This window comes from Diadema setosum, chromosome 12 (genome assembly GCF_964275005.1).
Source record: "Diadema setosum chromosome 12, eeDiaSeto1, whole genome shotgun sequence".
Classification (NCBI taxonomy): domain Eukaryota; kingdom Metazoa; phylum Echinodermata; class Echinoidea; order Diadematoida; family Diadematidae; genus Diadema; species Diadema setosum.
The window spans coordinates 2,248,275-2,320,363 of record NC_092696.1 but is presented as its reverse complement, the minus strand read 5'-3'; the positions used below and the strand labels follow the sequence as shown (position 1 = coordinate 2,320,363).

Sequence of the window (72,089 nt, the reverse complement as noted above, 5' to 3'; positions counted from 1 at the left end):
ATTCGTTCCCTCACCCTCCTAAGATCATATCCTGTCTACGCCGATTATAGGCCCCATTATTTAGTAGGCCTTCACAGTGATGTCGCACAGCAAAAGCTGAAATACCACGATTTTGTCATTCAGTAATATATTGTGAATGTTTCATTTTCTTTTTGTTTTTTTAAAGAAAGGAAAACAAAATTTTCACCACAAGTGAGCACCAGATCGCTGAATTTCAGGTCTGAAAATGCAAAATCTTCCTCGTGTGGGAGAGGGATACCCCCCCCCCCCCCCCCATACACACCCTTCTCCCGTTCGGTCGTTCCGGTCCCTCTCACAGATATTTCCCCCCCCCCCCCCAAAAAAAAAAAAAAAAAAAAAAAATGTTTTCATACTTTTAAGGTCTGATTTTCCGCCGAAAGTCGTCTGACAAGCAAAAAAAAAAAAGCAACAAGAACAAAAAGTCTTTATGTTGTTGCTGCCACTTTTTTCCCACTTTATATTTCATGCAAAAGAGTGGGGCATCCGATCCCTGTAAAGTGTGTGTGTGTGGGGGGGGGGGAGGGGGTCACAAAGCTTCTCCCCCCCCCCCCCAAAAAAAAAAAGGCTGTGCAGGTCCGGTTATGGGCTTGTAATCGTGGTGATGGTGACCATCCCCCCCACTCCTCAGTATGGATTTACGCCATTGGATAATACATTACATTACATGTGCACACAATAAAAGACAAGAACAAAACAAACGTAGATATGATACAGCTAAAGAACAATCGGTTCGTGAGAACATAAAACACATAAGAAAGAACATAAAACGAGTGGAGAAAATAGATATCATCATAATTCGTAGCTAGTGCAAAGGGTTCGTATCAAATGAGCGATTGGTGTTGACGTACACGATGTTTGCAATGAGGAGGCTGTTTGAATAAAAATGGGTAACTCATTAAATGATTTGCTTGCAGCATAAGTGAAGGAGCATTTCTTATATTCGGTTCTAGGTTTGGGTATATGTAATTGGCAAGAAAGAGCATATCGAGCAGTATAAGTAGTGGGGCGTTTGGTCACAAGTTAACTATATACGGTGGGGCTAAATTATTTAACAATTTGTACACCAGGACACAGTAATGATATTGAATTCTTTGTTCAATTGACTGCCATTTGAGAGCATGAGTAAGAGCTTGCGCTGACATGTAATAACCTCCATTCAATACTACACGAGCATATTTATTTTGACAGCGTTGCAATCTTTTCAAATTTGTCTTTGTTAGTGACCCCCATACAGCGCAACAGTAATCAATATGCGGAAGTATAAAAGAAAAATACAACTGATTCATGATTTTACGTGTCAAACACGATTTGATTCTTCGTATACACACAATAGAACGAGAAATTTTCATGACTACTTCATCTATGTGGGGAGACCAGTCAAGAGTTTGTTCAAAGATTACCCCAAGGTGTTTGAGTCTCGTGACAGTTTCCAAAGGCCTGCCATTCATACAAATTTGAAAAGAATGTCTCTGTTTTCCTCGGCGAGGTCTGAATAACATGACTTTCGTTTTTTCTAAATTAACAATCATACCATTATCTGAAAACCATTTACTGAGGAGTAGAGTGTCTGCTTGTAGTTGTTCCTGTACTTTGTAGGCATCACGTCCTGGGTGAAATATTGCCGTGTCGTCTGCATAAAGAGATAATTTCGTCCAAGGAATAAAGTTTAAGTTAGGAACATCATTGATGAACATACAAAAGAGTAATGGCCCTAGTATTGAACCCTGTGGGACTCCTGTTTGAACGGGGAGAAAATCGGATCTCTTGCCTCTAAAAGAAACGCACTGCTCTCTCCCTATTACGTAAGATTCAAACCACTTAAGTTCAGTTTTGTCTATGCCGAAATAAGACAATTTCAGTAAAAGGAGGTCGTGGGGTATGACATCGGAGGCCTTTTTTAAGTCTAGAAATACTGCCCCAATCACGTTGTCTTTGTCAAGGTTGTCAGATAAAAAATCACTGATTTCTGTTAAACACGTTGTGGTTGAGTAACTGGGTCTAAATCCCGATTGGCGTTCCGTCAACAGCTCGCCTTCATCTAAGTAACTGAGGAGTTGCGAGTGGACTGCTTTTTTCAAAAATGTTTCCTACAGTGGATAAGAGTGAAATGGGACGATAATTGCGTATATCACTCACAATCTTATTTTTTGGTACATGTATAACTTTAGCAAGTTTAAATGAGCGGGGGTACACTCCCGTTTCTAACGATTGATCAAATATATGCGCCAAGGGTGAGGCTATCAGATGAGCACTAATTTTCAAAAGTTTAGGATGAAGGTCATCCAACCCAACAGATTTTGTACAGTCAAGCTTCTGTAATTCTCTTTGAACAAAATCTGTACTTATTTCATCAAAAGAGAAGGAAGATCGTGCACAGTTGACGTGATTCAAACACTTTTGTCGTGCTGAGTTTTATCATTCTTGTCATTATTACTACAACATAATTTGCTAACATTACTGAACATAATATTAAACTCTGTTGCAATCCTGTGAAAATCTTCAGTTGGTTCACCATCAATACATACATTTGACTCATCACATACTTTCCCGTTTGGCAACAAATCTTTAAGCACTTTCCATCTTTTCCTCATATCATTACCGCTGTCTGATAATTCATTACAATAATACACCCTTTTCAACTTTTTATTCAGATTATTTGCTTTATTTTTGTAATATTTATATTTTTCCCAAAATGCCAATTTCTTGGCTTCACTGTATTTTCTCTTATTAAAATCACGTTCTCTTGCTATATTAATATATTGATCATTTATCCATGGCGATCCCTTTTGCTTTTCACGTACTGTAACATAAGGTGCATGTTTATTGCACATGTCTGAAAACACTTCGTGGAATTTACACCATTTCAGATCAACATCTGCATTTTGTGACAACAATCTATTCCAATTTACAGCAGCCAAATCACTCAGAAAGGCATCTTGATTAAAGGATCGAAAAGAACGAAAAGACGAGGTCTTAGGTTTCGACGGCTGTGTCTTTGACTTTGTTACTACATACACTAGGGAGTGGTCACTTAATCCTAGTGATTGTACACCGCAATGAAGTTCCCCTAATGCCTGCGACACAAAAATCAAGTCTATAAGTGTACTGCTGTTGGGAGTAACCCTGGTGGGTTGTTGAATACACTGAGATAATCCCACCAATCCACTCAGCTCTGTCAGCCTTTTGGAGAGTGGATTTACCGTAGACATGTTACAATTAAAGTCTCCCAATAGGATGATTCTATCCGAGATTGAATACACACGATCGAGGCTTTCCTCTAACAGATCAAAGAAAGACGTTTGGCAACTAGGTTTCCTATAGACTATCCCAACAAAAAGACTAGCCTCGTTTCTGGGCTTCACTTCTATCCATAGGAGTTCAAGTTCAACTTTTTCAAAATCGTACCTTCTTACGTAAGGAATATTTTCACGAATAAAACAACACACTCCGCCTCCATATTGATCACGATCTTTTCTTTCAAGTTTGTGACCATATAACTGAACCATACTCGAACTTGTTGTACCATCTAACCATGTTTCTGAAAATGACATTATTTCAAACGGACAGCATGTCAAAAAATGATTCAAATCAGCAATCTTATTTCGAATACTCCTTATATTTAAATGTGCTACTTTCAGTCCTTTTACTGTTGGAAACTGTGCTTTCACATTCTCCTCTTTTAACAGATCACATTTGTATTCAGGCCCCTCACTTGTGCTTTCTGAATAATCATTATCATTCATAAAAGGCAGCTGAGTCAGCAAACATTTAGTACATAGCCAGTCAAGGAATGTTTCTTCGAGATCATCGTATTTCGACTTTGATATTTCTATGCATTCAATGTGAGCCCATTTGTGGCACTGCGTACATTTCAGAGCTCTCTGATTGTTTTTGACACTTTTATCACACCTAACACATGGAAATGAAATGACCATTGACACTAGCGATCAAAATAATACACTCCGGTCTTTATACTTATGTAACAAAGGTAAGCAGAAAATGAGTAAAAGACGATGTACGTACAGTATCATAGAACAATTCATTAAATGTTCAAATCAGTTAGTTTCGTTAGATCTGATTTTCGAGTCACCTTGATGCGGACGCCTGTCGGTGTTTTCACGACGATTGTTCCATCCTGTGTCCAGATTTTGTGATCTTTTTTCTTGTTTGCTTTTTTGATTCTCCAGAACAGATCAGCTCTTTCCTTCGTCAGGTTCTCGTTGATGAAGATGGCTTCGTCTGCAAACTTGCGGAGATTCATCCTGGCACCGTACACCTTTTCGCGAATCCGATAATTTGTGAATTTCACGATGATATTGCGGGGCATTTTCCTTCCAGGGGGTCTTCTGCGCTGATCGCCATGGGGATCCCGTCCCGTTGGAGCTAGGCCCAAACGATGACTGCGGTCGATATCGTTGCTGTCAAGTTGAATGTCGAGCTTTTCCTTGCACACGGATCTGATGATTTCGTCGGTGTTTTCGCCCTCCTTTTCCTCCACTCCAGCGAAAATGAGGCATGACCTTCTCGAATATTGTTCGGCGTCGTCGATGGCGGCTTTCAGCTCATTCACCTCCTTTTCCAGCTTGGAGATTCTGTCGTCCTGGGCACCTATTTCAAAGTCGAGAGACTTCTTCACTTCGTCACATAAAGTTTCATGGACTTCGTGGAGTAGATTGCTTTTGATAGCCTTTACGAGCTTTGAGATGAAGTTGGTGTCGGTGAGGAGGTTTTCGATCACAGACTGGATGGCGGTGGATAGATCAGAATCCTCTGAATCAGTGTCGTCGTTGCGATTTTCAGCAGCTTCTTCCTGATCGTTTCTGCTAGAATCACTTCTCGGGTCTCCGTCGGCTTTGGGTTTAGCACTGTCCCGTTTGCGGCGATTTAAGCCCATCGCTGCAGTTCCAAGCTGCCTTTCTATTGAATTCTATATGGTTGGCGGAGCATCAAGAAAACACGCGTTCACCCTCTCGCAGCCATCCTCTATCTTCAAATCAATTTGAAATCATATCTATGGCGAAATGTGTGTTGAAGGCTTTTCCAGTTATACCCATATGCACAAGCGTCTTGTTCTACCATCCAGATATCTCTCTCCCTCACGACAAACCTGTGCTTCTTTCTGTTTTCCCTCATTTACAGAAAGCAGGCCTTCCGATGACAACGAAATGACATCTAGAGATAGTGACGGTTAAAATAGCAACAACACTTAATCTTGTAATCACTTCATTCGAAATAACGAAACTGTTTAGAGTTATCAGAAACACACGAGTAAACCTTTAAATTATGAGTTTTAAGAAGTTTTAGCTTTTCTAGCATTGGCTTAGACCTCAAAGTTTTCAAACCGTACGTAAAATTTACAAATGGGTTTATTACCGGTATAAGCCAGATAACGAAGTCAAGGGAGTCATTAACTTGCGTTTTCCAATTCAGTTCAGTTCAGTTCAGTTCAGTTTATTTTATTTTCGCACGGAACCTACTTCAGCCAATGGCTGTTCTTCAGCTGGCACGTGCCCGATAAAATCACATATATACATATCATCATACATTGTACAATAACAAATATACGTTGATTAAAACAATCAAAAAAAAAATGTACACAAATACCACAAAGTACAAAAAACGCCAAACGTTTACCCACTCCCATCCCCCGTTCATCCATAACATAATACCGTGGTTTTTATTCCGCCATTCTTTTTCTTTCTCAAGTAATTGTGTTTAACAGCAGGTTTCACGAAGCGAAACATAAACCACATGTCATAAACGTTATCAATAGCATGGTGTCAATGTTGTATGTATACACCAGTTATTCAGCGAAAATTGATGCAGGAAATGTGATCTGCTAAGTAATTATATTTTTGAAAATTTGCGAAGCACCTCACCTGGGTAAATCGACAAGTTTTAATCAATTCAATAATTCGATCAAGCCCCTTCGCCTATACGAACCGTGGCGTAATAATCACGAACGGGACGAAACCACTTTTCGCTTTTTCCAAGCGGACGCATCCCTCGGCATAGCACGAGCAAGAGGCCCAATCACAATCATAAAGGGTCTGCTAAACGCTCTGGCCGGAGCAAGGGGAGAGACCACGTGCAAGGTAAACAATTCTCACAGCCTTCCCGCCTGTTATTTCTGAGCGATACCTGTTCCTCCACTTATAATCTTCAGCTTACAGGCAATGCCTCTCGCATGATAAATGGTAAAGTGTAGACATAGGCCTCTGCTTATAAATCCATGCCAAAAGCCCAATTTCTTAATTGCAAACCGCTTTTCCTGCTAACCTTATAGCGTATGGAAACTCGTTATACTTAAGTAATTAAGACAAGTTCTACACATACATAAAAAAGAAGGTACAATAAGGGTACAAAGTGGGGGCTAAGGGTGCCAACAACGCGATTTGGGAAAAAAAAGACCTCCTAAGGTGATGCTCTACACTTAATGTAATACTGCATGTTTTCATGTTGCTATTATGTGCATTTTTGTATGACATCAGAGAACCTAGATTTCTTTCATGTTTTAGAATCATTCATCTAAAGTATATTTGTAAATTCAGTTGAGTCCTTGATGAAAAGGGTCTGTGAAAAAAAAATACGCAGAATATCTGATTGCCCGTCTGCTATTGACCAGTTAACATCGTTAGTGTAACCAAGCCGGCTTAAGAGATGGAGATCTAATTGGCTGTAATTACTCAAACAGTTGTCACTCTTCTATTGATTCCCCCCCCCCCAAAAAAAAAAAAAAAAAAAAAAATCCAAACTGCATTTGTGCCAATGATGATCGGTGTTCGACGCCGCCGTCTTGCTGAGCAATCTGACGATTAAATTTGATCGTTAATGTTGACTATATTTTTCCTAATTTATCAATTAGATTAAATGTAATCTTACTTTAAGGTAAAGGCTATCATAAAACGGAAGTCAATCCTGTGCAGGAATATAATATGCAAAAGTGTAAATCGGAGCTGTATCATGTAAAAGTTTTTAAAACTATAGCCTCCTAGAAAGCCAGTTTAACCAATCTGCCTCACTTTGGCAAAAGGAAGCAAGTGACATTTTTGGGGGGCATATTTGAGGTATGCTCTATTTAACTAAAAAATCCAAAAGTTACAATATTTTGGCTCATTTCTGAGATATTCGAGTGGCAAAAGGAAGCAAGTGCACAAAATTGCATGGAAAAATGGCAAAAGGAAGCAAGTAACAACCTTATTTTGAATTTGATTTGAATTTATTGCCACTTCATGGGGTTGAACACCCTGATCAGCAGAGCTGGTTTCCATAGGGGTCCACATGCATATATACGTAAGTAATGGTAAAAAGCAAAGAATACATACATCTTGAGTAAAAACAAAAATCATGTATACACAACAATACATACAGAACGATACTAAACACATAAAACAAGCTTAGATTCAAAAGTTAAATACATGTTACACAACTGTATCAACTAATTTATGGCAGTTATACCTTGAAATAAATAAAATAAACAGTTGATTCCATTGCAATCCCTAGGATAAATAAAAATATATAATATACTGCACATCGTTACAGAAATTTGGATTTAAAAGTACATCAAACGACAATTTAAGTAAATGTCACGCAGAGAGTACACAGCAACTGAAAACAAACTTTAAAAAACGAAATACTAAATTAATGAAATTATTATAATTTATGATTATCACTTGCTTCCCTTCGACAAATCATTTATATTTACACACAATCTACAATACTTTGGCAAATTGGACCAAGTATCATCCCTATGATATGTTTGTCACTTGCTTCCTTTTGCCATTCTTTTAATGTTTTCTACAAATCTATAATACTTTGGCAAAAGGAAGCAAGTAACATTCTAATGATATGATTGTCACTTGCTTCCTTTTGCCAGATTTTTCTTGTTTGCTCAGAATCTGAAATACTTTGGCAAACGGAAGCAAGAAACAACCTCATGATATGATTGCCACTTGCTTCCTTTTGCCAAATTATTTATGTTTGCACACAGTCTAAAATACTTCGGCAAATGGAAGCAAGAAAAATCCTTTTGATAATATCGTCACTTGCTTCCTTTTTGCCATTTTTTAAATGTTTGCAACAAATCTATAATACTTTTGCAAAAGGAAGCAAGTAATACCCCTTTCAGTAACTCATGCATTTCTGGCCAGCTCCTGGCCCGAGCTAATTTGGCCCGTGCCAAGCAGTAAAAATTGCGTTCAGTACTACAGCAGAGCCGCGCTACTTTTACGATGACCCATTCACGAACTCGGCCACGTAAGGGATAACTACCATGGCAAATGAACGCGCGCTCTGGCGGAGGGCATGGCCAGGTAATTGTGACCTTTGACCGTGCAAGAAATTTTGGCCCGAGCCTGGTGCTGCTATCATTCATAAACTCTTCGATTAGCACCAGGCCCGAACCTGGCCCGTGCCTGGTGCTAGCTTCAGCAGCGCCAAAATAGTCCGCTCCTGGCGCCGGCCATACTTTGGCCCGACCCATTCATAAACTCAAAATTTTACGACTTAGCTCGGGCCTGGCGCTAGCCAGGGGAGTTACTGAAAGGGGTATAACATACTCATGATATGATTGTCACATGCTTCCTTTTGCCAGATTTTTCATGTTTGCTACAAATCTATAATACTTTGGCAAAAGGAAGTAAGTTACATAATAATGAGTTTCTATGGGAATATCAAAAATGTAATTCTTCGAATTAACATAAATGCATCACCATATGACTTGCACGAATACCGACATTATTTCTCATCACAAATTTCCATGCTGAAGGGTCTACCCAAAAGCATATTATTTTCTTCATTTGTAGCAGTTGTACTCAATGTCACTTGCTTCCTTTTGCCAAAGTCGGGCAGCACTTTTCCACATAATTCCAACAAATAAGATATGCAGAAACGTTATTTATTGAAATTGATAACCCAATTTCTAAAAAAATGGTATCATAGGTTTAATTTATCGATCCCATGATCTGAACTGTTATTCTATTACCCTAGAGATGCTACCTCCCACGTTTGGTCAAAATCCGTCAAAGATTTCTCAAGAGGATGCAGAATATGTGAAATCCCCCTCCCCCTCACTCACCCCCCCCCCTTATAGGAACACCCCTCTATTCGCTACAATCAAACGTGAAATAAAATTTCATGGCATTAATGTCTTCATAGCACTAACTAAGCTCTATCTTTTCCGGTTTGACAGAAGAAGATAAAAATTCCAGAGTTTAGAGACTCTGAGGCTTCAACCCCCCCCCCCCTCCGGCGATGTGTGTGTGTGTGTGTGTGTGTGTGTGTGTGTGTGTGTGTATGTGTATGGGAGGGGGCTCATTTTAACAAATTAAGAGCATATCACCATAAAGATGCAATTTGCCAAGCTGAAAATGTGGAAAATTCCTCTCCTTGCCCTTACCCCCCCCCCCCCCCTCGATCTGGAGACCCCTTGATCCGCCATAACCAAACATGAAATTTCATTCATTAACGCTGTGTCTTCATAGCACTAACTTGGCTCTATCTTTTTCGGTTTGACAGAAGAAGATTAAAGAGTTTAGGGACGCTGAAGCTTCAACCCCCCCCCCCCCCCTTCCGGCGGTGTGTGTGTGTGTGTGGGGGGGGGGGGGGGGCTCATTTGAACAAATTAAGATCATAATTATTACCATAAACATGCTATCTGTAAAGTTTGGTGAAAATCCCTCGTAGCTATTTCAGGGAGAAAATGTGGAATATCCCCTCCCCCCCCCCCTCCCGATCTGGGCACCCCTTGATCCGCCATAATGAAACATGAAATCTAAGTCATAAATGTATTCATTGCACTAACTTAGCTCTATCTTTTTCGGTTTGACAAAAAAAGATTTTTTTTAAAAATCAGGATTTTAGGGACGCTGAGGCTTTAACCCCCCTCCCCCTTCCCCCTCCTCCCCCCCCCTCGCCGAAGGGGGGGGGGGGGGCTCATTCTAACAAATCAAGATCATGTCATTACCATAAATGTGACTGTATCTGCAAAGTTGGGTGAAAATCCTTCCTAGATTTTTCGAGAATATGCTGAAAATGTGGAAAATCCCCTCCCCCCTCACCCCCGATCGGGGCACCCCTGGGTCCGCCATAATCAAACATAAAATTTCAGTCATTTATGTCTTCATAGCACTAACTTAACTCTATCTTTTTTCGGTTCGACATATGAAGAAAAAAAAGCATCAAGCGTTTAGGGACTCTGAGGTTTCAACTCCTCCCTCCCACCTCCGTGGTGGTGGTGGTGGTGGGGGTGGGGGGCTCATTTTAACAAATTACGATCATATCACCATTAAGATTTTATATGCCAAATCTGGTGAAATTTCCTTGTGGGGTTTACAAGAAAATGCCGAAAATGTAAAAAAAGAAAGAAAAAAGAGATGGTCGCTAAGACAGGTGGTAAAGATGATAATGGTTCATGCGCAGCTTTAATTGAGAGTTTCTCTTCCATCTACGAGTATACATAATATAGGTAAAATGAATGGTTTGCACATTTCCCGGCGACTTTTGCACATTTCCCGGCAAAACTGAACATTTGCACATCTCCTGGCGTCACGTTTACACATTTCCCGTTGATGATATTTAGAGATTTGCACATTTCCCGGCAAGACGTTTGCACATTTCCCGGCGTTTGCACATTTCCCGGCTCCACACGGTGCTCAGCCCACAGAGACTGATCATCCAGTCACTGACGATACTCTGAATCCATCCGAGATTAGTGATCTCTGTCCATCATCCGTTGAGCGAACTTACGAAAATTATTGTCGTTGCATCCACGAGAGTGTAAGATAATAATGAGTGCAGAGGCAGACATAATGGAGTTACAGCTATCTAAGTTTGTATGCATACTGTCATCTAAATTGTTCTTTTCCTTCGATGCATGAAAAACCCAGAGAGCGTCAGAAGAACAAGGCAGAGAAGATTAGCTGTACCACGAAAAGATGTGGCTACAGTCAGTGGAATCTGACAGTATCACATGCGATGATGACAAAAAAAAAGCATTAATTTTACACAGCGCAATAAATATACGTAAATATTTATATATATGGGTGAGAATTTTGAACGATGTACAATTGCCAATTTTCGCACCTTTCCCTTAGAACACACCAGGATAATCTTAGAAACTAGTTTCTTTCATGTCATCTCAAGGCCTGGTAGATTTCCTCTCAGGAAATGTATGGGTTGGTGTACTTTTGACTGACATTTTGCATTTGACAAGGACTTAAATCGTAAAAATGCGGTAAAAATTATATTTTCACATATTTTTTTTTCAAACCAATGATGTCACTTTTTATTGTACGTGGCATCTATTATCTGACCACGTTCTGAATCTGACATATCATTGGTATGTACCACAAAGTTAAAAGAACTCTGAGCACGTATGAAATTACAGAGAACAATTGAAAGATCTAACTCCTAAACGGCGAACGTCCTTGATGCTTCTATCTCTATATATTGCTGCTGCAAATTCTACTTTGTTGTCCCAACTGTAATGTATACGAAAATTTGGTGTTCCACCTAATGTACATATCCTGCAAAAAAAAAAAAAAAAAAAATTACGTCTGCTGGCTGTACATGGGATGTAACATTCTTTTATGCAAAATCATACTCGGTTTTCGTCACGGACGTGCGTCCGCTACTTACTAATAAAGATCGTAGCCCATTGAACGTTATTGGCGATATTGTTCCGAGTCGTAATCAACTAAGATCTAGCTACATGGTAATATGTATGTTTTGAGTTTCTGTTCATTCCTTGTCAAATGCGAAGCGAAATTACTCTTTTAGACGAACCTCCGTGAAAGAAAGTACGTCCGTGATGATTAAAACGTTATCGAGTGGGGCACAATCTAGACAGAAAGATCCGTCTGTCCGGAGGACTCTTTTGTATTTTGCCATTAACGCTGTCCTCCGTAGACAGACGGAAGGTTGTAGTACCCATTGCTGTGTGGATGTTCTTAACCACTGTCTCTATGGAAAATTGGGTGAGGTACCTCACCCTTCTTGATTGCGTCTAATTCACGGCCCTAGGTCGGCAAATTTAAGCTTGAATAGTTTAATCAACTATTCAAGAATAGACTACACTCACCAGATTAATGAATAATCCAATATTTCGGTAGAATTTTCAACGCAAAACACACATCAACCAGCCCGTCGCGTCGTCACGTTCAAACTGCAGAAACATACAGTATGAATCTATTAGCCAATCACATGCGAGGTAGTTTCTACGTGTTTTTTTACTAAATAAAGTACCTAGGCACTCCCTTGTTCTATGGAAACAGTGCAGAAGCCTGCCAACCCCTACTAGTCTGTTTCCAGCTTCCCTGCCTCCACACCTCCGCAATGCCTCAAGACTCCGCTCCCAGCTCACAACTGGCACCTACCCAACACAGTACCGCCTGATGTCCATAGGCAAGTCCTCCACCCCCACCTGCAGACTCTGTGGAGAGGAGGAGGAGAACACAACCCACTTTGTTGCTTCCTGTCCAACCCTTCAGACCCATAGAGCTGCTTTGATTCAGCACATCAGTGCACTCAACCCTCCAGACCAAGTCATCCAGGATTTCACAGCAAATGACATCTTCATCTTCACTACTAGCACTCTGTTTCCCTGTCTCTCATTACCTACCTTTCTCTCTGCTGATATTACGACCCACTGCCTCCGATACATTCTCAAAATTCACCTTGCACGCCTGAACCTTATATCACAGCTCAACGCGGATAACCGCTGATCTCCGAATACCGGAGGAAGAACAAGCAAGAAGAAGAAGAAGAAGAAGAAGATTGGTTTACAGATTCAAAATGGCGACCTACGGCTAGCGAACGGCGATGTTGCGATATGGATAAAATTTCGGTAATCATGTAGAAATGCACACCTACCGTTCGCTTCGCCGTTTGTCAATCAAATTTTGTGCAGCTATTGGAGATGCTAAATTGAACCATATCAGAGAGTTTTCATGGAATTAGAAAGCCGAAAAGGTGAGAAAAATGAGAAATCGGAGTTAAAAGTACGTCGGTCGCGAACATAGTCTCCGACGTAAGTAGTGCACCGATCTCGCAGAGAACGATATCAACGATTGTAATCGATTCTGGTAGTCTCTAATTAGCCGCTTACTAACAATATCGAACCTGACTCGTGAAAATATGTGTAGCCCCTACTTTCTTTTTTGTATTTTTTTTCTTATTGTTAGGTCACTTGAGTCGAAGGCTCAAGTTAGCTACTGTATTGTGATAGTTCTTTGTTTTCATTACCACTATCATGATTATCACTATTTAAATTGATACAGATTTAACATTCATACCAGGATTTAGACATCGATCCTTTCTTTAAAAATTGTGGCAAGTATTGATTTTATCATGACAAAAGTTGATAATGATATTAATAATTTAATTTGAATAGTGTTGAAGGGAATAGAATGAGGTTGAAGGAAAAGTGGAAGAAAAAGGTAAGGCTATTAGGAGGGAGAGAGAAAGAGAAAAAAGAAGATGAGAAGGAAGTTGAATTCAAAGGGGATTTGTTTCTAGTAATCTACATAATTTACAATGTATAGGCCTAATTTAATTAATTAATGAGAATAGCATCACAAAAAGTGTATGTTATACAATCATGTATTAATATTGTGGACTTCTCATGAAGTGCTCATTTTACCTAAAAAGAAACAGAATATTGAAATTAGTAATATGGTATAATGTTTTTAATTGATAAGTTCAACTTATAGTAGGAAGTAAATTAACTAAAACGATAAAAAACAGACGCATCAAGATCACTTTCTTTCTTCCACATTTTACAGTCGAGCCGACGTAATTATTGTGGTTAAACACCAAACAAGCGGCTGTATCACAGACTAGAACGATCGATTATCATCATTATATCGCTCTTCTACATAATCGATCATCAATCATGCTACGCTGACACAGCCGTCGATCGGCGTACTTTTGAGTCAAAATTAGCTATTTTTCTTCTGTAATTGACTATGAAATTTCATGAAACCGTCAGATATGGTCCATCTTGACATTTTTGATAGCCACAAGAAGTTTTCATTGACAAATTAAGGAAGGAAATGGTAGGTGTGCATGGTGTGCATTTGTACATGATTACCAAAATTTCTGCATTATAACCGCGTTACTGTGAGTATTTCGATTGCAAAATGTGAGAAATTAACCTCAAATATTGCTGCATAATGTGTCATGTCATGTCAAACTTGTTTGAATGTAAAAAAGCTGTCTGAAATTTGGTCTATCGTAACGTTTGATCTGTGCGCGTTGCTCCACACAGGAGCTGGGATCATCTGTATACGGAGGGGATCCGTGAAGCCAGACGCAGTCTCCGCGGAACATTCCCCGACGGACAGATACAGACCGATCTTTCGGTCAAGGCACAATCTTGCTTTGATGGCGCAGGTACATTTTACCTATGCCTCTCTAGCCGAGGAACTGCATGCCATATATCGAGCGGAATGGGGCTCGTCTGCAGTTTTTGGACTATAAAAACGATTCACCGAAATTAAAGCAAAAAGTGTATATTTTCTCTGAAAATCCACCTCGTACTCCCTCTCTGAGCAATATATATTGTTAAGTTTCAAACAAGAGTCAATGAATCGATCACACCAACATAAATCATTGCATTTCCAGAGAGAACATTTATTGGCGTCTTGACTTCAGGAGGACCAAATTCAGACTCACTCCCAAACAGGAGTTTTAGCTTGGCATCATTCCCAGCCAAGTATACAAACAATTAACCAGTTGGCTACTTCCATAGTCATAGAAGAGATTAAATAAGAAACTAATACAGGTACAATCGGGCAATAGGGTGGTAATTGGAGGGAGGCATGGCTACAACAATAGGACAAAGAGACATAAAGTTGAGACTATTACAAAGGGGTGACATCAAACGTCTAGCTACTACGGGAGGACACGGGATAGGTTCTTGCATGGTCAGTATAGTAAATGAGAAAAGGGCTACAATTACTGCTTTATTCTAGGCACCAAGACTGAGCTTGTACGTGTGTGTCTTGGTTCAATTAACACATCGGGGCTAACTAAGCCCTCCACTTTATGACTTTAGGACAAAGGATATTCAATCTGTACAAGATGTATGTGTGGGAGAATACTGATAAGAATTAGGACATTGACCCTGACTATGAAGTGTAACCAGTATACAGGACAAGTTATTGACCTTAACAATATATTGAAAGGGTGTCAAAATTCAAATAATTTGCATTGAAAATATCTTTTCTGTCTTTTCTTTATTTTACATTTAAGAGACAGAGAGATCGGCAAGTTGTTTGTGCTTTTGTGCTTATTTTGAAAACACATGTTGAAAAACGTGATGATTTAGTAATAGGTTTGAGTTCGCACTTTGATACTGTCGCTCTTCCAAAGATTCGTTACTCCGAATATCCATTATTACCTGGATTCATTATTCGTAAGGTTTGTTATTCCGAAAATGAAAAAAAAAAAACCTAACAACATCCATCTTAGTTAAATGGACTTACTGCGTTTTATTATGACGAAACTTTGGAGTAACAAACCTTATATCATTTCTGACTTATATGATAACAAAAATCCTTATTGGTAACATAGCATTGTGTAACACAAGGAGCAAACGCAGAGGGATTTCTTCTCTCCCCCCCCCCCTAGCTAAACTTTGTATTTCGATAACGGAGCACATTCTTTTGGCTTTTCTTTGTCAAATCTTTGTCATATTCAGCTTTGACCGTGTTCGTTTAAAAGGCAAATTTTGCATGGTAGACTTTAGATAACAAATTTAGGACCTGAATCTTTATTTCGTGATTACGAAATTTTGATAAATATGTTCGTTGTCAAGGACGTGCTCTTTATCGCCAATGCATGGGAGTGTTAAATTTTTGAAATCAGTCAATTCTTAAAGCGATCTTCTTCTATTTCTTTTTTTTTCATACGGACTTGGGTTAATAACTGATCTTCGGTTAAGACATCTATATAGAGTTATAATAAAACATGTTGTCAAAAACATCATCCAATTTATTTTGGTAATGGTAATGAAAGCAGTGTGTGTGGAAAATAGTTTTCTTCCCCAATTTTCAGAGGTTACCGATGGCCTGCTTACAACTGACAAGGCATAACATCTCATTTGATTCTTTTAACCGGAATTGTAAATTTGCAAATGGTAGACGTTATAATTGCCGAATTCATTGATTTGCTTGATGGATCATAAATTATTAACGACAAGGCGTAATGTTTCATCAGATGGACTACGTCGCTGAAATTACACGTACGTTTGTACGTTCATCTAGGAGAGATGGAAAAATGTTTTCTTTTATTCGTCGGCATGAGAAGATAAACAAGCTTTTATAATTGAGAATTGATCATAATCATTTAGGATTTTGCAGAGGAGGTTGTTCTCGACATGAAAACGCTGTTTGTTATGAGTAGAATGCGTTGCCAACTCCAAAGAACTGCTCTGTTTAATATCTTGTTTGTTACGAACGTCCGTGAGCTATATGCGAACCTTCGTGATGAAAACTACTCAATGTTTGTTGGGTTATAGAGACTGCCTAGATCAGATACATCTTAAAAAGCATCTTATTATTTGGGAGTAACGATGAAATTATGGAATAGTGAAATGATATCGAAATATTGAGTTTCTATAAAATGCGCGTAAAGCGGAGAAAGTGTTAAGCGAAACAGTAATATTTCAAAAGAAATAATGATTTGGTTAAAGCATCAGTTGTCTACCATTACCTACAGGTTAAGAGTACATTCTTAATATTCTGCCAACACATACACATATCCCTTAAAATACTTCTTTACGATTTTGAACTGAATCAGATCATTGCAAGCTATGTTAAATGGTATTCAAATGTATGTCCAGTATTATTCCTGACGGACGTTCGCTGCTCTGGACCTAGTAAACTTCCGCGGTGAATAAAACTTGTTCTTCTGGGAAGATCCTAGTATGATTGGGTTCATATTAAAGCTTGAATTATACTCTTTCAGGTAAAATAACTGGTTATGATTAATTCAGACTTTTAGAATTTGGTGTTGTTTTGGCTCAATTGTACATCGTTCAACATTCTGACCCATATATAAGCGCATTCATAGTTATACAGAACAGAGAAACTGGATACAGAATTGATTTATGAACAATATTTTATATATGTATACAGCTTCAGAAAATATTACGATTGAGGTAAGGGAGTTTTGAGCATTAATTCAAGTTTTTCAACACTGTACTCTCCACTGAAATGAACACTAGCCGTGAATTATGTCCAGACAAAAAGATTTACAGTCTGAAAAAAGAAAAACATTAATCTGTTTTTGTTTCGTTGAGCAACATTCGTCTCCATTCAGTCCTTCAAACTAATCATACAGCGCAGGGACTCATGTAAACCCTATACTCTCCAGCAAACTATTTCGGGGTATTTTTATACTATAGAGTTTCATTCACTACCAGCCTCGTATTTTCATTAATATGGTTGTTAAATAAATGCAGGGTTCCACCTGTGATGGCTTTGAGGACATGTCGGGATTGTGTGTAGACCGACCTAAAACATAAGCGTAGATACAATGATTATGGTGTTGTTTTGTGCGTAAAACAAAAGAAGTGTTTTCACGATTATGCGTGCGTCCAGTATCACTATAATAAAATTCTGGTCCGAACATGTGGAAACTGTGATTGTCCAATTGATGTAAGTTCTCAATCATCAAGGTAGCGTTCAATTAAGGTACAAAATTAAATCGTGTGAAACTAAAGCAGCAAGTCCCGATGCAATTAGATGTAAATTAATTTTGCACCATTATTAACCCTAAAAGGCGGCTAATGCAGTTAAATGTTTATGGACTCTCCACTATCCTGCCATCTTTTCAGATGGGATAAAAACAAAAACAATACTAATCAATTTGAATGATAGAGGTTGAATCAGAGGAGGCAAATTGTTGCAGTGGTTTAATCAATTGAATTTAACTATTTTGTCTAACCATCCTTTCACAGATACCAACACATATACCCCTGAACCGGGGAAAGAAAAAAACGAAAATGCCAACAATGCTGACCCAGCTTCGGGACCTTCCGATGATAACACCTCCGGTTTTCTGTCGACACCACCTGAGATTCTTGCTCGGGGGACGAGAGCAAAACGCGCCTATGCCGAAGCAGCCCGAGACGGCACGAAGAAGGTTTACCGAACACGACTTATGCTCGTCGGCCAGGAACGAGTTGGGAAGACCAGTCTAAAGAAGTCACTTACAGGTCAAAGGTCAGATACCCTTCACTTCTCTTGGCTCCAAACATATAAATGCAATCAAACACATCCAGCTCATATTGCAAAAGTCAACTCAAAATATTCAAACTACCAAGATTTTTTCTTTTTTGCATATACAAAGTGAAACTGTAGTTTTTGATTGTCATCAATCTGCTGTTACTGTCCAGTTATCGTACATAGTGCTTGTTGACGATTCATATATACAAATTGTGATTTCATTCGCATTTTGCATTCTCTCCAATATAGATTCGATGAAAATGAAGCAATTACGGATGGAGTCGAGACTACAAGTGGATGTGATATCAGTATAGAACTCGCAAAGGCTGGTGGGAAGTGGTGCATTCATCAGAAAAAAGGCACCACTGATGAAGCGAATGGTGAGGAGAACTTATTAACTTTACTCTATGATTTAGTTATTTTTGTCTCGCCACCGTAGCGGAACCGAGACATAGACGTCATTTTTCAGCCGGCGTCGGCGTCTAAACTTTCCACAGCTTTGCGCTATGATCACCAAACCCACACCACATGTACAAAACCTAAAACTGCTGGTCAGGTTCGAATATTGTATGTTAAGTCCGCGCAAGGTCAAAGGTCAAAAGTCAATGAAACTGCTCTGATTTTTAAACAGTATGCACTGCTTGTATCCACAGAGTTGAGCTATGACCACATTCACACCCCTTGTACATTACCTAAAAACGCTGGTCATAACAAATTTAAAATATAGGTAAAGTCCGGCAAGGTCCTATAGGGGGTCTAGGTCAAAATGTCAATGAACTTTCCCTAATAAGCAGTCGTCTCACAGTATTGTGGTGTAGGACCCGGCCCCACTCTCAATAAATTTCCACAGCTTTGAGCTATGACAACCAAATACACACCACAGGTACATCACCTAAAGATGCCGGTGAAGTCCGACAAGGTCAAAGGTCAATTAGTCATTGAACTTTACCTGATAGGCAACGTAGGCCCTATACACGTATAGTGGTGTACTCTTGAGAACTTTGTGCAGATTTGAGCTATGACCACCAAATTCAAAGCACAGGTACATTACCTGAAGATGTTAGCCAAGTTCGAATGTTCCTGATTTCTGACAAGGTCAGACATCAACAAGTTAATGAACTTTCCGTGATTTAAGCACCATATATTGTGTGTTCTCAATAACTGTCCTCAGCTTTGAGCTATGACCACAAAACTCACACCACTTTGCCTTGTTATTTAACGAAATATTGGATTAACAAATCCTGAAACTGCCATATGTTCAAATTCCCAGTTCTGTATGCTTTCAAAGAATAATGATATTGCATTTAATCGAAATTATGATGTCATAGTCTCACACGTGAAACAATGATCAGTTAGTACCGTAATATACTTTGAGCAGTTTTACATTTTCTCGCAGAGGACTCATACAAGCAGGCTCTGGCTGATGCTATTGCCAAACAACTCATCATAAGCTCACGAGAGGTAGGTTGTTTAATGAGAAAAGTATTGAACATGATTTCATAGCCAGCTTATCCAGTTGTTCTAGTTCAGGGTTATTCACCACATAGTAATCATAAAGCAAAATTTTGGAAATTTCATTAACCATAAAACATAATTTCTTTAGTCACATGCCAAATTTCGTATATTTTGCACTTTTTTCAACTAAAATACGTTTGTTGACTCTGTTTACAGAAAAAGACCCCACCACAATTGTCTAATTACATACAATCTTTTTAGGCTGCGTTTGTCTAACTTGAAAGAGAAAATCACTACCCAGCTAACATTTGAACGTTTTCTGAACGTTCTTGAAACGTTCCAATTTCGTTATTTGGACGTTTTGTCAAAACGTATTCAGAACGTTTTTTTTTTTGTGGAAGGTTTTCGACGTATTAAAACGTTTCAAATCTATAAAAACGCTATGGACATCAGAAAACCTTTAAATAATATATAAAACGTTATGAGAACGTTCTGCGGACGTCAAAAACGTTCAAAAAAAGTTCAAAAACGATTTAATAATGTCTAAAAAAAGTCTTATGACCCTTTCCAGAACGTTTAGAGAACCTGGCGGCGATGAGGGTTTTGTTGGGCGGTGGACGGATGGTCTCGTTGTTAAGAACTGGGAACCAGATGTTGTTGATATGGAGGCCAGTGTCTTGAGGTACGGTGTTGTGTCTGTGAATTTCAATGGCTTCTCGGATTCTTCTAGAGTGCCAGTGTGAAATAGATGTGATAAGGTGCCTGCGGTCCCAGTCGATGCTGGGACCCACCGCGGTGGTCTTCTCGCTGTGCGTATTTTACGGTGGCTGATTTCTCCCAGTCGTTGAGTTGTTGGCAGGTCTTGTGTTCTTTGAGTTTCGTGTCGAAGTTGCGGCCTGTTTCCCCGATGTAAACTTTGCCCCACTCGCATGGTATGCTGTACACGCCCGGTTGCTTATTGGATGGGTTCTTGTCCTTGTGGGAGTGAAGAATGGAGTGTAGTTTGTTGGAAGAGCTATGTCTGACTTGGATGTTGGCTGATCTCAGGATGCGTTGTAGTTGTTGGGAGGTTTTGGCGATGTATGGAAGAACGACAGTTGTTGGTGGGGCTGGGGGCTGGTGACGGGAGTTTCGTCGGTGGGGGTGCTCTTGGTGGTCTTCTTTGTTGGTGGTAGTGTGCGGATCTTCCATCGAGGGTACTGCTTTGATGGTAGTGAAAGCGTTGGTGACATGCCTGAGTTTCTTGTGTAGATGGTTTTGGCCGCTGAGTTGATAGGCTCGTCTGATGAGGGCAGCGGTAGTGGAGGTATCGGTCAGTGTGTGTTGGTTTGCGGTAGACTTGGTGTGATGGGAAACCGGAGGAAGTCTTCTTGTCGAGGACATCTAGGAACGGGATGGAGTAGTCTTCGTCGACTTTCATGGGGAACTTGATGCTAGGATGCTGTTGGTTGAGGTGGTTGAGGAACAGATCAGGTTGTGATTGGCTGTGGGGCCAGATGACGAAGGTGTCGTCGATGTAGCGGAGTCATTGGGAAGGACGAGAGGGAGAAGACCGGAGAGCTTTGGTTTCGAAATGTTCCATGAAGATGTTGGCAATGATTGGAGAGAGGGGGATCCCATGGCCGCTCCTTTCAGTTGCTTGTAGTAGTCAGTGCGCCATTTGAAGAAGTTGGAGTTGAGGCAGGTGAGAATGGGGTCGTGGATTTGGTCATGGGTGAGTTTGGTTCTTGTTTGGAGGTTTGGGTCGGAGATGCGTCGTTGTTTGATGATCTCGCATTCTTCGTTGACGACGACGCTGGTAAAGAGGGAGACGACATCAAAACTGACAAGTAGGTCGGAGGTTAAAGTGTGGTGGCGAGATGTCTTGCTGTGCTGTAGTATGGGGATTATCGGGTGGCGATTATGGGTCGAAGTGGAATGAGAGACGTGTATATCTTGGATTGGCCGAAGAGGATGGGCCAAGTTGCGGAGGCAGAGCGGAGTTGGAAGTAAAGTGGTTTGGGTAGAGCGTCGGATCGATGGAGAGAGAGTTATAGTTTCTGGTCGATTCAACTTTCTGCTGTAGGGTCTATCTTACATTTTCGAGTAGGTCTTGGCGTCATCAAGTAGGTCTTGAATCTTGCAGTCGTAGTCTTGCTTGTCCATAACGACAGTAGCGTTGCCTTTGTCAGCTTGTAGGATGTGGATGTTCTTGTTTTGGCGGAGGTCTTTGATGGTTGTGTGTTCTTTATTGGTGATGTTGGGCTTCGGTGGTGTGGCGTCAGAAAGGGCTTGGGAAACTTTGATTCGGATGTTGTCGGCGGCTGCCTAGGAGAGGAATCGAAGTTTTGGTTCTACTTGTTGGATGATCTCCGAGAAAGGGACTTTCTTTGGAGCTACGGTGAAGTTCAACCCCAGGGATAAGACGTTGTGTTCGGTTTCGATGAGCCGATGTTGGCTGAGGTTGATGACCATGTCCTTGGTTAGTGGGAAGGAAGGTCAGTTGTTGGTAAGGTGGCTTCTTTGGGTATAAAGTTTTGTCGAATATCCTGATCTGCTTGAGTCGGGTGGAATGATAAACCTTGCATGCGGTGTCTGAGCTGAATAACTTTACTTTCCGTAAGTCGTCTAGTTTGAATTGTTGGGCGAGCTGGGATTGAGACAACGATACGGTTGAGTCGATGGTGTGTAGCTGGTTTCTGGTGTGTGCGATGCGACGGGTGAGGGCTGCTCTGGCGTGGTGTAGGATGCGCTGGGCTTTGGGGTGTTATTGGAGGACTTGAGTTGAATGGGGATGATGTGAGAGTCCCGGCAGCATTTGGGGAAGACGAGATGGTTGGTGAGTGTAGAGGCTTTGGCTCGGTCGCGTTGGAGAAGTCTAGCGGTGCGTTGAGTAGGCTCCGATCCCCTTAGAGCTGAAATTAGATGATCTTTGAATGATGGGTTTGAGTGATGGTGTAGATAGTGGATAATGGGTGTGCGGTTAGCCATATGGTAATCCTGAAAAGGACTGTAGGAAGAAGAGGAGGTAGGAGATTATGAGGACTCCTGAGGACGAACAGTCATGCTGTCTTCCAACAGTCCTTTTCAGGACTACCACCTGGTTAGCCGCAAATTCAGTATCCCTTAATGACGAAGACGTAGCAGACATAAAATGTTTTGTAACGTCAATTGATGTTTTGAAAACGTTTTCCAAAAACCTGTGCCTTGTAAGTCCTAACTTTGACGTTATATGTACGTTTTAAAAACGTCCATTTGATATGGAGACGTATGGAAGGTCACTGAAAAAAAAAATTAGGAAACGTTCTTAAAACGTTATGTGTTTGCTAGGTATAGGATCGTGATTCTGCCTCAGAATTTTTTTAGATAAACGCACCCTTCTTGACTGCCTCACTTTTTTTCCCCCAGCAATGGGGAAACCCCCGACATATTGATAATACTCTGTTGGCATTAATCTGGAGTCTAGTGGAGAGATGTAATTTTTACAGCGTAACAATTTGTATTCCTCGCTCTTCAAAATCTCAAGATTTCATAGATTATCTAGGGTGATGAATCACAGTTTCCTCTTCCTCGCCTTTCAGAAAGACCAGCCTGAGAGCCAAGGACCAGATACTACTGACGGCATCAGTCTCAATCCATCTGAAATGGGTAGGTGTGTCATGGTAGCTTATAGGTTATCATGGTATAGTGGGTAGGTGTGTCATGGAAGTAAGTAGGTGTGTCGTAGTAGTAGGTAGGTGTGCCTCGGTGATGAGTACCGGTAGTTGTGTGTCGGTAGCGGGTAGATGTTTGTCAGTAGTGGGTAGTTGTGCCTCACTAGTGAGGAGGTGTGTCACGGTAGTGGATAAGTGTGTCTGTTTATTGTGCGAATGTGTCTTGTTTGAGGATCTGGTGTCTCGTTGGGTAGATGTGTCTTGGTAGAAGGTAGGTGTGTCTAGTTAAGAATATGGCTAGAATCAACGGGTCTCGTGGGACAGTGGGATCAGTATCAGACTCATTGTACCTTGTGGGGATGTCGACCGTGGTAGTAAAACAATCATCGCAAGCAAAATGAGAATTTGTTGTTTTTTGGAGGGAGTATGTATAAATATGGGACAACTACTTTGAAGTGCCTTTCACACGATGTTCCCATAGAGTCTCTTGTGGGTCCCTCCCCCTCATCGGGCGCCGCGTCACCTTCCATCGAGCCATCCATGCCACAGCAGATCGCCAGCCTGGTGGAGAGAATGCTGAAGGAACAGGTGCGGCTGAAGCAATGCGGGGCAGTGGGCGGGGCAGTGGGCGGTGCCAATCCTGACTCTTCATCAGCTGGAGAGGTCTCGTTGAGTATATGGGACTTCGCTGGGCACGATGTCTATTACACAACCCACCAGGTTGGTTTATTGATATCGATAAAATCTTTAGCGAAACTGCATGGATATGGAATTCTCGTGTACCACAAACGAATAAGTGACAGCCATCCACACAAAATGCCAATTATTGTGTCATTAGCCTTGTAACTTGTTGTTTACCTATATATATATATATATATATATATATATATACTAGAATGGATGATTACGAGGGTTGGAGAAAGGTGTAAATGGAAAAAAAAAGTGAGTGAGCCCTATGTAGGGACGTCGAATGAGCAAATGAAGTAAAGATGTGAACACACGACCATATCTCGTAAAACAAACAACCAAAGAAATCATGAGGCACGAAAATCCAAAGCTGACACTTTGCTCGATTTCGTGGAGTCATGAACAACTTCCTCGAGGTATAAGAAAAGATTAGAAAATTCATTTATTTTTTTAAAGTCTGGAATCGGAAAAGGCTCCCTGCTCTTGCGACGTAACAAGATTAATAACCTATAATGCTCAAACTCGTCCTAATAGATCAGGGCGTAGCAAGAAATTATCTTTGAGTTTTTGTCAGGTAACGATTTCCATTGGACTGTTTTTTTGTTTCTTCTTGGCTCCGGCAAGTCAAAAATGTCTGTCCTAATTTCCTTTGATTTCCATACCGTAGTGTTTTTCTGACAAACAAAACTTACAAAAGTAAAAAGTAGCACGAGTACCTTGCGAGTATCAAAGTGCAGTAATGACTTAGAAGTTGGATACTTCTTTTTGAAACTGTTGTCCTTTACAATAGCAGAAAATGTAGACTTGTTGGTTTGATTCTCTCTGATTTCTATCAGGTATTTCTGTCATGGCGTGCAGTCTACGTCGTGGTCTTTGATCTGAGTCACGACCTTCACTCGGTAGTCCCACCTGAGGCTAGAGACGAAATCTACGAAACGGTGGGCGATCACAATTTGAAATCTTCTCCTGTCTCGTAAGAGTGGCGTTGATTAAGATAAAGAACAAGCAATTGATGTAAGGCATGGATTGAAATGTCTTAGTCTCGATGTACAATTGCACTATGGGCGGTGAGTTGGCTCAGTCTGCGTCTGCCTTACGATCCCAAGGACCCGGGTTCGAACTCGAGTCTTGAGTGAGCAATGTTGTTGTAATCATACCGTCCTCTCTGGCAAGAGACAAAACGCTCTGTCCCTCGGATAGGACATAAAATGGAGGTCCCGTGTGTGAGAGAGTCACAACTCATGCACGTAAAAGATCCCGCTTCATTCATTCATCGCAAAGAGCAGGGTGTTTAACCCGGTGAAGTCACAGTGGTCCTACCTCACATCCAACTGGACACCATGGAAGACCAGCTTTGCATAGCTGAATGTGCTATCCAGCAATCTTCTCAGATGTAAAAGGAACAAACAATTGTCCTATTCATATTCACATTGCTGATTTGAATTATAATAAACCAATGTTTAATCCCTTTCACGTTTCGCTCACCGATTAAACATTATAATACAAATCCCTTTGACCTGTTTAGATTTTATTCATCTCTTGTACATAATGGATTCATTATACATTAGTTTTTAATGATGAATATTTGCACATTATCCACCTTTCAAGATTATTTGCTCAGGGAAACTGATGACATTTCTTTTCTTTGAGACCATTGCGTCTCATTTGGGCTCATCTGTTCTTTCTGTCAATTTCTTTACCTGAGTCCAGATAACTTGCAAACTTATTCTATATGACATTCCCAAGTATTTGCTTCTGCCTAGCAACTCTATAAACTCTTATCCAAAGAAATAGAGACTTTAGATAACAGGTTGGCGTAGACGCGAATAGAAAAAGAAAGAAACTCTCAATAGGTGCTATTTCGTCTTGGATGATAGCAATGTTTAAGTCACACACCGGTACTGAAAATTCATTTCAGTTTTAAATTCGTCAGGTTTTCAATGTCGGCTGTGTAGTGAGATAAGGGGTGATTTTAGTGTGTTGTCTGACGCGGAAGAATCGTCGATGTAGCAATCATTGTTTGAAAGCCGAAGAAATACTCTTGCAATTGACAGTGTTAATATTCAAACGTGTGGACACAAAAACAGAATAGAAGTTTTGTCACTGTTCTCGATTGTGCCTTATTTTCCCCCACAGTGTGGCCAAAGTAAGATTCGATCCATAATGTTCAGGACAGGGTGACGTTTTGCTTGTACCAGATTACATTTCAATATAGGACGAATTTACAGACCACAAAGTCGTGTGAAACAGAGAGGCCTCGATATAACATTGTGTTGACTTTGATTACGACACATGTATACCATTTTCATCATGCGTCTCATACTGTGAGTCACTGGTCACTTTGTTTCGTCTATATTAACATGAAATCTGATTCAATCGATCTTTGTTCCTCAGGCCAAACAGAATTCGAAGTCTGAGTTGACATGTCTTCAATTCATCACGTTCTGGCTGAACTCCATCTTCGCTCATGCTGTAGCGCCCTCTTCGGTCACCACAAACAGTACTGGCAAGACGCACCAGAAATCACCCCCCATATTCATCGTGGGGACACATAAACAAAGTATAAGCGGAGATGCCAAGGCGAGAGAGAAAAAGGTTAGAAGAAAAGTTTTTGGCAATACGTAGTTGTCATCATAGAGTTGTTTCTTTTTTTAAATGACACACGAATTTCGTTTTTTGGGGGGTAAAAAACAACTTGAACGTCTTGATTCTGACTTATTTTTAAGGGAAATATCATTCCCTCTGCTTTCTGAAGGAGGCAAGTTCAGCGCTCTTCCTTTATGCTGGTGAAGTTTACCTAGTTCAGCGCTTCTTTCATCCAGTGAACGCATAAGTCTGAATGCTAATTAGTTCCGACCTGTCATCGGTGCGCGTCTCAGCGAAGTCTCCCTATAGGTCGCCGTGGGTCTTTGCAAGGTTGTTGAAACATCGCGGAGACGTTATCAGGGGCGGATCCAGGGATTTCGAAAGGGGGGGGGGGCTCCAAAAATATTTCTGGTGCCACTTCCGGGTTTCATCGGGTACCTGACAAAGATGGTATCTTCAAAAATTAGAGGGGGAATCTTTGTTATTTCTTTTGTTTAAAGAAAAAATAGGGGGAGGCTCTGGATCCGCTTATGGTTATGGACAAAATTAGTCTCCACGACTTGGCCACAGAGTTGATGGACACGTTGCGGAGACGTTTGCGAGACCAGCCGGAGAGTAGAAAAAGTGTCCCAAAGAGCTGAACATGTTCGATTCTCCCGCGTCTACCTGCAGACCAGGCTAGTTTCCAGGAGACGTGTCCGCAACGAACAGAGGCTCGAGTCACCACCAGGTCGCCGTTTCGTCTCCATGCCAATAAGACACCCATTTGACCGTGTGCATCGTCCCTCACTATGGAAACAAACTTAAAAAGTGAGAGCGTGAAGTGTTATTCTGCTTCCATGTTCAGAGTGACTATGGTATGCATATAAAGTAAACTCTAATAAACAGATTTAAGAAGTTTCTCTTGTTCTCGTATGTTGTCAGTAAATCTTCACAAAGTTTCTTGATTTCCTGTATATTTTGTGTTACCAGGTGAAAGCCGCCTTCGAGGATATCCGGAAGACGATACAGAAGAAGCCGTACGAATGTCACGTGATACCTCGCTACTACGCTGTAGACAATAGTCTCGGGGAGGATGATAAGGAGGTGGGAATAAATTCAGCATTGGAAATATATCAGTAACCGACGAACGCATTGTAAAGACTTGGGACTTAGGCGAGTGGATAATGCCATTAATTTGAATTCAGTATGAAATTAGAAACGGGCTATTGGGAAGCATTTTTGCACAGGTTTCGTGTGTACTTTTGTGCGTTTATACAGTTATGCTCTATTTTTCTGCAAGAAAAGAAGCCAACAAGTCTAAGGTACCATTGCACATCACACATCACATATATGATATTATAAAATTGGATTTAGAATCTCTGCAATCTGATTGGTCAGATATTATGAATTGATTTTGTACTGATGCACTCTGAGCCATGCGTCCGGTAGAATCCGACCGCATGGCCGTGCGTCCGTTAATATCCGAAAGCAGGGCTTAAGTCTTGTATAGAGTTGTGGGTGTACTGGACGCATAATGGGAAAAAGATTATCGAATTTCATGAATTTACGGGCCCATTTTATAACACGAATGATGCACAGGTTTATTTCGTAGGTCGATAAGAATTGGATGCGCTATTTACTTTGGAAACAGTCTAAAGCCCACTCACTGCGCTCGTGGGTTTAAACAGTTCCAAAGTTAAACTCGCATATCCAATTCTCAGTTTCTCACCGATCCACTCCGTCCTGTGCATCATTAAATTTTGTAGGCCTATCATAACCAACACTATTAAGTCCTGAAATGGTGGGGGGGGGGGGGGGGCGCTGCAAACATGGCATAGTGGATAAGATTCTCGACTCCCGATCGGAGGGCCCGAGTTCGATTCCCGTCCAGTGCTTACGTCCTTGGACAAGATGTTTTACCCACCATGTCCCTCTCGAGCCAGGTGTATGAATGGGTACCTGGCAACGCTAGGGTAATAATAATGGCAGGGCCTTCTGGTAGAGCACTGGAAACACTGAGAGGTTACCCTGGGTAAATAAGACATTGTTGTTATTATTATTATTATTATTATTATTATTATTATTGTTATTATTATTATTATCATTATTATTATCATTATTATTTTTAAATTTTAGTGTTTAACCACGTTTACGATTGATAGTTGCTGCTAGGTGATTTATTGTGTTATAGATGTACCAAGTCTTCGATCTCACAAACCTCGGTTCTGACACAGAATGTAATCCTACCATGTGATTCTTCTGTAAATTCCCAGATCGCTGCTCTGCGGGAACACATAGAGCGAGTGGCAAAGGAAGAGCCGTACATGGGTGAGAACATGCCGATTAAATATCTTCTCTTCGAAGAGGCTCTCGCGGGCAACAACATCAACTACATGTCCCTCAACGAGGTATGCTGCTGTTCTTCATTATCAAGCTTTCTTTAGCTCAAGAATAGCTCTTGACTATATTCACAACCCGGTAATATTGAGTAGCCCCGGACAATCTTTACACACTATCCCGAATCCCATGCAACCCGCAGTCCGGTACTCTCTGTAGACCCGGAATGTCATTTTTGTGTTTGCACAATCTTGCACATGCCCAGCGAGTAATGGAGATGTGAGAAGTAAATCGAAGACATTTTTATGAATGAAATATATCGGAGAAGTTGATATTTTTGCTTATATTTTGTAATCCTTTGTGTGTCGAGGAGTTCGGACGGTTTTTCTCTGCTACTCCGGGCACTCAGACCACACAAAGAGTTTGGGGAAAGCGATGTACTATTTGGTTTCTTCCAAAAGATTACTTAGACTTGTCAGTATTGTGCTGATAATTCTTCTTCTTCTTTTCCCGACAGGTTCAAGATATGATGCGGAAAGTTGGTACATACAGTGACCAAGAGCTAGTCACCATGCTCCATTTCTACCACGACCTCGGCTTCATTGTCTACTTCGGTGAGGTGGAGACGGAGGATGAGGAGGAGGAGGAGAGTCACCTACGAGACATCGTCATCCTCAACCCACAGTGGCTCATCGACGTCTTCAAACAGGTCATCACTGTACTGGAACCAGCCAAGAGAGTAAGAGTTAGGGGTTCCATTTTTTCCATTAAGTGCTTCCATTTAAAGGTCAAAGTGCAAAGCGATTGCAGCCTAATGGCGTGTGTTCACCCGATGAGAATAAATGATAATGCGTTCAAGATAGAATGGGTCTACTTCCAATGAAGCCGATCCAAAAACATAACTTGTCATTATGATCTTTGCATGCACTTTGCTAATTACTGTAATTCATTCAATTTATCTTTTAAGTTACTTCTATTTGTTGTTATTTGTTCTTTCTATTTTGATATTAAAGTGACAGATGTTCATGGCAATTGTACTCGAACTGTGCATGTTAGCCAGTGTTAGCAAGTGATGGGGTTCAGTCAGATGAATTGTGCTTTGATGCAGATTTCAGAGGCATCACATCGTAATCTTAGATATTCAAATGAAATGTATCCCTTGGTGTTGTCGGGATGTTTAGGATGGCATTGTGAGCGATGCTTGGACCAAGCTGGAGCAAGACGGCGTGCTTGAAGAACGTCTTATCCGTCACATGTGGGAGGGATTCCTGGAGCAGAAGGGCGCCCTCGTACAGCTAATGGCAAAGTTTGACCTCATCTGCGAAGCCCCTCCCCTAAAACCCGAGAGTACAATGAGCGATGGAGAGGAAACAATGGTAAGTCATCAAGTAACAGAAATACGGCGTGCTTGTGGCAAGACTGGGGGGAGGGGGGCGTTGTAATCAAGTTGCGATCAATATTGCAAAACCACAAAATCAAAGGTGTAAGTCTAGAGATTAATTGCAAATTGCTTATCCATTCTGTTGCAAGAAAAGGTTACACTCTATCAAATGCAAGTCGTGTTATCATTTGTAAATAAAGGGCAAACTTTATATGATGAATTTAGGGTAGTATAAAAATGTGTATATCATTTACTTTTATTCGTCTCTCATCTTTATTTCAACGCCATATTACCATGACGTCATAGTGAATAGACCACGGGAGTACTTTTTGGAATATTGCGTGTTGCGTAACTTTCCTCTGGTCTCACTTATATCGCAGACTTAGATTTACCAGGGGAGAACCGCGCCTTTTTCGCAGCAAAGTGGTTTATCTTGTGCCTGTTTAAATTGTCTTTAGAAATGAGGGAATATGTTTTTTTATTGGTTGGACAATGAGAGTTCTTTTCATCATATTTTCATCGTCGCCCTCTACGTTCACTACTGTTGTACTCACAGGATGATCGATCAGTCATGAAGCAGTACTACGTCCCATCCAGACTAACACCGTCTTGCTCGCGAGAGGACATCGGGCAAATTGACAAAAAGTCGTCGTTGGAATTTTACGTGGATTTTCGTGGTTTCTTACCGGGTATGTTCCCAAATTCCCTAGGCTGAAATAACAACCGAAATAAAGATTTTAAAGAGGCCCTTTTGTTCTTTTAACTGAATTTCTCAGTTTGAGACATTCTAGTATGTGTGAAAGGGAGCTTCAAAACAAGCTCCGTGGTTATTCTTTAACATTAAAAATAGTTTAAACTCATTGAAACAGAACAGTGGAAGGTTTCATGGAAATTGGATAAATTATAGAATTAAATATAAAGGAATTTTCCATATTTCTCTTAAAGCACTATCCTGCTACATACTTGCTTTTTCAAATTTCAGTTCATGTCGTCACAACCTCTCATATCTGCTCTGTTATTACCATGTTATTTTATTGGTGATTTGAACAATTTGCAAATAAGCAATCTTATAACTCTTGACGTCATTTTGTGTATCATGAAGATGGCTTGTTTCACCGTCTAATGACTCGCACTGTGCGGTGGATTGACGATGAGGGCGGAGAACCAGTTCTTTTGTTTTACCGCCAAATCAGTCTGATGCCAGACGACTATCATCAGGTTTTACTTGAAATGCTGCCACCTCATGAAGCTGCCATCAAGGTAATTATTGTCAGAGACTGGATGAGAATATCAAAACATCGCTTGCCTTGTACCAATAGTCATTCTTCTTTACTTAATAAAAAATATGTAGTTGTGATCTGCAGCCTGTAAGAGTTAAAGGGGAAGTCCAGTCCGAATATAAGTTAATCTGAAAAGAAACAGTAAAATATTACGAGTTCAATGGTATAAAGAAGTTAGGATATTTTGAAGTTTTGTGAATTTTTCGGGAAACAGTAATATGCAAACGGCAAAGTGAACATGTCATCCCCTCACCACTTGTCATATACTCGTAGTTTGTACTTAAAATTTTTGAAATTTCCCATTTTTAATTCAACCGCAATTATGCCAAGGCTCTATTCCTTGTATGTGTAACTGATCATTATTCTGAAGTTATTCAACCAGGAATAATACCATGTTCCAAACTTCAATGAAAGAAACATTTAATTTTTTGTCATTCTTTTTTTTTTGTACACAATCAATGGAAAATTGTGAGGTTATGACATGGTTAGCTCATTCTCATTTACATATTCATAACCACTGTACAAAAACTCATACAACAATTAGCAAAACTTTAAAATGTTGAATGTCTAAAACTTCCCTATTTTTCATCAGATTACAGTCAAAATTTATTTTAATTCTCTCTTGGTATCCCAGGACTTCAAGGGTATGAGACTGTACAATATGAACATAACAATCCAACCGACATGATATATGGGGAACCCAGTCCCTGTAGCATTCAGTATAACATGATGCACTGTGTAACTTCTCTACAGATTACTGTCTTTAGAGCTGACATTGCAGACCCGGAAGACGACGCAGGCATAAGTCACGTGACTGATCCTCCTAAACCCGATGTTGTGAAACGGGTAAGTTAAGGTGATGGTTCTGAATATACGGAGAATAATGACAAAGTAATAATGTTGTTGACAAAAATAAGTTAAAACACTCTTTCTTGGAAATAGAGATAATTGGCCGTCTTCAGATAGGGGATAGCGACAACATGTTATGTACTGATAACCCCCTTAGTTATACTGTTCGCATTGTTCTCAAGAAAGAAACGGCACCACATAGGTTATATTATGTTAAACATTGTGGCAACATTATACGATTCCAACTGAATGCGATGCTACCTGTTCTTCATATAAGTTTGAATGATAAGTTCATTCAAATTGTTATCGTCAATTCTTCACGTAGATTTTACTGGTTCCACCTTAACCGCATTACACACGCACAAAACGCACCTTAAACGAACGTTTAATCGAGTTCACTGTCACTGAACACTACTCTCTTACAGGTCATGACCTTTCTAACCGACACACTGGCCAGTATCCGCCGTCAGATGGCTAAGAGAATCCAGTATGATGTATGTTTTGCCTGTCCAAGGTGCGGCAAGAAGAAGACGTTTAAGGAGGGAAGTAAGAAGCAAAGTCTGAGATGTGGTATGCACGCCATTCGAGTGGCCTCCGTCTGGGCCAAGTTCGGTGAGAAAAATGTGACTCATTCACTCAACGTGCTAGTTGACTTGAGTACAATTAATGAGTGTAGCCAGACAAACCAAAATGAAATGTTACCCTTGATAGAGTTTATAGGCTTATGGAGTTTGATATATGTTCTGGAATGTCTCCATTAATCGTTGCTTTGTACTTAAAGGGACATTCCAGACGATTTTCATAATTTCACATCATGTAGTACATAAATTGACAACTCCATGTATAGATTTGTAGAATTCATTGTGGTTCTTGATCAGAGAAACAATACTTTGAAAACCCTTAAACAGATTACACTGAAGAAGGATGATGGCATAAAAGGTTCACACTGTAAAAACATCGGTGTTAGATTTAACACCAAGGGGGTTAAATCTAACACCGATCAAACTTCAATAAAGGACCACACCCACAGGTGTTAAAAATGCACTGTGATGGTGTTGAAAAGTGTTCACCTGACACTTCGTGGTGTTAATTTGACACTGTACCTGGTGTTATTTTCATTCATTCATTCATTCATTCATTCATTCATTCATTCATTCATTCATTCATTCATTCATTCATTCATTCATTCATTTCTTTATTGGTCTATGTCAGACATAGAAATTTGGCTTCCACTGGCATTACATTACAACAAAATGATCATGACAATACAAACACATTTTACATCACAATTACATAATTACATCTATGATGAGCACAATGAATACAAACAACACCCTATAACTCTATTACATATACAATATATCAATTCTTTATAACCCTATATAAATCAAACTACTTCAACCGTTCTCAGCCCTCAACTTTAAATTTACAAAATAAATAGCTTATATCAGAAAATTCAAAATAACACACACACACGCACACACATACACAAATGACTAACATGAGTCTCAGTTAACAATTGTCATAACAACCAGTAATAGCAAACATATCATAACTAAATAAACCCTCTGATATTCCCTATAGGGTTAATTATGTACATCAAATCACTTCAAACATATATATAATAATATTTCAACATTTCAACATTATTTTGACACTGTACTGGTGTTAATTAAAAAATGACACCACATGGTGTTGATTTGATATTTGTTGGTGTTAATATCAATGGTTTAACACCCGTCCAGCTTCAATAATGGACCACACCAGCTGGTGTTACTTTGGTGTAAATTTATTTTCACATTTTTTTCAAAAATCTAGTATTTTAATGTAAAATTCTTGATCGTCCTGTTTAAATTAAAAATCAACAAGAAGTGCAGTTGCTAAGAAACTCTTCAAGAAACAGTTTAAAAGTTGGAAATGACACCCGTAGGTGTTGATCTAACACCATAAATGAGCACCGAAAATTTAACACCAGCTCGGTGTTCACTATTTAACACCGGACTTTTTGCAGTGCACATATTTCAGAAATGTGCAGTGTAATTCTATTATATTACTGCTTACTTGCGAGTTCACCTCTGTATAATCTATGCATGCGTTTTTCTTTTGTTCTGCTTCCTTGAGCCCCAACTCATGCATTCTTATGATGACTCTGCCATGTCATCATCCTTGTTCATTGCAATTTGTTCTAAATTTTGAAACTATTCTCATTCTTCATCGATATTATCATAAATTCTGAAACTCTGTCCTTTGTATAACTAATTTATAGTTGTTCAAATGTAAAAATATGTAAATCATCCGGAGGTCTCCTTTAAGACATGTGGGGATAAGTTTGATTTACCGATTGCCACCCCTTTTCCTGATTATTAATTTTTCATTCTGAAATAAGATTCTGCTTTATTGACTCTCGACAAATTGCCCTTCGTAAAGGCACCGATTATTCAGCGTTTTAGTAATAACACTCTCCACTGAAGCGAGAGAAATCGGTGCTTGTTTCCGTCGATGTAGGGCGAATGTCAATTTCAATAAAACGCCTCGAGTCGAGGATTCGTTTATTTGAACTGTGGTATAATTTGATGATTCTATGGTATTTGTACTATATGATGATAAAGATTTATTGAGTATTATTTGAATTTATCCTCAGATAGATAGATAGATAGATAGATACTTGAACAGAGTTTTAGTGAAGATGAGTTTATTAACCAGTAGAAGACTTATGACGTTATCTTCATTTGACTTGGTGATGTAGCAATCTTAAGATGTAACGTATAGAGTCATAAAATTTTCTCCTTTTTATATTTTCGTCTATGTAAGATTCATTCACCATAATTGCATTTCCGATGATCATCTTTAACGTGGAGTGGAGTTTTATTTTCGGGAAATATTTCTAGACATTGTTTTATGTTTGGGAAATATTCTTATACATTGTCAAATGACGTATTTCTGTTCATTTGAAATTCTAATCGAGAATGTAAAACACCTTCCCTATCAGCTAACAATATTCTTCAAATACTAAAATCGGGAGCTTTGTTATTCTATGGCTAAGTTGAATAAATCACATATTACTCATTCATTTTATATTACTGTCTTCGTTTAAGTCATTTTAAGCATATGAGGCAGAGCACTGTATTTCATTTTTGAGCCTCTTTTATTGAAAGATTTATCTTTTATTCTAAAGATACTTGTAACATCTGTGCAGGAAGACTTTGTTGACGAGCATATTATATTGTTTTAGTTCTTTCTCATTTTTTTTTTTGAATTAAAAATCAACATTATTTTTAGTATACATATTAACATAAATATCAACGTTCTTAATTTCATTACGGTTTTCACTGTTGTCGCTAATCCTATTGGTACTCTGATATAACTACTTGTTATACTATTATCATTTTTAGTAAAAGATATCCATTCCCAGGACACCGAGTAAACTACAGAGAAATTTATCGTTTGACCCTGTATTCCAACATGTCAGTGTGTGTATTTTATGTCTTCTAGGTATGGAACACTCTGGGGCGGTCGAAGGGAGCGAGAGTCCTCTCGTCTGCAGGAAGAAGAAAGGTATGTTACCTGTCACATGATTAGTTGCCATGGTAATGTTTGCCTCAGATACCTTCCTGCGGAAATAAATGATGACAAGAATGTTCCAGTGATTTTTATTTATCATTATTTTCTATTTATTTTTATTTTTTGCTTGTCAGCGGAAGAAATCCGAAAGTGGCACCAAAAGTTGCGCTGAAGGCCTTTTCTTTCTTTGTTTTGTTTTGTTTTGGCTTGTTAGTTCATGAAACCCGGAAGTGTGCCCACACCAAAAGATGCGCTGAAGGCTCTTTCTTTCTTTGTTTTGTTTTGTTTTGTTTTGTTTTGGCTTGTTAGTTCATGAAACCCGGAAGTGTGCCCCCAGTTTTGAAAACGTTCCACTAGCAGTGATGTTTGTTAACCTTCTCAATACAACTGAATATAATGGTAGAATAAAACTGCTGTGCTGTCAATGATATCAATCGCTTTCATTTATATCTTTCACCTAAGTGAGGGTATTGTGTCATTGCATCAGCACTTTTCTGTTGACATAAAAAGTGTTATAAAATGAATAGTTTTGCAAAGAGAAAAAAAAAAAGGCTTCTTTCCAGTGCCGTTATTGCAATATTGAAACTAAAGTAGTCTTTGTATGAAGGATGCATTTTTTTTTTCTATACCAAAATCTGAACCTTAGCAAAGATTGTAAGCAAGACATGGGGATGCGTTGTGTAATGAGATGACATCATAGATTTATGAAAAGTATCAAACACATGAAAATACCATTCGTTGTTCTTCTTTCTTCTTACATAAAATATGTGAATGTTACTGTCTTTGACCACCACGCAATACCAATCTTTTGTGATTGTTTGAGCATAATGTTACGCCGTGACATCATCTATTAACAGGTGAATCTTTTCTATTGTTTCGCTTTCCTCCTGCCTCTCTAGACGTTCTCTGTGACAGGTACTTCAGTGACCTAGCGGAGAAGATTGGCTCTGAGTGGAAGACCCTTGCCTTGAAGTTGGGCCTCAAGAAGGCTGACTGTGACCACATTACTGAGGAGCATCATGTACCCGTCGATCGCATTTTCAATGTGCTGCACACCTGGCGCGAGAGGGCGTCCTGTAGAAACAAGAAGGAAAGGATCGCTGAGCTATGCAAGGGACTTTGTGATTGTGGGCGAACGGACTTGGCGGATCGTGTCAAGGAGGATGCAGGAATCAGCTAACAGTACAGAGAACTCCTCACATGACATTATAGGAAGTGCTGCTTCAGATTCTCCAACCACAAACTGCATCTCTTTAACGGGAGATTTTCCCGCCTGGAACACCCAGTTAACTAGACTCTGATCGCGCGTACGAGAGCGAAGCGTCAATTATACGTCTTTTCCGGCAGGGGTCCTTTTGCCCACGTACTAAGGCCATGGAAGACATGGGCTAGGGCCTATAAGTCCTGTCTGGTGCTATCTTGGCCTTATTTGTAAACATATTTATTACTAAAGTGGGGGAACGTTATAGTTTGGAGCGTGAGACACACAGCTAGAGAAAGAAATATTCAAAGAGCGGGAGATTTTGAGCGACTGGCCTCAATCCCCCGTAGATCTCCCTCCGAATGCGGAAGAGTTGGTCTCTTGCTTTTTGAACCGGCTTTCCCATTATTAGCAAAACTGATACCAACATGCTATTGTATCCGTCATGTTTGGCAAGAATTTACATAAATCAACATTATATATCACTGAATAGTGGATAGTGGGTAGTGGATAAGATTCCCAGTGGGAGGACCCGAGTTCGATTCCCGCCCAGTGCTTAGTCCTTGGACAAAATGTTTTTACCTACCATGTCCCTCTCGACCCAGGTTATAAATGGGTATCTGCAACGCTAGGGTAGTAATAATGGCAGGGCCCTCTGGGAGAGCAGTGGCAACACTGAAGAGGATACTCTTGGTAAATAAGACATCATCATTATGGTTTGACAGCACGTCTACTCGTTAAGTAAAATCTTATCCTATTTTTTTAGAATTTTGTATATTTTTTCCCCTAATTTTTACAGTATGGTAATATAGTCAATTCGTTAAATAAAGAAAAATGGGGTCCCCAAAACAAAGAAAGAAAGAAAGAAACAAACAAATATGCTCGAGATCGTTACAGTCGTTGGAGATCAACACTGTCAGACTCTTGCTTGTGAACATACTTTAGTACCTTTTATACGAATATGAGGTAATGGTTCCAGGGCAAGTCCATTTCATTCACAGATACGAGCTTTTTTATGAACCTCAATATTTCAATTCTGTTTCTGTTGTTAGAGTTTACTTTAGTCGGTATTCATTCCGATCTGGTCAGTCTACTGTGCGGCAAGCTTCAGGCAAACTCTATAAGGTTGTCACCGACGTAGAGAAAGTTTGTGTTAAGTTTCAATACACATCTACGACAGAGCAGATAGGCCTACTTCGTACTATATCAACATACTTCGTACAAATGTATGCCTTATTACCAGAGAAATGTTATAACGTATGTAAACAGGCTCGAGTATCAAAGTCAATTTGGACTCTGGCTGAACCAGGCCCGCTGGAATCACGGCTGGTAACATCGGTTAGTGCCGAACAGTATCCCGAACACTGCCACAGTTTCACGAGTGTGACTTACAGCACTCCATCAAATGTCAACATTCCATCGTGTGAATATATGCACGAGTCTCACTAGCTTTGAGATACACCAGAATGATGTCAAGCGAATATAGAAACATATGAAAGTAATTCTGTTATGTTTCGCATTATTTCAGTAATTAGTGTCCTACTTGAAAAGCGTAAGAATGAAGGTCATGTGTGAGAAAGAGAGCGAAGAGAGGGGGGGGGGGGGGAGAGTGGGAGAGCTGGCTAGCTGGAGATTGTGTAGAGTAAAAGTTGGGAGGAAGCTGTGATAAACGCGTTTGCCACGACCTTGCCTGCACTACTGGCGCCGTGATAGAAGGTTTTATCAAAGGGAAAATTCAGTCGAAAAATAAGGTAGTCTGATAAAGACAAGGAGTAAAATCTTACGAGTTCAAGGGTTAAAATTTGGGTTGAAAAAATGAAAAAGGAAAAAAAGGAAAAAGGAAAAACTGGATGCAAGGTGTAAGGAGATGACATGCTCACTTCAGTAGATTTGATCCGATGTATTCTTAATGTGAAAATATATTAAATGTAATTGAATATATGTATGAATATATATACATTGTATATACATATCAACATATACATATTAATACATAGACGTACATGTATATTGCACATGTATATATATACATATATAAATATGTGTGTGTGTGTGTGTGTGTTTGTATAATGATAAGTAGAGTTTCATATTTATACATAAAATTTATATATATATATATATATATATATATATATATATATATATATATACATGTGTGAATATGTGTGTGTGTGTGAACGTGTGTGTGTGTGTACACACTTTGCAAGCTCTGGAAAACCATATTATTGTGTAAGATACCCTAGTACATAATAACATGTATCAGTTAAAACGCGCAAACACCTGTTTACAATTAAGATGTGCAAGTATTTCTGTTGACCAACAATCCGTCTATGCTTCCCAACAAACAGCACACGAAACACTACATGTTAAACACATATTCAAATTACTGACAGCCAATAAAGAAAAATACTCGATCATCGCTTTGTGTTCACCAGTTCGTCATTTTATTACCAGAAGGACAGAACAACACAAATTTCGGTTTTATTTAGGAGTGAAGACAGTGCTGCAGGGGCGGATCAAGGAATTCCGTAAAGGGGAAGCGCCTTTGCAAAATAAAGGGGGGGGGGGGGGCACATGCACCCCTCCCCCGAAAAAAATACAATAAAGGGGTCGCGCGCCACTTGGACCCCCTCTGGATCCGGCACTGGTGCTGGGCTGTTGGCTGTGCCAGAAGCATCATCAGGCAGCAACACTCTCGATGCTCCAGTGCAGAACTGTTGAACTGGTGTGTACTGGAGATCAGGCATGCGAACGTGTTGAGTATGCATCGTATATGAATTAGTCGTCGTCGACTATTGTGTCCTGATAATAGAAAATGAATAAAGAAAAGGAAATACTATGAAGTCAATTCTCATATGATTTGGGAGGATTCAGGAATTCCAAAAGGGGGAGGGGGAGGGGTTGTCCCCCTCTCACAGTAAGGAGGTGGTTTTTTTATATCCTTGTTATTTATGTTTGTCATCTTTCGATTTCATGCACACTTTTGGTATTAAAAGATAGAGGGGGGGGGGGCAGAGCTCCCTTGGATCTGCTACTTCATTGTTATTAACAAGTTTGTTAGTCAAATAATTTAATCGAAATCATTCAATTCCATCCATCATACTCTGTTGTTTAAAAATTGAGAAAATTTCTTACGATAATATCGACCACCACTTCTCCAACTTTCTCCACTACTACCGATGCGACTTTTACCAGTATTAACTGTTGAAAAAGGGAAAGAAACGCTGTGTTATTAAAGGGGTGGTATAGTATTGGTTGAGATGAGGATTCAGCTTTTAATTTTTGAGAGAAACTTGGTAATGATTTTAAAAAATAACAAAGAGCATACAATTCTAAGAGGAATTCAGAGTTTATTCGATGAAAATCGGCTTTGAAATGGCTGAGATATCCAAAAGAAAAAGTAACACAAAACAATCCTAGTATCACTTTATTTTGGATATCTCTGCCTTTTCAAAACCAATTTTCATAAAATAAACTTTGAATTACTCTCAAATTGTATGCTCTTTATACATTTCATAAGAGGTATTTCATAGTCTCGCAAAACGCAGGAAAACCGAAGCCTCATCCAGCTGTACCGGAACTGTACCATCTCATAAAGTATTGTCATGGAATCAATCGTCGAGTTCATGTGACCTTTCAGTTCTGTGACGGAAAATGAATGTTTCTGAGAGTGCATGTCCTTCCTTGCATATAATACGTATGTGTATATTCATACTCTCAAATAATAGCCTTTTTAAGGGCCCCCTGAGTAATGTAAGGCAATCTCTACACGCCAAAGTAAAAAGTATACAATTCTTTGTCTGGGAAAAGTGTTTCTGATTGATAAAGATGATTAAGGATGCCTGGAAGTCAACTTTGGAACAACGGGCATTCGTTTTGAAACAGCGTGTGAAGCGAGGGGTTTTATCTACATTATTTACATTTTACAACCCTCGTTAAAGATTGCACTTTGTAGTAGAATATTGACCTATCCTTGCTCTTTTAGCAATATTCCAAAATCTGTCAGATTGAGATACCTAAATCTCAGAAAAAGAAAATCCCATAAAAAATTCCCCTTTCCTATAAACATTTGACTGCTTGAATAGCTAAACAGGATGAATATACACACACATACACACACACACACATACACACACACACACACACACGCACACACACACATAAGAATTAGGGCAAACACTTGCAATGGGTGATTTTTTTTTTTTCAATTTGAAAACTGATCTGGAATAAAGCACCCGAGAATTCCTCTTAAATTCTTATAGTCTTTATGTTTCTGGGTATAGGCAAGATATGAATCGGCATTGGTGGAGGTCCGGGGCCACTAAGATTTGATATCGCACTACCATCTGTGCATGAATGAATTTAGTAAGCATAAATTACGTACGTTATTGGATACTTACATCAAAAATGTCCATTCTCTTTTTGTTGTTAAGACCTGTATAAACGATGACGCAAGATTTTTAGAGTTCATTGATGCATTATGCATGAGAGCAATCATTTCTCTCTCCTTGTACATTTATTACAAATTGTTTCTTCTGTATTTTATTTAATATTGGCGACACAAGATAAAGGAAACAAATGTCATTTTAACTGTAAAGAAAAGCTGACCAAAATTGTATAAAGTAGAGGCCTAATGATATAATTGCTTAAATGGGCTATACAATGGGCATAACAGATTTCAAAAGGTAGTCAAACCGATCGGAAATAAGTAAAATAGACAATGGGTATTTAAAGGCTAAAAAGGGGGGCCTGTATGAAAAAGGTGTGCTATAACCATGATAAGAGCAAATATGAATGAATTGAAAATACATCGATTGTTTTGCTTTATGTCGAGGGCAGTATCCGAATCTGGACAATTCAAGTCCTTGAGGGTTTTGCAGCCAAAATCTGTTCAAAATTCCTATATATTTCCTAATAAATGGTAAAAACCCTCGAAAATATATGAGTTAGAGAGGAAATAACACAGCAGCCTGGGGCTTGAAAATGGAGATTTTCTATGCAACATATTTAAAAAATCACAGCTTTGAATAAAAATCATTTGTCAAAATGTACTTAAAAAAGAACTAAATTCAGAGGGCGCTGTAAGATTATCAATACATTTAATAGAAACACGAAACATGATAAACATAAAATCAACTTGAACATCATAATTTTAATAAAGAATAAAAACAAACATGTTTGATAATTGTCAACGGTCTCTATAAGATTTGTAAAATTTTCATATTATTCATTGATATATTATGAACTTAGTTAATAATAACTAATAAATAAGCTGCTTATATTGGGTCATAAAAAGATTTAATGTATAAACGGTTTTCATTATCGTGATTAACAAATCCACAATTTAGCCTTGTTTTTTTTATTGATCTGGACTGACTGATTTTCAGAAGATAGAAGGGAAATATATTACATTGCTTATTTCTGGTGTTAAAGTGTTAAATCTGGCCACCAACATCTGATATTTCTATAATATTATATTACCCAATATATTGTTAATTTTGGAAAGAAAGAATGAGGTATCCCTTTTTGTTTTCAAGGGTTCTGAATCCTAATTTGGACGAGGCAACTCTAGCATCCTTAAAGGTTGTGAGATATCCAAAATGACCGCCAAAATGACCAGTTTGAATATACAATTAAAAAAAAACACCTTAAGACCGTAAAATGTTGCATTAGCCAGATTTGGATTCAGTACCGTCGAAATAGGGCAAAGCCCATCAAAAAAATTTGGCGGACAGTAAAAGAAAGTTCAGCCTCTGGCACCCAGACGAGAAATAATTCTTTAGAAGTCAACAAAAAGTAAATGACATCTTTTAGTTATACGCTATTATAGACGAAAGCACATAACCATCATCTTCTTCTGGATTGTACCTTCATCTTGATAGATGAAGTACAATTAAATCATTTATTAAATTGTACCCCCTAATTTTAATATTTATTTTCTTAGTCGTTTCTTATTTATTCATTTATCTCCTTTTTAAAAAATTCTTGTAACACTTTCATCGCTGTATAGTCATACACCCAGGCAAAAGACCCACAGCATTATAACTTGAGGCTACCGCACTGCAAAAAGTCTGGTGTTAAGTATGAAACACCGAGCAAGTGCAAATTTTCCGGTTCCCACTTGTGGTGTTAAATTGTAATCTTCGGGTGTAAATTCATGTTGTTTTTCTAGATAGGTAATCATTTACTGTTCTTCTTGTTGATTTGAAGTTCAGCAAGATTAACGATACATTTCTGATAAAGTAGGACCCGACTTGATTTTTGAAAAAAAAAAAAATGTAAATGCATTTATACCACAGTAACAATTGGTGTGGTCTCCTAATGACACTGGGCAGGTGCTGAACCACGGAATTTAACACCAGCAGTATCAAATCAACACCACGTAGTGTCATAATATCAGCGCAATGTCAAAATATCACCAGCTGCAGTGTCAAACTAACACCACGAAGTGCGAGGTGAACACTTCTCATACCATCGGTATGGTCCTCTATTGACACCTGATTGGTGTTAGTCTAATACCCATGGTGTTAAATCAGGGACCCCCTCCCTGGTTAAATCTAGCACCGTTCTTTTTGCAGTGCATGATACTCGTATTGATTGTAAAGAGAAGTACAGAACACGTATAATTATAGCTCAAGAGATGATACACAAAATGGCTTTTGAAGAAAGTGTGCTTACTTACCGAAGTGGTTTATGAAGAGCTTACTGACACGGTAGTTCGACAACAATTGCTAAATGAGAAAAAAAAATCATAGCTTGAAGTAATAATCAATGATACTCTAGTCCTACTTGTTTCCAGGCAGGTTTAAGTAGGCCCTTATATTGACACTCTTATATTGGTCTAGGCCCTATCAATAGTTTATTTGTTCCAAGGTCAACGGTTGATAAACCGTCACTGATCAATGTCAGCATGATAACATGCTCAATATGTACATTTTTATATATCATGCACTTCACTCCGTATGTTCGCATGTTCTCGGAGACGTCAAGAAAACAATAAGTAAAATGAATGAAAAAAGAGTTGTTTTCAACCTTGACATGAATCGGGATTTAAGAGATTGATAGTAATGTGAGATGCTTCTGACCAAAAAAGATCGAAAACTATTGCTACAGATTTTAAAGTGTAAAAACAGTCAGCAAAAGATGTGGACTTGCATGATTGCATTTCATTTTGTTACTTGTGTGAAGCGGAAATGAGTTTCTCATTATTCAATGAATAAGTTTCTGACAGATAAATGAAAGAAACGGACTGACAGAGAAAAGGTGAGTCGTTCTTTTGATAATTTGTTTACCAATTACGCCACTATGAATATTAAAGTATAATTAGACAAATAACATTGATTTCAAAGTATTGTACCAGCTTTTAGATATAAAAACTTGTTCCCAACTCTGGCCTTCTTGTGAGAAAATTCTACAACATCTTACCTTCTGTTTTTGACCTGAAGTGGTGACTGGTCTCAGGCATGGATCTTCAGGTAAGTAGCTGACGGAGAATCTGCGGTAAGTGTACAAAATTGAGATATTATATACCGACAGCGGTCTGACCGCTGTTATCTCAAATCTACACCCGATCTTAGGCTAATGTAAAGTCCGTCCGCAGAGCAATATTGGGCCACATGTTACTGCATCTACGTCAGCATGAACGCGGACGAATCGTCTTCCTTTTGATATTGAAGCCCCGCCCCTATGCCCTTTCCTAAGCGTGGTCCCCATTCAACTCATTTTAGCCTTTCAGGTAATATTTAACAGAAATGACAAGTTTGCCCATTCAATTTCAAATTGCACGTGACAGAATGAAGAGGTTGGACTTTTGCCATTCGATTGGCAAAAGAATACCTTGTACAAGTTTCATTATTATCACACTTGTTGTCCTCGGCTTTGTTGTATCATTGGAAAATTTGAAATCATGAAAATCTTCTAAGCTTTTTTATCAAACTCAATTACGAGCCTGTAACAGATATCGCTGTCACGCACCTTATCGTGATAAAGTGCTATTTTTCGTCGAAGAACTTTTTGTACTGATTTGATTGAGACCAACATAGCCCGAGTCACATTAACATCACGTCACATCAGTCACCAGCTCAAACACGAGTCCAGATAACTCTCTTCACGATCGTACCCCGAAGGGTAGGTCACGTTTTGCAAAAGCTGCCAATTTCTCCCTCGATCAGGATAATCTACAGGGAGTGTCATAATCAAACGTACTAAATATATATATATATTTTTAACCTAGTCTGGAAGAATGAATAGGCCTCGTGTTATCAACCCATTTTCGATGGTGAGAAATGGATGAAGAAGGTGATGCTGATGATAATAGTGAAAACACTAAGGGCTTTACAGACTGTTAGTCCTGAACCGAAGGAAGCAGGGCGGATTATCTAAAAAGTAAAGACGTTTCACTTTTTGTATTCAATTTTTCTATGACGTTGTATATTAATCTTTCTCACTTTGCAAGATAGTATATTGTATCTTTGTTTTGTTCTCATTTGCGCACTGACATGCAGAAGAACAGCCATCCCAGAGGTTTGTGTCGTGCTGAAATATGATGAATAAAACAAATGAATGAATGAATGAATGTATGGTAAATCCTACATCGATATGACTGTAATGGAAGCAAGAAAGGTTATTCGGTAAACGCGCGTCCTTCATGTCTTTATGACAACAATGTGCTTGAACCTGAAAGTTTGCTGAGTGAACACAACAGATATGATTAGTTTGCACATTCAATTCAAAAATGCACTTGACGGAATGAAGAGATTGGACTTTTGTAATCTGCATTATTGGTGAAAAATAGAAACTGCATAACAGCCAAACATGTTGACCTTGGCCCTGTATCTTTTGAAGACTTGACATAAGGATCTTCCAAGAACTTCTATCAATCATGACACGCAACACTTTAAACTATAGTGATAAAGCTCCATTTTTGGTCGGAAGGTGTTGACTTATTTGACAGTGATATATTGCATGACCTGAACTACAGAGCTTTGATCCAAAGAGCTTCTATTTTTTATTTGAGATTTTCCACAAAGCACTCAAATAAGTCTCCACAGTGTTTTGAACGATTAGAGAGAATGTAGATATCTAGGGTGATTATCAATTCTCACATGAATTATTGAATCTGAATGGCAGAATTTTGTACATTTTCATTTTGTAATAGACTGTGTCCTCGCGTAATAAAAAGATACATTGCAACACAACGCATTGAGATACTGAGGAGAACCGTCAACGTAATCGTCTTGAACGTCCATGGCGCAAATCCGAAGCTCCCTTACTTCAGTCTGTTAAATGGATGCAGGTACCAATCATTCACACAGAAGCAACAAAGTGACGCTCGACTGGAACCGTTGAAAAACTTCGATAACACTTACCAGAAGAATTATGAAAATATATCATTCATCAACATGCGTATAGCCATCTCTTAAAACCACTTTTGAGGAAAAAAAAAATCACACCACCCAAAACACTTACTTGAATTCCATCAGTGGTCGCCCACAAAGTGAATAAATACAGATTGGTCAGACAAACCATACACGACGAAGTTCCCACCGTCTCCTATAGCAACATAGCACTAGTCACATTAACATCACGTCACATCAGCTGCTTCTCACGCAGTCACCAGCTCAAACACGAGTCCAGATAACTCTCTTCACGATCGTACCCCGAAGGGTAGGTCACGTTTTGAAAAAGCTGCCAATTTCTCCCTCGATCAGGATAATCTACAGGGAATTACATAAGCAAACGTACTTAATAATTATATTCTTTAATCTAGTCTGGAAGAATGTATAGGCCTACAGTGTTATCAACAAGTTTTCGATGGTGAGAAAATGATGAAGGTGATGATGATGATAATAATGATAACAATAGTGACAGAAATTATAAATATGATATGGAAAATGTACGTAGCCGCTATTACAAAATGTTTCAAGGGCTTTACAAAAAAATAAGTAACATCTGAACCGATGGAAGTAGGGCGGATTAACGTTTCCTCTTTTTGTATTTTGTATTTTTTCTCTTTTTCTATGACGTTGTATGTTAATCTATATCACTTAGTAAGATTGTACGGTATTTTTGTTTTGTTTCGTTTTTATTCTTGCACTGACATACAGAAGAACAGCCAACGCTGAAGCTTGTGCAGTGCTGAAATGAGATGAATAAAATAAATGAATGAATGTATGGCAAGTCCTACATCCATACATGGAAGTAATGGAAGCAAGAAAGTTCATTCGGTAAACGCGCGTCCTTTATGACAACAACGTGTTTGAGCCTGAAAGTTTGCTGAGTAAACCCAACAGATATGATTTGTTTGCACGTTTGGAAGATAAGAAAAAGAAAAAAAAAGAAAAAGACAGGGAATAAAATTAAAAAAAAAAGCACAGACTCGGACAACATACAAACACGAGAGAGTTCTCTTATAGGAAAGGATAAGCTCCTTGTCGTTTGTATTATACGTGTATATAGGCGAAACTGTACCAAGCAAATAAAATGTTTCACACAGCCACGCTCGTTGACTTTGACAATGTCAAACAGTATCTTTGGATCACTTGAAATGTAAATAACCTTTCCAGGAATCGTATCAAGTCAACCTAAATCAGATATCACTGTCACGCAATTTTTTTCCCTTTTCTTATATTTAGTCATTGGCACAGACTAGTCATTATCATCATCACTTCATCTTGGGATTTTACAGTTTTGGATTTATGATGCCATAGCTAATGATATTTATGTTATTTATGAACTGTTATATATGCTTCCTTTCCTTTCTTATTCTTTTTCTTTCTTTCTTCTCTCTACCGCTGATCCTCCCTTTATATATATATATTTTTTTTTTCCTGGCAAGTTGACGTACAACTATAATGATTATATTTGTTAGCATTATTATATTTCAGAATCTGGGAAACGATTTTGTGCAATATTGGTGGACTTAGAAAGAAATTTATATGATATGATGATATAATCACTGATATCGTTTCTGCATGTGTTGATTTGTTTGCTGTGTTTTATTTCAGTGCGAGTTGGTTTGGGTTTCAGTTTATTACGGGCTGACGGGGGGCTGATATTGGGACGTAACAACAGGGAAAGTTTTTGAAGTTTTTAATATCATGCCAATGGAGTCCGTTTTTATGCAACGTTTTTACTGTTTTATACGATTGTTCTTTTAAGTTTAATTTTGCATACATGTCCGGTTATTTATTTATTAGTGCTATTCCGTGTTGTTCTTTTTTATGTATATATTGTATTTGTTATGCTTTGACATTTATATGTGAAAATCCCACGATGAGTTTCCTGTAATGCTTTTTATTGGACGAATAAAAATGAATTGAATTGAATTGAATTAAAAAACGTTGATAAAACGTTGCAATATCCGAGCCATCCCTCAAGTCTGGATCAAACAATGGGGCCCACCGGCATGTGACGGGGATAATGTCGGTGGTAAACTGTCAGAGGTAAAAATGCAAGGGGAATATTATCAAGGGTAAAATTATCAAGGGTGAAACTGTCTGAGGTGAAATATGAGGATAAAATTGCCAATGGTTAGAGTGTCAGCAGTAAAATCGGAACAAAGCAACAACAAAAAAAAAAAACCAAAAAAACAAAAAACAAAAAACGGGAGTAGAAATAAAATAAAAATAATTACAAAGAAAGACATGATATTTGTGTACCAAATCGGCTCTCCAAATCTCTTCTAAAATGTGTGTGTGAAAATAATTTCGTCTGTGATAATTATGTTACATTGTACAATATAAGGCATCAGGTATCCTGAATGTATAATCTATACAAACCTCCAGCCTGTCCGGAGAACAGAATTCCTGGCTTCGAGTGGTATACTGTCAACTTAACAGACACACAACGAAGCTAACAAGTTAGATTTCGTAACACCTTTTTTCCCCAAAAAACTTTTACTAACTGTTGGGATTCTTTCAAGACGGTAGAGACATTTCACCGAGAAAAAAATACTGATTATTATTTATGATCCCAATATCTTGTGTGTGGGTGTACCTATATAACACGTATGTTAGCACGTACGTAAATGTGAATGTATGTGTACAAGCGATTGTGTCTAATTAATTCATTTGACTTCACATGAATTCTAATACATATATCTTATATTATATGAAGTACAGTATTTTTTTATTGTATTGACAACCTAATAAAGGTTGCAAGAGAAAAGTTTAAGGTTGTCTGGCTTTGTTAATTTGTAAACACCAGTATGATTAACCTTTATATTTCATTTTGCCGAATAAATGTGTTCAGTTGATCTCAACCAATGAATGAATCAATGAAATCAATCTCTTTGGTTATGTTTGGAGTGGCGATCTCTTTCTCTATATAGCATTTCCACGAAAGGAGCTGCGTTAGTTGGTGAAAACAAACACACCTGTTCCATCTGCCTGATAATATATATTGTGAAAACATATCCTATGATTAAAAGCTAATTATAATTAGCTTTTATGTATCATTATATTTATTAAAGATATGAACAGTCTAAACACTTCATGAAAATTGTCCATGGCTGACAGAATGGAGTAAACCTTTGCCCCCTGTATTCTTGGTAATCTCTTGCAGAGTAAGATAAAATTTCGCATAGCCACGTTTCTTGACCTTAAATAATCATCTTGTATCTCTGGAACAATTGAATGATTACCAAGAACCGTTACCAAATTATTAATTGTTAGTGGCCATCAAGGTACATCATTAACGATATAAACAACAGAGGGACTGAGTTGACAGAAACACTAATTATCTGCATAACTTCTATTAAAAGTAGTATTAATCTTTGGGGTTTTTTGTTTCCTTTTACACTGAAATTTGGGTTACGTGTGGTATGAATGAGCAAAGTAGATACAGATATTAGGGGACATTACAATGTATCTGTACTGTAAGTATACAAGTACCGTTTTACTCTGTTAAACTAACTTTGTTTTCTTGATACGATTTATATCACTGAAGAAAGAGTGATGTATATGTTATTTTATTTCTTATTATCGAAAAATGGAATAAACTTGAATTTGAAATTTGAAATGTTGATTGTTGTTTTTATGTTTAAAAAGTATAACCATCCTCCTTTCTATTTTGATGATGTATTCCCATGTTTTTCATATTTTCACATTTACTCCACTCGTTCTCGGACTATGTTACCGGATTATTAAGTCTGTTTTATTAGGTTTACTAGTATAAATGAAAAGAATTCATTCTAGATTTAGCTATTTATGTCAAAGCGTTCTTGGTAGAAAAGTTAGCCATGGCTTAGTAGATATTCTCCCTGGTCCGTAACAAATCTTCAGAACAACGAGTCTTCAGAATAAGGAACCGTTTTCATTTTCGGATTAACGATCCTGAGGAATAACAAAACTTATTTCATTTTCGGATTAATGAACCTTCGGAATAACAAACCTCATCACATTTTCGGATTAAGGAACCTTCGGAATAACGAACCCTCGGAATAACGAACCTTCGGACAAAAGAAACTTCGGAATAACGAACCCTCGGAATAACGAGCTGTAACCAGGTTGTCATTGGCGTATACCAAGAGAAAATGTGTGTTCTGTTTCAATGCACGAATAGTGCATAAATCTCGTGTTTTCATTGATTATCATACTTTGTACAAAAGTATGCCTTATTAACAGAGAAATTTTGTGATGTTAGCACGATATGATCAGGTATTAGAGTCGATTTGGCCTCTGGCTTAACCAGACTCGCTGGCCTCATGGCTGGTAACATCTGGTAGTGCCGAACAATATCCTGAACACTGCCACCGTTTCAACAGTCCCTTACCGACCATCACCATCAACCATCAAATGTCAATATTTCATCGTGTGTATACATTGTATACGAGTCTTTCTAGCTGCATGTGAGATATACAGAATGACGTTACTGTCAAGCTAACAAAGAAATATTTTTGATGAACAGAATTACTGTTGCATGTACATGTATGTTCCACATCATTTCAGTAGTTAGTGACACATCTTTGAAAAAACATGAAAATGACGGTCAACAAGGGCGAGACAGAGAGAGATTAAAAGAGATGATAGCTGGAGAAGGGAAAGAGTAGAGAATAACAGGTAGGAAGTGTTTGCAGCGTTGCCAGGTCCCAACAGAACAAAATTACCAAAAGGTATGTGAAAAATCACCAAATTTGGGAAAAAAGAACGTACAGTAAGTAAGGCTTGAATTTCAAGACAAAATTATGTCAATAAACCTTTTTCGAACACTCTGCTCGAGTCTCAGTGCATTATACGGCGCGCCGTAGCTACACCTCAGTCACACACACTAAATGCAAAATGTGTACGATGTGTTGGGATATGATAGGAGTGTTTTTTGTGTGAGTGACAAAAAAGGGATACATGTTATGTTTCTACAGGAAATGAGAGGAAAACTAGAGTAAAAATGCACTTTCGTTATCAATTGATTAGTGTGATTATTTTTCATTTGTGTCAAAATCACCAAAGAATTACCTAAAATCACCAAATTTTGATTTGGTTATCAGGCTAACCTTTTTTTTTTTTTTTTTTCACCAAACAACTTTAAAAATCACCCAGATTTCACCCTATTTGGTTGCCGAAATCACCATATGGCAACACTGAGCTGCGTTTATTGTTTGCCACTACCGCGAAACGTTGACATCCTAAACCCTCCTTGTGTTGCGATTTCTTTTCCGTTTTCCCTAGTTTTTCTGTCTTTATTTTGTTTTGTCTTGTCTTATACATATCCACAAATGTTTGGCTGCAGCCCCCACCCCACGTTCCGGTCCCCACACCATGCACTGCTGTATGAATATGTGAGTAGTTACAGATTGTGTCGGTGCACAACAGTGGTTAAGCTGTAAGCAAGTAAGTGAGTATTCTATTTGCAGACGATACGAGTATATTTTTGTCTCATGATAATATTTATTCTCTGCAAGAGGTTTTTAATAAGGAATTGAAATATGTTACAAATTGGCTGCGAGTTAATAAATTATCAATAAATATATCAAAAACTAATTTTATTATTTTACAAAGAAAAAATGTAACATTGACACTGGATTCATAAACATTTGTGGTTCTCAAATCATGCCGACGTCTTCATTGAAATTCCTTGGAATTCATGTAGATAATAAATTTGATTGCTCGAATCATATCAATTTTGTTTGTAATAAATTATCAAAAAATGTTGGTGTAATGTATAAACTTAATTTTCTTCCAAAGTCTGTTGTAAAGGGGATGGCTAGTAACTGATCGGTGGGAATCAGTGGTGATACTAGGGGATGATTGTTCGAATCCTTTTTGGGTTCATTTAAGAGTACATTATATATCTATCGTTGTGTGAAAATTATTTGCTTCAGAATGGTCTCATATTCAAGTAACGTGCAGTTCAACGTTTACAGGTTAGCATGCCTGTACAGTGACGGGACGATCGTTAACGGGCCATTATCTATCGCCCCGTAACAGTACAGGCATACTAACCTGGAAACATTAAACTGCACATTGAGACCATTCTGAAGCAAATAATTTTCACACAACAATAGATATGTAATGTACTCTTAAATGAATCCCACAAGGATTGGAACAATCATCCCCCAGCATTCCCACTGATCAGTTACTAGCCATCCCTTTTAAAATTAATATATAATAGTATAATTTCACCTCATTTGTATTATGGAATAACTGTTTGGGGCAATAATAATAATAATAATAATTCACAACATTTATATAGCGCGTTGTTACATAAAATGTCTCTAAGCGCTATGGGAAAAGGAAAACAATAGAAAGGGAGGAAGAGGAAAGTAAAGAAAGAAAGAAAGAAGAAGGTACAGTTTCAGTAACGGTATAAGACATGAGACACATTCATAATCCTACTCAAGAAACAAATACGATTTTAACATGGATTTAAATTTGTCTACTGAGTCTGTTTGTTTCAAGCATTCAGGTAAACTGTTCCAGAGTTGAGGTGATGCTGACTGAAAAGCTCTAGAACCATAAGATTGTGTATTGACAGGAAGAGGTATTAAAAGTGATTTGTTGTTAGACCGCAAGTTCCGGGAGGGTAGGTATTCAGTTATCAACTGTTGAAGATAAACCGGTGCAGTATTTCGCAAACATTTAAAAGTTAACAAAAGAATCTTGAAGTTCATTCGTTCACGGATTCTTAACATATGCAGTTCTCTCAGTAGTGGGGTAACCGACTCACGTGAACGACGTTTAGTAATAAGCCTGGCAACTGAATTTTGAACTCTCTGCAGTTTGTTGATTTGCGCATCAGGCAAACCATACAAGAGACTGTTGCAAAAGTCAATGTGAGACATAACTAGTGCCTGAGCGAGTCTCTGGGTTGTCTTTTTCGTCAGAAATTGGCGGATGCTGCCAATTTTGTGTAGGGCAAATGAGGCTGATCTGCACACATTGTTCACATGAGTCTTCAAAGACAGCTTGTGATCAAATATGACACCCAAGTTCCTTGCATCTGTGCAGCATTGTATAGTAGTATCATCTAAAGAAATCATACTAATTGGGCTTGAAAGCCTGTGCCTGCTTGTGAAATGTATACATTCTGTTTTGCTTTCATTTAGCTTCAAACCATTCTGTATTGACCAATGCTCACGAATATTATATTCAAAGACTTTTAGTACTTCCAAAACGCCCCATAACAATCATTTCCCATGCCACATTTCTTGCCCATACCCAACCACTTTTTTTTTTTTTATCCCTGAAGATATCACAGTTGAATGATCTGAACAAAAACAAATATCAAGCTGGAATTTGTATGTTTTTTTTTTTTTAAATCATTTAGTACCAAAGACTCTCTTATGGGGTGTTGCAAGAAAGTTGCAATCAATTGCAACTTGCAACTGATTGTCACTGGCCAATCAATATCATTGTTGCATGCATGTCTTCTTAATAGGGCAGAACCTGAGCCAGTCAGAATGGTTGTTTCAAAATTAGCAATTATTTGCAATTGATTGCAACTTTCTTGCAACACCCCATTAGATTTGTTCACTGTTAAAGATAAAATTCATAATTATAGCACGCGATCCGCGAATGATTTTTACCTACCTCTATCTCGTACAGTACTTTTTTTTAATCAACGATCAATAATTTACATCCTACCCTGTGGAATATTATTCTCTCTCCTGTGCAATTCGTAATGCTAACTCTTTGAATACGTTCAAATCCTGTTGCAAAAAAAAAGTTCTCCTCTATGATTACAGCCAACCTCATTGAGGTCAAGAGTGTATTTTTTTTCCCGCATGTTTCGAGACATCCTATATTTTGTCATTTGTCATTGTGTGTTTTGTTTTGTCCTTGTTTAGTCCTGCTCTTACATTTTCTTCCATTTGAACGCATTATATGAAATTGCATAAATGATATTAGGTCAGCTAAATATAAGGGACATCTCTCTTCTGGCTTCTTTTGTACGTCTAATTGTCAATCTATTTTCGCTTTTTTGCTTTTCAGAGTCTTAGTGATATGTTTGCAATTGTATGCAAATATTGATGTATTTGTGTTTAATTAAATTTTGTTCCTTGCTTTGGTGAAATAAAGAAACTTGACACTTGACACTTAATAAGAAAAAGTGTAGAATCTTCAAACAATGTTAGAAATAAAATAGAGTTAGATATAATATGTATGTACATAAACACTTGCGCACACACGCTCTCGCAAACGCACATATAATGTACATCACTCCCAATTTCCATTTACAATTTCCGAGAACATAAAGTTTTAAAGCATAACCTTTTTTCATAAATATTTCTGTTTTATGGAATAATATACCATTAAATTTTGATGTTCAAATTGTTGAAATATTTTAAGATTTCAACATTTGAAATCTTTGTTGTGAGTGTGCGTATGTCGTCTTATCAAGTTAATTGTGTACATAATATTTCCTATTTTCTTTCAATCTGTCCTACTTTCTCTCTCTTTCTCTCTCCCTCTCTTTCATAAACCATGTCTTTTTTTAATTTACTGTTATTATATGATACCCGCGCATTATGTCTGCATCATGGATACATGATCATTTATGCTAAACAAAATCGCGTTTATGCTTCCCGACAAACAGCACACGAAACACCCCGTGTCATTAACCAAATCAAATTTCGGTTAGTCAGCAAAACAAAAACATTTGATCATCACTTTGTGTTAACAAGTTCGTCATTTTATAACCAGAACAACAGAACAAGACTCATTCAATTCTGTTCAATTCAAATTTAGGTCCGTTTTTCGCAAAACTCTACATCTGATTTTAAATCCGTCAGTGATAAAATCATGTAGACAAAACAATGTGTATTTAACGGAGTAAACAATAATTGCAAACTTACAGTAAAGATACTATATAATAGGACTGCTGTAAATGAAATAAAGTGAAATATCAATATGCACTTTGCAAAAAAAAATACAAAAAACAAAAAAAAAAAAACACGGAGGGACCCACTGAAAAGACAATGCTTGTAAAGTATGGGGGCTCGCGAAAGAAAAAAAAAGACAGCAAAAATGTTTACAAGAATTGAGAAAAAAGAATCGGAAGCCCACAAAGAGGTAGACGAAAAAGAAAAGATGCATATTAAAGAAAACAAAACACAAACTTAATCACAAACAGACATGGAACGAGACTGAGACCAGTTAAAGGGAAAAGACTGACTTTACGACACGACAGGAAACAAGAGTAGCACAACAATAGATTTAACGATACATTGAGGTTTGACGATGAAAAAAGGGAAAAAAAAAGACAAAATGGACAAAAAACATACAGACGTCCAATTCTCCCTTATATCTAAAGCGTACAGAGTGGACATCTCGGAGGAGAACCCATAAACTGCGGGATTAGCTGGTAAAGAAACTCTCATCACAGCCAAAACTGTAATCAACCAGTAGGCTACAGTCGACAATGTAAGTGGCAATTCACACTCTTAAAACATCCGAGTCAGAACTGACCCGGAACTGGGTCCGTTGGGGTCACACACCGTTCCGGGTCAGAAATGACAAGGAATGGGGTCAGATGTGACCCATTCAGAGTCATGAATTGGGTCAGGGTGACCCCATTTGGGGTCTTCATGACCAAATTCCAAGTCATTTCTGACCCGGAACGGTGTGTGACCCCAACAGACCCAGTTCCGGGTCAGTTCTGACTCGGATGTTTTAAGATTGCAGATTTTGCAAAAGGGTACCAAAATAAGCTTGTAAACTCATCTGATTCATGGCAGTTGTTATTGAAACACTGCAAAGGAACAAACTTCAATCTCGTTTGAAATGAGTATAAAGAAGGAGCGGCTTTTATGTAGTGATGATTCAGAGAACTCCAGTAATTTGGACCAGAGCAAATAAGAGAATTTTGGCTAAATATAAAGCTAGAATTCGTTGTAGTCGGCAGATAACTGATTTGTTAATGACTGTAAACTAAATGCTCCATTACAATGTGGATATGTGGATATATGAATTATCAAGTTTGTATATTTACCTTTTGGAATAAATCCTAAAAATCTCGCATAGGTGTTTTTTCCACTTTTATTATGAGTTACAAAATCTTCCCAGAATTAGGGACATCATTAAGTCATGGTTTGTAAACAATAATGATAATAATAAGGGAATTTTTTACAGCACATATAACAAATGAATGTTCCTTATGCGCTGAGTGAGTTAATCTATTTGATAGTATTACTCTGTTTTCACACAACACACATACACTTTATAACTTCTCTACTTATAATCTTCAAACAGAGGAATAAAAATCAAAAGGGGCGCATGCCCGCCCCAATTTTTTTATTTCTTTTGTTTTCTAACACAAAATAAATGCAACCCCTCTGGATCCGCCACAGGAACGTATTGTAACGGGTATGTAACATTTCGATCGTAAAAGGAGTAGAAATTATTAGACAAAACGAGTCTAATCAAAAGAGAGCCAATTACTGTTAGAATCCCCACCCCTCCCTCCTCCCTCACAAAAAAGTTGAAATTTCATTGAAAATAGCAGAGCTGTGTGATTATTACCAAACCACATGGAATCAAGAGACAGACACTGCGCGACTGTTGATTGTTTGGGTATTATTTAGGAATGAAGACTGCTGGGCTGTTGGCTGTGCCAGAAGCAGCATCCGGTGGCGACACTGTCGATGCTGGAGTGCAGAACATGTGCGCTGGCGGACGTATGTACTGGAGATCAGCCATGCGAACGTGTTGAGCAGGCAGCGTATACAAATTAGTCGTCGTCGTCATCGTCGTCGAATATTTTCTCCTGATTGAAAAAAAAAAAGTAAACAGAGGAAAGAAAATACTATGAGGTCGATTGTCATATGCCAGGGGCCGATTCAGGAATTCCATAAAGGGACAGGGATGTCACGCTTTCACAATAAGGAGATTTTTTTTTTTTTAAATCATTCTTATTTTTGTTAGTCATATTTCGATTTCATGCACATTTTTTGGAAATATAAAAAAAAAAATAGAGGGGGAGGGGCCCTATATGGTTACTAACAAGTAGGCTAGTTAAAGAATTTAAGCGAAATCATTCAATTTCATGCATCATACTCTGTTGTTTAGCAATTTGAGAAAAAAAATCTTACGATAATGTCAACCACAGCGTCTCCAACTTTGTCCACTACTTCGGATGCGACTTCTACAAGTAGCTGTTAAAAAAAGGGAAAGAAACGTTGTGTTATTAAAGGGGTGGGACCCGGGAGAGCATTGATTGAGAAGAGGATTCAGCTTTTATATTTCTTTTTTTGCTAGATACTTGGTAATGACTTTAAAAAAGAGAATAAGAGACATTCAGAGTTTACATGATGAAAATTGGCTTTGAAATAAGTGAGATATCCATAAACAAATATAACAATGCAGTCCAGGATCGCTTTTGTGTGTGTGTGTATCTCAGCTTTTTTAAAACCAATCATCCAATAAATTTGTGCTCTCAAATATGTACGTTCTGTCACATTTCATAGGAGTTTTCTCATAGTCTCATAAAATCATCTTCAAAAGACGTTGGAAACCCGGAAGCCTCATTTTCACCGAAACTATGCAATCCCTTAAAATAATGTAATAGAATCAATCGTCGAGTTCATGTGACCTTTCAGTTCTGCGACGGAAAATGAATATTTCCGAGAGTGCATGCCCGTCCTTGCATGTAATACGTATGTGTATATTTATACCTTCTAATAATACGAGCTTGACGAGTTTATAAAGATGATCAAGGATGCCTGGAAGTCACCTTGAAACAACGGGTATTCATATGAAACATAATGGGAAGCAAGGGGTTTCTGAAGATTGCACTTTAGAGTAGAATGTTGATTCATCCTTACTCTTTAAGTAATATTCCAAAATCTACATTAGATTGAGATACGTAAATCTGAGAAAAAACCCCCCACATACAACAAATCCTCCTTTATCAAAAATTTGACTGCACGAATGGCCAAACAGGATAAACACACATACACACACACATACACACACACACACGCACACACACACACACCACACACACAAGAATTACGACAAACGCTTGCATAAGTTGTGATACTATAGCATTCAAACCGTTCAGTCCTTCCTGTTGATTTGCAATTGATGATTTTTCCCAATTTGCAAACTGATCTGGAGTAAAGCACCATATATATATATATGCAGAAAATGGCTCGGCATTGGTGGAGGTCCGGGGCCAATAAGAGTTGATATATGACTGCCATTTTAACATGAATGTATTCAGTAAACATGTACGTGCTATACGTACTTTAGTGGATACTTACATCTATAATCCCCATATCTCTTATCTTTTCTCGGACGTCAAGACCTGTATAAACAATTGACGCAAGATTTGTAGAGTCCATTAATGCATTACAGTGGCGGATCAAGAGGGGGGCGCAACCAGAGCACGCCCCTCCTTTATTTTTCGTAAAAAACAAAAGAAATAAAAAGAAAAACAATGAAATGAAACCCGGAAGTGTCACCAGAAATATTAGTCACGCCCCCCCCCCCTTTACAGAATTCCTGGATCCGCCCTTCTTTATGCATGTGAGCACTCACTTATCTTTCCTTGTACATAATCTATTACAAATTTGCTCTTCAGGATTTCATTTAAAGGGCCGCTCTAATTTTCGCTACATCAATTTTTCATACAAATCATTGAATGTTGTATTGTGTTACTCTGATTCGTTTCATCACTTCACGGACTCACTGAAGAACAGCCTTTGTCTGAAGTGAGTGACCGTGTCGAAAAAAAAAAAAACTGAAACTGAAACTGAGACTAGACATAAGAGAAAGGTATAGAAATGCTATTGTTACGAAATTGCGAGAAAAGCCGACTACATTGTATAAATGAAATATAGGCCAAATGATATCATTGCTTACATCGGCTATTTGGTATAAAAGATTTCAAAAGGTAGTAAAACCAATCAGAAATACATAAAACAGACAATAGGGATATGAATAATAATAAGGGAAAAATCCGAATGAGAGAGATGTACCATAATAGGCAAATATAAATGATTTGAAAATATGTTGATTGTTTTGCCCAATTTCGAGGGTGCTGTATCCGAATCTGGATAATGCTGCTCTTCGAAGGTTTTGAGATTTCTAAAATTCCTATATATTTCCTAGTAAATGGTAATAAATTCGAAAAAACGGAAGGTTTTACACTACTTTGAAGGTCCTGAACAACCCTCAATGATGCAATGACTGCATCATTGAGGGTTGTTTTGAGGTATTCAAAATTCAATTCAATTAATTTTGCCATTTCATAAAATCACATTTTGAATATTTAGAGAGAGATGTATGAGCTATCAGTGTGGTCACAGTAGGAAAGAACACAAGAGCCTTGGGCTTGGAAATGGAGATTTCCTTTACAATATACATGTAGTTTAAAGTCACAATTTTGAACAAAACTAAATATCAAAATGTGCTTGAAAAATAACTATTTTCAGAAGGCGCTATAAGATTCACAATATATACGTTAATCATAGAAACCCGTAACACAAAATCAACTTATAGATACAATACAATGAAAATAAAAACAAACAGGAGAGATAATTGTCAAAGTTTTAATAATATTGGAACAATTTTTACATTATTCAGTTATATTTTCAAACTAAGTTAAACCAAATCAGAAATAAACTGCTTATATCTGGTCATTAAAAAAGATCAGTGTGTCAACCGTTTCAAGTCTAAATCATTTTGCCTAAAAAATTCTATAACTGAGTCCCTTTGTACTATATTGTTGGATTGATTGATTTTCGGACGATAGAATAGTAGAATAGTAAAATATAACATATAACTTACTTCGAGTATCAAAAGAATGAAAAAGGAAAAATCATTCTAAACTGGCCGCCAACATCTGATATTCCTATAATCCTAATAGATCATTAATTTTTGGGAAAAAAATAGGTTAACCCTTTTTTTAAGGGTGCTGAATCCGAATCTGGACGAAGAAACTCTAGAATCATCGTTGAGATATCCGAAATAAGAGCCAAAATGACCAGTTTGAATATATAAAAGTGGAAGTTTTGCGTCAGCCAAATAAGGATGCAGTACCCTCGAAATAGGCAAAGCCCATCAAAAACATTTGGAAAAGGTTCAGCCTCTGGCACCCAGACGAGACATAATTCTTTAGAAGTCAACAAAAAGAACATGACATCTTTAGGTGTTACGCTATCATAGATGACAGCACACAACCATCATATTCTTCTTGATTTTACCTTCATCTGGATAGATGAAGTGTAATGAAATCTATCAGTTGATCATTGTACCTCCTCATTTTGACACAAGTTTCATATTTATTTATCTCTCTCTTTTTTAATTATTGTAAGACTTTCATTGCTGTATAGTCATACACACAAGCAAAAGACCAGCAGCATTATAACTTGAGGCTACCGCACTGCAAAAAGTCTGGTGTTAACCATGAAACACCGAGCTAGTGCTAATTTTCCGGTTCCCACTTATGGTGTTAATTTGTCAACTTCGGGTGTAACTTCATTTTTTTTCCCTATATAGGTGACAAGTTACTGTTCTTCATGTTGATTTGAACGGCAGCAAGATTAACGAGAAATTTCCGATAAAGTAGGACCCTACTTGATTTTCGAAAATAAAATGTGAATCCATTTATAGCACAGTAACACCAATTGGTGTGGTCTCATAATGACACTGGGCAAGTGTTGTATCACTGAATTTAACGCCAGCAATATCAAACCAACTCCATGTACTGTCATAATATCAGCGCAATGTCAAAATATCACCAGCTACAAGAGTGTCAAACTAACACCACGAAGTGCCAGGGGAACACTTCTCATACCATCGGTATGGTCCTGTATTGACTCTTGATTGGTGTCAGTTTAACAGCCATGGTGTTAAATCTAACACCGTTCTTTTTGCAGTGAATAATACCCGTATCAATTATAAAGAGAAGTACAGAACATGTATAATTACAGCTCAAGAGATGATACACAAAATGGCTTTTGAAGAAAATGTGCTTACTTCAATACTGAAGTGGTCTATGAAGAGGTGACAGACACGGTAGTTCGGCAACAACTGCTAAATGAGGAAAAAATCACAGTAAGTTTGAAGTAATAATCAATGATACTCTCGTCCTACTTGTTTTCAGGCAGGTTGGTAGGCCCTTATGTTGACACTCTAATATTGGTCTAGGCCCTATCAATAGTTTATTTGTTCCCAGGTCAACGGTTGATAAGCCGTCACTGATCAATTTCAGCGTGATAACATGCTCAATACGTACATTTTTATTTATCATGCACTTCACTCCGTATGTTCGCATGTTCTCGGAGACGTCAAGAAAACAATAAGAAAAATGAATGAAAAAAGAGTTGTTTTCAACCTTGACACGAATCGGGATTTAAGAGATTGATATATAGTAATGTGAGATGCTTCTGACCAAAAAAGATCGAAAACTATTGCTAGATTTTTTAAAGTGTAAAAACAGTCAGCAAAAGATGTGGACTTGCATGATTGCATATATTTATATGTATGTATTTTACTAGTGTGAAGCGGAAATGAGTTTCTCATGATTCAATGAATAAGCTTCTGACAGATGAATGAAAGAAACGGACTGACAGAGAAAGGGTGAATCGTTCTTTTGATAATTTGTTTACCAATTACGCCACTATAAATATTAAAGTATAATTAGACAAATAGCATTGATTTCGAAGTATTGTACCAGCTATTAGATATAAAAAGTTGTTCCCAACTCTGGCCTTCTTGTGAGAAAATTCAACAACATCTTACCTTCTGTTTTTGGCCTGAAGTGGTGACCGATCTCAGGCATGGGTCTTCAGGTAAGTGTTGTCAACTCAAGAATCTGCGGTAAGTGTTCAAAATTGAGAAATTATATACAGACAGCGGTCTGACCGCTGATATCTAAAAATCTATAGCCGATCTTAGGCTAATGTAAAGTCCGTCCGCAGAGCAATATTGGGCCACAACTGCATCTACGTCAGCATGAACGCGGACGAATCGTGTTCCTTTAAATACTTAAGCCCCGCCCCTATACCCTTTCCTTTGCGTTTTCCTCATTCAACTCATTTTAGCTTTTCAGGAAATATCTAATAGAAATGATAAGTTTGCCCATTCAATTTTAAATTGCACGTGACAGAATGAAGAGGTTGGACTTTTGCCGTTTGATTGGGGAAAGAATACCTTGTGCAAGTTTCATTATAATCACATTTGTTGACATCGGCGTTATTCAATCATTGGAAAACTTGAAATCATGATAATCTTCCAAGAACTTTTATCAAACTCAATTATGAGCCTGTAATAGATATCGCTGTCACGCAACACTCCTTTAAGACTATAGTGATAAAGCGCTATTTTTGGCCGAAGAACTTTTTGTACTGACTTGATTGAGACCAAAATCGGAATAACTTTGAACCAAATGTTGATAGTTGGTTTTTTTTTTTGTATAGTTGTAATCGTCACGTTAAAATATGATTTTGTAATTATATGCGTGACATTGTATGTTAATATGATTTATTTTGCACTCTGCGATATGTCTGTGGTGTCCCTGCGATGTATTTGATGTTTATTTTGTTGTGATATCCAGTATACAAAGAATTTTACTATGGACAGTAAAGTAATCGATCAATCAATTAATCGATCGAATAGCATAGAAGTTTAAAAATTTTCCACAGGGAATTGAAAAAGAGAGGCGAGAATGGATGTAGATAGTCAGGGAGAGTAATGATTAAAAAATAAATTTTAAAAATGAATGTATGAGGTACGGAATGTTCGTGATTTCACCATTGTGGATACACGTCGTGTCATTGGTAGCCCTCTCTCTTTACTTCTTCCTTGGAGTCAATCAAGGAATCCCAACTGTACCCTATAGATTTCGATTGAAGTCACGGATTCACGTTGCTCCCTATATTTTAACATTTCGTGGTAGTTATTTAATTAAACATTGACACTTTTTTTTTAATTGCTCATGCAGTATATTGACTTATTTGGTTTTGAAGAGATCCGGTTAAGGAAAAATAATAAAGCTATACGGCCTACATTAAACATTAATCAACTCAGGGGTGTGATCTTGTCAGTCTGCAATTCTTCTTTTAAAATACATTTTATTGACAGTTCTTGTCCGTCTGATATATTGTGAAACACCTCTACATAGCTTCGATTAAACATTGATAACAATGCTGAGGACAACGATGATAAAGATATTTCACTGAAGGTGGTGACTGATAGTTATTTAGCTTTTAGTAGCATTACTAAAGTCTAAATGGAGGCTCGTTCGGGTATATCCATGACTACAGCAGTAACGAGTTTGCGTTGGACTGGAATCTTCGAACCTGACAGTCATGTGGAGACTAAAAAAAAAAAAAGAAACTTGAAGCAACATGCGTAGCTATATCTTACAAACTGGTTTTGAGGAAAACAAATAACTATCTATCAGTGGTCGCCCCCAAAGCGAATATATACAGATTGGTCAGACGAACCGGGATGAAGTTCCAGCCGGCTCTTATTGCTTATAGCAACACAACACTAGTCACATTAACATCATATCACAGCAGCTTCTCACACAGTCTCCAGCTCAAACAAGAGTCCAGATAACTCTCTTGACGATCGTACCCCGACGAGAAGGTCACGTTTTGAAAAAGCTGCCAATTTCTCCCTCGGTCTGGATAATTTACAGAGAATTACATAATCAAACGTACTAAATAATAATGCTCTTTAATCTAGTCAGGAAGAATGTATAGGCCTAGTGTTATCAGCAAGTTTTCGATGATGAGAAAGTGATGAAGATGATGATGATGATGATGATAATGATAACAATAATGACAAAAATTATAAATATGATATGAAAGATGTATCTAGCCGTTATTACAAAATGTTTCCAAGGGCTTTACAGAAAATAAGTAAGTCCTGAACCTATGGAAATAGGGCGGATTGCCTAAAAAGTAAAGACGTTTTCTCTTTTTGAATTTTTTCTTTTTTCTTCTTTTCTTTTCTATGACGTTGTATATTCATCTATATGACTTTGAAAGATTGCATAATTGTATGTTTGTTTGTTTTTTATTTTGTTCTCATTTGCGTACTGATATGCAGAAGAACAGTCATGAATGAATGAATGTATGATAAATCGAACATCGATATGACTGTAATGGAAGCAAGAAAGGTTATTCGGTAAACGCGCGTCTTTCATGTCTTTATTACAACAATGTGCTATAGAACATGTAGAACCTGAAAGTTTGCTGAGTGAACACAACAGATATGATTAGTCTGCACATTCAATTTATAAACGCACGTGACGGAATGAAGAGATTGGACTTTTGTAATTCGCATTATTGGAGAAACAATAAAAGCTGCATAACAGCCAAACATGTTGACCTTGGCCCTGTATCTTATGAAGACTTGAAATAAGGATCTTCCAAGGACTTCTATCAAATCATGACACGCAACACTTTAAACTACATTGTATAGTGATAAAGCTCCACTTTTGGTCGGAAGGTATTGACTGATATGACGGAGACATATTGCATGACCAGAACTGCAGAGATTTGATCCAAAGAGCTTCCATTTTTTTTAGATTTTCCAAAAAGCACAAGAATAAGTCTCCAGAGTGTTTTGAACAATTAAAGAGAATGTAGATATTTAGGGTGATTATCAATTCTCACATAAATTATTGAATGTGAATCGCAAAATTTTGTACATTTTCATTTTGTAATATAGGCTGTGTCCTCGCGTAATAAAAAGCTACATTGCAACAGAACGCAGGGAGATAGGGAGGAGAACCACCAACGCAATCGTCTTAAACGTCCACGTCGCAAATCCATGGCTCCCTAATATCGAAGATAACGCTAACAAAGATATTTCACTTAAGATGATAATTGGTTGTCATCTAGGTGTCGGTACTTACATCAGTCTTTTAAATGGATGATCGTTAGGTAGCAATCACTCATAGAGAAGCAACAAAGTGACGCTCAACTGGAACCGTCGAAAAACTTCTAAAACACTTACCAGGAGACTCAGGAAAATACATCATTCATCAACATGCGTATAGAAATCTCTGAAAACAACTTTTGAGGAAAGAAAAAACCACCACAAAAAACACTAACTGGAATTCTAGCAAATCAATCATGTCGATGGTCGCCCAAAAATGAATACATACAGATTGGCCAGACAAACCACACAGGATGCAGGATGTTCCGTTCTCGTTTGCGCACTGACATGCAGAAGAACAGTCATCGCTGAAGCTTATGCAGTTCTGAAATGACATTAATGAAATAAATGAATGAATGAATGTATGGTAAATCCTACATCGATATGAAAGTAATGGAAGCAAGAAAGGTTATTCGGTAAACGCGCGTCCTTAATGTCTTTAGTACAACAAATTAATGTCTTTAGTACAACAATGTGTTTTAACCTGAAAGTTTGCTAAGTGAACACAACAGATATGATTTGTTTGCACGTTTGAAAAGTAAGAAAAAGAAGAAAAAAAGAGAAAAAGACAGGGAATAAAATCAGAAATGCACAGACTCAAACAACACACAAACATGAGAGAGTTCTCTTATAGGGAAGGATAATCTCTTTGTAGTTTGTATTCTATACAGGCAAAACTGCACCAAGCGAATAAGTTTTACACAGCCACACTCGTTGACTTTGTCAATGTCACTGATTGTCTTTGGATCACTTGAAATATCAATAACCTTTCCAGGAATCGTATCAAATCAACCTAAATCAGATATCACTGTCACGTAATTAAAGATCGATGATAAAATATTCTAATATCTGAGCCATCCCTCAAATCTCGATCAAACAATAGGGCCCACCGGCATGTGACCGGGGTAAAATGTCGGTGGTAAACTGTCAGAGGTAAAAATGAAAGGGGAAAATATCAAGGGTGAAACTCTCAGAAGTAAAATTAGAGGATGAAATTGCCAAGGGTTAGAGTGTCTTAAATCTAAACAAGGCGAAAAAAAGAGGTAAAAATAAGATAAAAACAAACAGAAAGAAAGACACGTGGTTTGAGTGGAAAATCGGCTCACCAAATCTCTTCTAAATGTGTGTGTGAAAATAATTCCGTCTATGATTTGTTACTATATTTTAGAATATAAGGCATCCAATGTCCGGAATGTAGAACTTGTACAAACCTCTAGCATGTCCGGAGAATAGAATTCCTGGCTTCGAGTTGTATACTGTCTTAACAGAGACACAACGAAGCTAACAAGTATAGATTTCGTAACAACTTTTTTCTTTTTTCAAAATTGTACTCACCATTAGGATTCATTCAAGACAGTAAAGACGTTTCATCGAGAAAAATAATGATTATTATTTATGATCTCATTATCTTGTGTGTGGGTGTACCTCTATAACATGTATGTTAGCACGTACGTAAATGTGTACACTGTATGTATGTGTACAAGCGATTGTGTATAGTTTATTCAATTGACTTCACATAAATTCTAATACATATGTTTTTAATTATATGAAGTACAGTAGTTTTTTTTTTCGTATTGACAACCTAATAAAGGTTAGCAAGAGATGAGTTTAAGGTTATCTGGCTTTGTTAATTTGTAAACACCAGTATGATTTACCTTTATATTTCATTTTACCGAATAAATGTCTTCAGTTGGTCTCAATCAATGAATGAATCAATGAAATCAATCTCTTGGGTTATGTTTTGAGTGGCGATCTCTTTCTCTATATAGCATTTCCACGAAATGAACTGCGTTAGTTGGTGAAAATAAACACTCCTGTTCCATCTGCCTGATAATAGATATTGTGAAGACATATCTTATGATTAAAAGCTAATTATGTATCATTCTATTTATTAAAGATATGAACAGTCTAAACACTTAATGAAAATTGTCCATGGCAGACAGAATTGAGTAAACATTTGCTCTCTGCATTCTAGGTAAACTGTTGCCGAGTATTAGATAAGATTTCGCTTAGGCACGTTTTCTTGACCTTAGATATGTTGTATCTCTGGAACAATTGAGTGATGATAATATTACCAAGAACCGTCAAATTATTAACTGTAAGTGACCATCACGGTCACGTAACACATGCTATCAAAACTAACGGTACATCATTAACGATAATTATTGACAACAGAGGGACTGAGTTGAAAGATTATATTCTATCTGCATAACTTTAATTAAAAGTAGTATTAATCTTTGGGATATTTTGTTTTCTTTTACACTGAAATCTGGGTTACGTGTGGTATGGATGAACAAAGTAGATACAGATATTAGAGAACATTAAACTTGAACTTGTTAGACTGAATATTCTTCTTTTTATGTTTAAATTATTAAAGTAAAGGCAGGCTGCCTTCTATTTTGATGATAATTTTTTTAAATTTTATATTAAAAAAAAATAAAGTCATTTTTCCTATATGTACTCCACTCACTCTCTGATTATTATGTTACCGGTTTACTACTTTTATTGAATTAGGTTTACAGGCATACATGAAAAGAATTCACTCTAGATTTAGCTTTTCGTGCCAGAGAGTTCTTGGTAGAAAAGTTAGCCATTGCTTAGCAGATATCTCTCTATCCCTTCTTCTATCCGTATGCATGTGTGTGGTGTATGTGTTTGTGTGTGTATGTTGGTGTATCGAACATGTCTTCGTGTGTAAAGGTGTTCAGTTCATTTATTTGACTTCATATAAAATCATCGGTACTACATGTTGCGATTGCAAAATACAGTATAAATTTATGTATGGGCACCTCATAAAAGCGGGAGATGCTCTCAGGGGTACCTGGCTGTTACTGTAAAAGCCAAAATGATTTAATTTTGTGGGGGGGGGGGGGGTTCTTGCCAATTAAATTGTTTGAATTTGTCTCAATCGATCATTAATCAGAATTTCTGGTGTATGCTTGCCGTAATGATCTCTCGCCACAGTAATTCCAAGAAATTAATTACCTCACTTTGTTAAAAAAGAGATATTCTCCAATTTAGTTCCTTCGCCTGATGAAAGATAAAGTGAATAGATATCCGATGACTATAAACTAAATAAATATATTATCTTATTATTTGCAATTATAGACATGATCACTCTACCCACTGACTTTAAAAAAAATGTCCTTGACAGATATAAATGTAATATAACTTGATAAATCGAATTAATATAAAAATGGATTGTATATCAAGGAATGTAAATAAGAAAATTAAAAAAAATGAATCAGGAACCTTTGAGGAATCCTAAATTTTGGGGTTTTTAGCTCTATTTCTCAGCTACCTTTCATATGATATTCAGTGAATATCATCGGATCACGCTTCAGTGAGCATGTCCTTACGACAAAATATGACCGTGCACTTCAAAACGAACATAAAGTCGCACACCCTGATTTTGCGTGAGGACTGAAAATAAATGAAATGGGTCAACCTAGCCGAATTTGACTTTTTCATATTTTCTGAAAGAGCTGGTCTTCTTTTACATTATGCTAAAATTTGGTATCATAAAACGGGCAGGAAAGTGTTTTTTTTAAGCAGTTTATCTCGAACATTTTTGGTAGAATAGTGTGATTAGGTGTGTCTTTAGAATCCCTTTTTCATTTCTGATGATAGGATAGTGCTACTACTTTGAAAGTTGGCATTAATCATGGACAGAATGTGTTAATGAGGCATGCTCAATTTCAGTTTAATCTGATAATCCCTTCATTGTTGTTACTCTGGTGGTTTACTTCCTGTTTTTTGTCCCATTCATCGCACAGCCAGCACGGTTTGGTTAAGATTAAGCGCTTGAATAGACACTGTACTTCAGAGCCTCTTTTCTCAGTTCACACTTTTCCTGAGTTTGTGCTTTCTTTCCAATATTTAGATAGATTAGGAGAGTCCATTTGATTTGAGTTATACATCATTTTAAAGCTTAAAGTCTGCTCTTTCAGAATATGGTCTTAACTAAAAATTCATGTCTGGCGACTTTTTGTTTGTTTTGGAGGTGCATCATCACAAATGGCCACTTTTGATGTTCAAAAGCCCAATTTCGTAACTTTAATTCAATGATTTCGGAACAAACAGTTTTAAATTTCCAGCATGTGAGAGCAGGAAATATACACTTTATGTGCTCCCATTGTACCAATGACTTGTGCGATACATTTTACGGTTGAGTGACCATTGGGTGAAAATTGCAAAAGATGCTGTTATAACATGTTTTCCGCGGTATATTGTTATCTTAATGGGGTGTTATAATTCTGGGTTGGATTGTGCTGCAGATTTTTTTCTTTGGAGATAGTCAGAAACTTCATATGAAATATGAAAGAGCATACACATTCTAAGAAGGATTCAAAGTTTATTTTGATAAAAATCTTTGTTTTGAAACGGCTGTGATATCCAAGGACAAATTGGTCCTAATAAAAGTTGGGGGACAACTTGTTGTTTGCGAAAAATTTACACTGTGAGATCTTGCTTTGTCAGCTGTGTCCGTTAAATATTTTCTCTCGTTTGATTTCTTCTTTTCTGTCTGAACGTTCTCTACGACCGATGCTTCAATGAGCTGGCGGAGAAAATCGGCTCAGAATGTCAGATGCTTGCCTTGAGGATGGGCCTGCTCTTGACCATATCAAACTGTGTTAAGTATCATGTACCTGTAAATCGTATTTTCAATGTACTGCACAAATGGCGCCAGAGGGCATCACGTAAAAAAAAAGAGACTGCTTTAGTCTGCGCTCACTGAATTTACTTCAGGATAGTTTAGTTTATTGACAGGAGTGAGACCTTCAATGAAACCCAATATTTCAATTCTGTTTCGGTTTAGTGTTTGAATCTACTTCAGCTGATATTCGTTCAGACTACTCTAACCAATCTCTTATGCGGCAAGCTTTAGGCAAACTCTAGAATATTGACGTATACCAAGAGAAAATGTGTGTTCCGTTTCAAATTCACGAACAATGCATAAACCTCGTGTTTTCATTAATCATAATACTTTGTACAAAAGTATGCCTTATCAACAGAGAAATTTTGTGACGTTAACATAGATATGATCAAGTATCAAAGTCAATTTGGCCTCTGGCATAACCATGAACACTGCCACACCTTCAACAGTCCCTTACCGACAGCACTCCATCAAATGTCAATATTTCATCGTGTGTATACATTGTATACGGGTCTTTCTAGCTGTGAGATATACAGAATGGTGTTACTGCCAAGCTAATAAAGAACAGAATTACTGTTGCATGTATGTTCCACATCATTTCAGTAATCAGTGACACATCTTTGAAAAAAAAACATGAAAATGAGGGTCAACAAGGGAGAGATAGAGAGAGATTAAAAGAGATGATAGCTGGAGGAGGGAGAGAGTAGAGAATAACAGGGAGGAAGCGTTTAACGTTTGTTGTTTGCCACTATCGCGAAACGTTGACACCCTATACCCCCCCCCCCCGTGTTGCGATTTCTTTTCCGTTTTCCCAAAATTTTCTGTCTTTATTTTGTTTTGTCTTGTCTTATACATATCCACAAATGGGGGGGGGGGGCAAATGTAACAATGACACTGTATATTCGTTAACATGTGTGGTTCTCAAATCATGCCGACGTCTTCACTGAAATTCCTTGGAGTTCATGTAGATAATAAATTTGATTGGTCGAATCATATTAATTTTGTTTGTAATAAAGTATTAAAAAATGGTGTAATGTATAAACTTAGTTTTCTCCCAAAGTCTGTTTTAAAATCAATTCATAATGGTATAATCTCACCTCATTTGTAATATGGAGAACTGTTTGGGGCAATGCTCACAAATGTTATATTAAAAGACTTTTAGTGCTTCAAAAACGTGCACTACGAATCATTTCCCATGCCACTCTTCTTGCCCATACGCAACCACTTTTCTTTTTTATCCCTGAAGATATTACAGTTGAATGATCTGTACAAATATCAAGCTGGAATTTTTATGTATTTGTGTAAAAATCCTTTATTACCAAAGACTCTCTTAGATTTGTTCACTTTTAATAATAATATTCATAATTATAGCACGCGATCCGCGAATGATTTCCACCTACCTCTGTCTCGTACTTCTTTTTATCAACGATCCAGGATCCCCAAAGTTATGGTTAGAGACCTAACGGTGGAGAGTGTTGGAGGGGTATCCCCCTCCCACGCATGGGAGCTTTTGCATCTTCAGAAATGAAATTCAACAATCCGTTGCACAGTGAGAGAAATACCGTACTTATACAGTACGGTTGATTATAGTAAACACCGTAAAATTTATACACATATTGTATGTATAACATCAGTGCTGCCAGAGCCCGGGGTGCGTGCAAAATAAACAAAAAAATAACACACACACACAAAAGAATAATTATTAAGCGTCCGGCGTTGAGGTTGCTCGAAGACTGAAGTGGCCTTTTTTTTCTTTTTTTTTTTTTAGTCTGAAGGGGCGTGCGTTCGCACCCAGTCCCCCCCCCCCCCCCGTGACGCCCATGTAATACTGATTCAGATCAATCCATTTAAATTTTGATAAGAATGTTTAGATTTAATTCCCCTTTGATGAATGGC

At 37.9% G+C, this 72,089-nt stretch overlaps 1 protein-coding gene and 2 long non-coding RNA genes across 3 annotated transcripts; 1 reads left to right on the top strand and 2 right to left on the bottom strand.

Annotated features, from left to right (window-relative positions):
* The first annotated feature begins 23,270 nt into the window (after positions 1-23,270).
* On the top strand, positions 23,271-37,181 carry LOC140236119 (leucine-rich repeat serine/threonine-protein kinase 2-like). Its single transcript, XM_072316092.1, has 14 exons — positions 23,271-23,333; positions 23,820-24,058; positions 24,862-24,963; positions 26,420-26,620; positions 27,584-27,697; positions 28,867-29,001; positions 29,448-29,669; positions 30,112-30,306; positions 30,868-31,000; positions 31,414-31,571; positions 32,345-32,437; positions 32,866-33,052; positions 35,933-35,995; positions 36,901-37,181. Exons 1-14 carry the CDS (start codon positions 23,330-23,332, stop codon positions 37,179-37,181), a joined length of 2,127 nt encoding a protein of 708 aa, XP_072172193.1. The 5' UTR covers positions 23,271-23,329.
* A 2,515-nt stretch (positions 37,182-39,696) lies between these two features.
* Positions 39,697-43,930, bottom strand: LOC140235970 (uncharacterized). The gene is made up of 3 exons (XR_011901719.1): positions 43,885-43,930; positions 41,603-41,637; positions 39,697-40,004 (listed from the first exon to the last, which is right to left on the bottom strand). It is a non-coding gene; the product is annotated as an uncharacterized lncRNA (long non-coding RNA).
* A 13,214-nt stretch (positions 43,931-57,144) lies between these two features.
* On the bottom strand, positions 57,145-61,648 carry LOC140236008 (uncharacterized). The gene is made up of 4 exons (XR_011901735.1): positions 61,622-61,648; positions 58,903-58,946; positions 57,730-57,792; positions 57,145-57,404 (listed from the first exon to the last, which is right to left on the bottom strand). It is a non-coding gene; the product is annotated as an uncharacterized lncRNA (long non-coding RNA).
* Between the last annotated feature and the right edge of the window lie 10,441 nt (positions 61,649-72,089).

What these genes read in the sequence shown, in the direction of transcription:
- LOC140236119 (XM_072316092.1), top strand. An exon ending in TACTGGAACCAGCCAAGAGA is followed by an intron (nt 29,670 to 30,111) that starts GTAAGAGTTAGG and finishes CGGGATGTTTAG; the next exon opens with GATGGCATTGTGAGCGATGC. An exon ending in AACCCGATGTTGTGAAACGG is followed by an intron (nt 32,438 to 32,865) that starts GTAAGTTAAGGT and finishes ACTCTCTTACAG; the next exon opens with GTCATGACCTTTCTAACCGA.